Raw genomic sequence first — 72,089 nt, 5'->3', positions numbered from 1 at the left:
CAGTGCTTCACGCCGGGTAGAAGTGTAACGAACTCGATGCGAGTTGTCAACAAATCCTATAACTTGGTTCATGAAACGCGCTTACAAAATATTTTCACTGTGAATATTTATTGTGTAATGGTGCAAAGTGAGAGAGAGAGAGAGAGAGAGAGAGAGAGAGAAAGAGAGAGAGAGAGTGAGAGAATAGCCTTTAGGGCAGAGTCTTTAGTCCAAACACTGTGGAAGCAGTACCAAACCGCGCACCGCCCGTGCGCTTTCCAAAAACAAAAACAATCCCGCCAGCAAACATAGGAAAAAAAAAGGAGCGATCTCACCTCTTCAGATGTTGGTTTAAGTCCAACAATACATTCCTCAAAAAGGGCGTAGAAGAACAAAGTAATCCATCAACATGTAGCATTCAATTTATTCCGGACTATTAAAGAATTCTGGAGGATATCAGAATGTTGGCGTACCGGCTTCCATCTACCCCCAGTCATTCCTCTTTCCACGTCTTTCGTTTTATGCTACTGATTAATAATCAAAACTTTATGTGGCTAATGCTAAATGCTACAGAAGAAGGGGTTTATGTGCATGCGTCTACTTCTTCTATTGTTCTGGTGTCTCCGATGGGACCGTCTTACAGTGCACGTAGTGGTGTGGCATGTGTATTGCATCGTTTTCAGCAAGCGTTGTGTTGCCATATGAACCTGATATTTTACTGATCTGTTGCCCATGTAGACGTGATATTTAAAAAAAAAAAATCTCGTTGCCGTTGTTGTGTGGATGTAGCCTATGTGTCAGCCCTGTGATAACCTGGTGACTTGTCCAGGGTGTACCCTGCCTCTTGCTCATAGTCAGCTGGGATAGGCTCCAGCTTGCCTGTGACCCTGTAGAACAGGATAAGCGGCTACAGATAATGGATGGATGGATGTTCACTACTTGATGAGTTATGTTGGGAACTGGTAAGCAAGCAAACAAACAAACAAACAAATAAATAAATGAAACATTGTAAGACCTGCAGAAACAACTTCTGCTCAGAATCTAGCCCAGAACATTTCTACATGACCTATGCTATGAAGGGTTTAAATTTAAGTAAATCAATACTCACATGCTCCCTGGTGTGTGAGCGGCACTTCTGCTCATCTGCTCTACAACAAGAGGACTCAAGGACACAGACCTGGGTAATTAGCTTATCCTCTGACCCTTCTCTTGCAGCATAGCATATTTTTCACACCACAGGGCCTCCGTCTTTCGAAAGTTGACCTTTCATTTACAACCTGAGTTTCACCTCAACATCCCCATGAGTCCACCTCTGCCCTTTCATTTTTTTCATCCTATTTTTGTGACAGATGTGGTGGATGTAGTGAGTGATGTAGGCAGGATTTAATTTCAGGTGGAGGGTGAGTAATTATGTGAAATAAATGATCTGTACAATTAAACTAATAAGGAGAAGAGGTAGTGATATGATGTAGAATGTGTTATTTAGTTATTTAAGGTGTAATCTACCATCAATCAACCTTGCTATGACTTTCAAGAATCCTGTGTGTAAGAATTAACATTTTACCAAATGAATGAATGAATGAATGAATGAATAATAAAACATAAATAATGTGCACTGACTTTTTGGAGTGCAATCATATCAAATCAGTACAATAGGTGGATTGCATCCGATGTCACATCCGCCTCATTCGATATGCAAGACATTAAGTGGTGGTCAGCTAAGCTCACTGTTCACAAAGCATTACTATCACTAGGGTGCCTTGCTAGTCATTAAAATGCCCTATGCTTGCATTGTTTTGCGTTGTTCGACTCAAACAAACTGTGAAACTGATAAAAGTTTCTTCCAGGTTCCCCATGAAGTGATAAAAAAAGGGTGAATGAGCAAAGGATTTTACCAAAAGACGACGAGAAAGGTGGATCTTGAACTTTTGCTGCAATGGAAGGGAGCCAAGTCAAAGAATGTTCAAGTCTGCAGTGATCACTTTGTAACAGTTTTGTAAATTCCTCTGATTTATTTCATTTGGATTTGCAAATCACTTTTCTCACCATTTTCTGTTATTTCATGATGTTTTGAAGTTCAGGAGACGCTTAAGTCCTCAGATATGTTTTTATTTATTGTTTGATCATGGTCGCCATATTTCTGTGAAGGTTCTCAGTCATCCAGGTCATCATAAACCATAGGTGCTAAAAAAATTATTCAAGACCAGAAAAAGAAACATAATGGACAGAGAAGAAAACAGCAACAAGCGCAAGAACATTGTCATTCCCTAAATTTCTGGACTATCTGAGAAACTCAGGAGAATCTTCCACAAACACAACATCCCTGTACACTTCAGACCCAGTAACACTCTTAGGCAGAAATTGCTCCACCCTAAGGACAGAATACCCAGACACAAACAGAAAAACATAGTGTGTGAAATTCAATGTAGTGAGGAATGCACAGACCTCTACATTGGGGAATCAAAATGACCACTTCACAGATGCATGGCTCAACACAGGAGAGCCAATTCCTCAGGCCAGGACTCTGCAGTCTATCTTCATCTCAATAACAAAGGACACTTGTTTCAGGACTGCAGCATATGCATTCTAGCCAGAGAAGACCGGTGGTTTGAAAGAGGAATAAAAGAAGCCATCTTCGTCAACCTGGAATGATCATCACTAAACAGAGGAGGTGGTCTGAGACACCACTTATCAGCCACCTACAATGCAGTCCTTGGCACACTTCCCAGAAAACTGGATACCACATCCACATCAAGACTCAGCTGACTTCAATGACTCACATGATGGCAGAGAGAGCCAACAACCCACAGATAACCCTAACAATCCTCCAGGCTGCTAACACCGTTCACACCCAGCCTCCAGTGACCCTAACACCTACAGGATGACTAAGACCAATTTATGCTGACAATGCAGTCCTCGCAGATGGCGTCGCAGATGGCGTCTGCGTAGCCCCCCCTTCGCAGATGCTCTGCGCGCACCTCCCAAAAATTGTGACCACCGCAGAAGCCTCGCAGACAGCGTCGCAGACAAGAGGGCTCTGATTGGTCCGCTCTACATCCGCTGTACATGCACTTCCGCTTCCCTACTTTCCCGGTTTGTTTTGTTTTCACGACCGCCATTTTTAAAAACACGAGCGAAGATGGAGCAGCACAAAGAGCGGTTGATCGAGGAAGTGAGGAAGTAAGGACATCTATACGACTCCAGTTCTAGTCATTATAAGTAACCGGAGGATAAACACTCCACTAACCACACCCACCAACTATACCTAGCGATTTCGCGACTTCGCGACCCCTTGTGTTGTGGCGGTGAATAACATCGCGCACGCCTATTACTCCCCGCTCAACGATAAATTACAACTGTCTGCGAAAAGCTATCTGCGAAAGCCTTGTTGCAAAAGCATGCAGAGGCCCTGAGAGTGTCAACAACCCATGTGACCTCATCGACTCCCCTTAGGTTTGCTTTTGGTCCATTAGAGGATAAATACCTGGAACTCCCCACTAGTCAGACAGAACTGAAGAATCCTTTCGGATGAGAGGTGAAACATCTTCAAGAATTTCAAGCAAGTCCAGTTGCCTTCATTAGCACCTATGGTCACCATATTGTAAACTAGCATATATTTTCACCTTATTTATCAGCATATCTGAGCAATCTTTACAAGGACGATGATGTAGATTGGGCTCCTACACTAAACTAGCTAGATAAGATAATCAAGACAATCCATGTAAACACAAAGGCAGAGCTCAAGATTTAACAGTACGAAACTGCTTACCTGTAGCCTGGCAAGCCACACTAAATGTGAATATTTAGTCTGGCCTCGATCTGTAGACATTTCTGAAGGGTGGGGATGGAACAAACCGCTGTCTTTCAAACTGTCTCTGTGCATATAGGCCAACGCTCTGACCAATCAGCGCAACAGTGACTGTGACGTAGTCAGAGCGCGCAGTGGGGGAGACCTTGAAATAAATAATTTTTCAAAATGCGTATTAATTAATAAACAGGTTCTAGATATTAAGAAGTTTGGAGATAATGACCACAAGTTTGGAGTCTGTACGACATACTTAACATACACTCTTATTTTTTTCAAGTGTTTTTCAAGGGTTTGCTTAAACTGTTTTTGAGAGTTTTTATTTAGTGGTGTTTGGTGAAATAATTTCCCTTAAATTTAAAATAACGGGAAAATAAGAAACAATCAAAAAGTAATGTTTCAAAGCTGTTTATTAATTCTTCGTACTGCACAAACTAGCCCATCCTTTTGGCTATGAGCGGAGCCAGCTGGTAGATCAGACTTAGCCATAGCCGGTCGGCAAAACAGCGAAAACGTCCTTCTTGAAAAGGAATGAGCGGAGAGTCTCTTCCTGCTCATGTTTCAACGAAAACTCCAAGTTTAATTCTTCTAAAACTGATTCCAAAGCGGAGTCAAACGCGCGCTGTTCACTAGCCGTAGCCATCTTTCCTGCTGTGCTTTCTCCAGCGTCGCGCAGCTTTGTCGTCACTCCTGCAAAAGCCTGCCAAAAGAATCCAAACAAAAACCTTGCATTGTGATTGGCGGGCACGATTTGATGCCCGGGGTGTTTTTGTTTATATGGTGCGAGGCTAGACCCATTCGCTAGGCAAAAATATTTTTGGCCGCTAGGCAGGTGGGTCTAGTTTACTAGGCTAGCTTACCTGGCTGTGCAGTTACAGTGAGCTGTGATAACTTCTCCATCCTGTTTCACCAATGCCCAGGTCTTTAAAGGTGTTTCTGTGGATCTTTTGCCGCTTTTCCACTACCAACGCGGCTGAGTTGGGCTGAGCCGTGCTGTGCTGAGTCGAGCTGAGTGGGGCTGTTGGAGTTGCATTTTGACTACAACCGCGCTGAACCGTGCTGGCTGGAAGTGGGTGGACACATTGGGTGGAGTTAGCAAAAGTGGGTGGATGTCAGGTGATGTCGTTAGGCGGCGCAAACAGTGACATCAGTGACCTTTTAAGCGGTAGTCTCACGACCCGGAGAGTAAACAATAAACATGGAGGACATGGAGTCATTAGTGTTGCTGGTCTTGGTGCTGTGGCTTGTTGTCGCCGACAACGCCAACAGATACTGGCAAGAGCGTATAGATGAGGCGAGGCGCATAAGGCTTCATAATTCTCGTAATTCTCCTTCTTCCGGGTTTACGGTGTTTACAGATCCCAGCGTGCTCGCGGGGCATGTGAAAACACTCCTCCTCACCAATCAGTGCACAGGGGAGTGTCTCCTCACGCCCCTAGCCTCACTCAGCTCGGTTTGGCTCGCTTCAGCCCCACTCCAAAACCGTGCAAGTTTTGGGGGCTGAGCAGGGCTGAAGCGAGCTGAGTCGTGCTGTTCTTAGATAGTCGAAACACGAGCCGTGTCGGGCTGAAGTGAGCTGAAGCGAGCTGAAGTGAGCTGAAAAAGGGTAGTGGAAAAGGGCCATTTGTGAATGATTTACATGGAAGAGAAGAGCAGGGAGGATTGAGAATCGAGTGGCTGTGGTTTGTTTCCACACGATACTAAAACTTGTAACGTTCTAGCAAACATCGCAAAGACACATACAAAGCCCAGAAATTCCTCCTTACCCATGCATAAACAATACAGGATTTATCTCGTAGTGTTTTGATCCTCAGATCTTTAACCCAGCCACATATAAAAAGTTGTATGCCTCCATGCTCTTCCAGGTTTTCATCTGTTTGTCCATGTAGAGCAATGTCTGCAGCACCAGGTAGTTTGAAATGCTGGGGACCTCAACAGATGGATAATTTTCCAACTCATAGGAAAAATCCTTCTTTGTTAACATGTAAGGATCTATCCCATTGCAAAGAGCAACTTTCTGAAGGTATCTTGACTGTGAATTGGCCTTTAAACTGTGAAAATTGCCAGAGACAGGTTCACTAGCTCTTTACAAAATGGCAGCCAAATTGGTTTGCCTGACCACCACTTCATTCACCGGAAGTAAACTTGCAAGCAAAAGTCACATGATGGAATACAACCTATACAAAATCCATGTTGTGTTTTTCAAGTTTTCAAGTCAATGACAATAGTCTAATTGCAGTAAATAATTTTATTGCAGCACAAATAATTAAATGGTCATTTTCAGAGAATATCTGTGGAAATCCTCTTCAAGAATCCTGTGGAGTTTAAATTCTGAAATGCAATGTGAAAAGTAAATTAATTTACTAGCATATTGTGGATTTTTCTATATGACAAAAAAACTGCATTGTATCATTCTTTTTTTTTATTAAAAAATGATTAACAATATTGTGGTAGGTCAGACCTTTGCACAGTTTGTTTGTTCTGTGCATTGAGCAAAAATTTATATACCTTAACACTTTCTGAGGGTCAGACTGATTTCTATTTGTATTGTGTATTTGATGAAACTGAAAGAACAAGCATTATTTTTCTACACCAGCTGCAATTGGGCTACCACTGTTATCAACATGCGCACACCAATTATTTAGATTGACAAAGCATTTCTGAATCACAGATGGCATTACTGTAGTCATTAATAGGTGTAGAAAATAAAAATCCTTTATGACAGATCCCCTGAATCCACCAGGATTAAAATAACATGCTAGCTAGCTGCATAGTAGCTTTCAAACAGAAACAAAAATTACATAACATCTTGTTTCTCAGTACAAGAGCTTATAAATGTGATTGAACAAACTAAGGAATGAGTAAAGAATGAGTCCATCTGGATAGCTAACTTCTGGCTGGAGTTCTCATCACTTCACTCCTGTGAGGATGGCCCCATATGTGCAGACCCTGATCCATCCCAATGTCCTACTTCTGGCTGAGGTTCTCTTCACTTCACACCTGCAAGGATGGTCCCATATGTACAGCCCCTGATCCATCCTAATGCCCTACTTCTGGCTGGAGTTCTCATCACTTCAGTCCTGTTAGGATGGCCCCATATGTACAGCCCCAATCCATCCTGATGCCCTACTTCTGGCTGAGGTTCTCATCACTTCACACCTGTTAGGATGGCCCCATATGTACAGCCCTTGATCCATCCTGATGCCCTACTTCTGGCTGAGGCTTTCTTCACTTTACTCCTGTGTGGATGGCCCCATATGGACACCCACTGATTCATGCTGATGCCCTACTTCTGGCTTTGGTTCTCATCACTTCACACTTGCAAGGATGACCCCATATGTACAGCCCAGATCCATTCTAATGCCCTACTTTTAGCTGAGGTTCCCATCACTTCACATTTGTGAGGATGGCCTCATATACACAGTCCCTGATTCATCCTGATGCCCTAATTTTGACTGAGGTTCTCATCACTTCACTTCTGCAAGGATGGCCCCATATGTACAGCCCAGATCTGTCCTGATGCCATATTTATGGCTGAGGTTCTCATCGCTTTGGTCCTGTGGAAAATGGGCCCAGATAGACAGTCTAAAGATACACTTAGAAGATGGCTCTGGACACTTCCTCTGGACACATGACTCTGAGCACAATTGCACTTTTTGACCATATAGGACACAGTTATAGAACAAGGTATTTATAATCATGCTATCTGTTATCACCCAGATGAGGATGGGTTCCCTTTTGAGTCTGGTTCCTCTCAAGGTTTCTTCCTCATGTCTCAGGGAGTTTTTCCTTGCCACTGTTGCCTCAGGCTTGCTCATTAGAGACAAATTTATTAGGGATAAATGTATTAGTTCATATGTTTAAAATATATATTTTTCTATAAAGTTGCTTTGTGACAATGTCTGTTGTTAAAAATGCAAGACAGATAAATTGACTTGACTTGAGTTCAATTTGAGTTCATGGTGGTTAAGAAAGAGGAATCATAACAATGACTTCTTTAACTATCAAATGTGCAAAACATTATTTTTTACCCAAACCCAAATTCCATCCCATAATTATGCCTCTCACTGGAAGTTTTTTGTGATGTAAATGATGTCGTGATGAAGCAGGGTTTATCGCCTCAAATAGGACAAAGCTTGAAACTGCAATAATCCAAGCATTCATTTAAACTTTAATTTCTCGATTCATAAAATTGGCTGTTAAGTGATTAGTCACTTGTCTCTAGCTTTTCAAGCTTCTTATCTGTCAGAATTGTGACAATAGTCCAATATTTAACATGATGGGGTCAATGAAATGGCACTGTTTCAATCCAATGCACATCATTTGGCCAGTCTTCAAGGACAGACTGCTAAGGTCAATAGCATACTTTAAAATGTATGAATGGAGAATATAATGCTTATATGCATAAATGCTAACTCAGGTGTGAAGCTGGCAGGAGGCTGGAGTTCTAAAAGATGGACTGACTCAAACAGAAAAGCAGCTTGAATCCTGTGTGCTGTGTGATCATCTTCACAAAGGGATCATTTCTTAACAGAAATACTGACAGTTAAATATCAAGACATATGGCCAAAAACATCAAAACATGAGCGAAATGGGCTCTGTGTGGCTGTAATATTTACTTGCATGGCTGTGATCATCTGGACTGCAGGATCAGGACAACAACAAACAGATGGTGCAGGTGGTCAGTTTATATTGCAACAACATTAGCATTCACGTCTTACCTTGTATTGGCCTGAAACTGGAAATATATTGCAGCTGAAATAACCAGGCGATGACTCTTCTCCCAGAGCAGTGGGGAGGATATAAGCGGTAACACAATAGCAGGTTATGAGACAGGAGACACTTGTGACGATGCTAGGATCATTGAGGAATGTGAATGCTTGGGCCTGTCTGATTCACTCCTGCTGTTACACAAGCTATTTGTGAATATGTTTGGGACATAATATTGTTGATGCCAAAAGCTGAGAAGCTTAAGTCATATCTAGCTCATGTTGTTTTTTGTGCCAGGGTCTGTCAGCTTTATTTAAGTGAAACAGAGGGAAATAATGCTGCATGGGATCTATTCTGGAACCTGCCATGCGAGTGAGAAATTTCAGTACTTCCTGTATCAGTAATATATTTATAACATGTCACAATGTACAGCATACACAACACCTTATAACACCTAATGCCAGTAAGGAGGATGTAAAACACTCATAGGCATGCTGTCATGAGAAAATAATCAAAGATAGGATGGCCCATTGTGAAGCTGACCCAGAAGTTGATTATTTTCCAATAACACCACATCCTGAGATCTTTTACTATTCTTATACCCCAGCAATTTTTGACAATTATTAAAAAATTATTCAGGAGTAACATCATGTGGTATGTGGAATGCTACGGTTTCTCTGTTTCTTTCCTGAAGTTAATAAGACAAAGAAAATGCAGTCATGTCACTGAGAAATCAGAAACTGGAAAGATCTCCATCCTGAAGCCTTTCCCAGGGTGGAAAACATACCGTAAGAGCTTTACCTCTGATTGTTACAAACCACTAAACAAAAATGGCTAAATAAACATTTCCTCATAAAAAAATATAACCATGTCAACAATGACAAACATTTTTCTTTGCTAAATAATATCATGACTTTTTCATTTATTTATTAGTCTTGGGGAGGCACGGTGGTGTAGTGGTTAGCACTGTCACCTCACAGCAAGAAGGTTCTAGGTTCAAGCCCAGTGGCCGACAGGGGCCTTTCTGTGTGGAGTTTGCATGTTCTCCCCATGTCAACCTATATGGATTGTCCGGAAATTATATGGATTTTAGCTCATTTCAAGGGCGTACGGGCGTATAAACAAAGTCTTACGGATTTTCAGTATTTTCTGACCTAAATTTATTTTGTGTATCTTACTTGAACATTGTCAGCTGATCGTCGCAAAATCATACAAAAGCTCGATTTATAGACAAAGAACAGCGTGTATGCAGGGGCAGATAACCCAGACTATGTGAAACCGGATGTTTATTCCTCAAGCCTCGTGCAGTATCGCGACTGCGAGACTTCGCTCGTTCCGGTCATGCGCACGATCTGCATTTAAACGCGCCAAACGGTCATTGTTCGAATAATTTTCTCATTGTGCAGAGCGACATTGTTTACACCTGAGAGATTTTGAATAGCGTCTGCTGAGTGAAAGAATGGGAACACCGAGAAAGAAAATGAGATACGGCGGGCGGTATCTTCCTGATTGGAAGGAGACATTTAATGGTGTCATTGTTCAGGCGAAAAATGAGGAGTACGCGCACTGCACAGTTTGTGTGTGAGATATAAAAGTTGTGGCGTCTGGAGTTTACGACGTGAGGGAACACATGAGGTCCAAACTACATCAGCGAAATTTGCACCAGAAACAGAATCAGCCGCAAATGACGATGTTTGCAAAGCCTAAGACCGATGATCAACCAACAAATGTAATAAGAGTAGAAGTTACGATCTGTAATTTTATTGCTCAGCACAATTTGCCGCTAGCCGTTGCGGACCACCTGATAGAACTGTTGCCGCAAATTTGCACGGACAGTACGATTGCGAAATCTATCAGCTGTAGGCACACCAAAACAACGCAAATAATCAAAAAGAGCTTGGCCCCCGAAGCTACACAACCGATCATCCAGCACTGCCGGACGTCGCCATTTTCCTTGATGAGCGACGAATCCAATGACAAAAAGACGGACAAGCGACTGGCCGTTTTGGTGCGGATCTTCGACATAAACAGAGGGGCGAAGTCAAGGATCATAGACATGCCCGTGTGCAATATCGGCACGGGCGAGGCGATTTTCGACATGCTGGACGAAGTTCTCAGGCAAGTTATATTTACTTATTTATTTATTAAGTTTGGTGCGATTCGAAGGCTATAAGGATTTTATGTTGATTTTATGGATTTCTTCCTCTGATACTACAGGTGGACACCCAAAGGGGTTGACATGTATGCTGTGTGGATTTCCTCCAGGTGCTCCAGTTTCCCCCACAGTCCAAAGACATGCAGGTTAGGCTAATTAGTGGCTCTAAATTGACTGTAGGTGGGAATGGTTGTGTGTGTCAGCCCTGTGATGACTTGGTGACTTGTCCAGGGTGTACTCCACCTCTCGGCCATAGTCAGATGGGATAGGCTCCAGCTTGCCTGTGACCCTGTACAGGACAAGGTCCTGGGTTACAGATAATGGATGGATGAAACTGTGAGCAATCCTGTCTCATACCACATGTGCGAATGCTGGACTTTGATAAACATTGATTATACAACTTCCTGCTTCATTGACATGAGTGATAGGATTAGTGTCTGTCTTAATTGGTTCTAGTGTCAGGTTGCACAGCAAGCTTTGTGATAAGATTTCATAGACTGGATTCCTGTCTAAGGTTAAATTGTTATACTTGCCGCACAACCAAACATTGGCACTAGTTTATTGCTTTTATGGAAGTAGCGAATGTATAATGATGTGCGCATGTCTGGAAGTGTACATTTGAGAGCGAATCATTGTCAAATACAGTTTGATACTGCAGAGAAGCAAGGTACATTTCTTACTTAATTTTGAATCGAAGTGAGGTCAGATCTTCTTCTTCTTCTTCTTCTTTTGGCTGCTCCCAATTAGGGGTTGCCACAGCGGATCTTTCGTCTCCATTGCTCCCTGTCTTCCGCATCCTTCTCTACCACACCTGACATTTTCATGTCCTCTCTCACCACATCCATGTATCTCATCTTTGGCCTTCCTCGTTTTCGTTTGCCTGGCAGCTCCATCCTCAACATTCTCATACATGTCTTGCACCACTCTAATATACTTCTCATTCACTCCACTCTTTCTCATACAATACCATAACTCATCTCTCGGCACTCTATCGTATGCCTTCTCCAGGTCTACAAACACACAATGTAGCTTTCTCTGGCCTTCTCTGTACTTCTCCATTAACATTCTTAAAGCAAAAATTGCATCCGATGTGCTCTTCCTTGGCATAAACCCGTACTGCTGTTCACAGATTGCTACCTCTCTTCTCGATCTCACCTCCAATACCCTTTCCCATAGCTTCATGGTGTGGCTCATCAATTTTATTCCTCTGTAATCACTGCAGCTCTGTACATCTCCCTTATTCTTGTATATTGGGACTAGCATACTCTTTCTCCATTCATTCAGCATTTTCTCATTCTCGAGGATCTTATTAAACAATCTCGTTAGGAACTCCACAGCCATCTCACCCAAACATCTCCAAGCCTCAATCGGGATACCATCTGGTCCGACTGCTTTCCCAGTCTTCATTCTTTTCATGGCTGCCCTCACCTCATTCTTACTAACCAACTCTGCTTCCTGATTTGCTGTCTCCAATAAATCTGACCTTTACTTTCTTGGATTCTCCTCATTTAATAAATCCTCAAAGTACTCTTTCCACCTTCTTAATACACTCTCTTTGTTTGTCAGCACATTTCCATTTACATCTTTCATCACTCTTACCTGCTGTACATCCCTCGCTTCCCTGTTTCTCTGCCTAGCTAGTCTATACAGGTCCTTCTCTCCTTCTTTGGTCTCCAGTCTTTCGTACAACTCCTGGTATGCATCTGCTTATATGGAGTACAATGCATCTGCAGATAGCATTTTAATAATCATTGTTAGAGTTAAGTTCATCAGAGATTGAGGATACCACTGTCAAGAAAGATTTCAGACTGAATGACTTCGATCTAAATGGCAGACGGGGCTGTTAGTCAACCGAAGAAAAGACAGAAAACACAAGGTAGTGGGCATTTTAGTTCAAGTTAGGCAGTGCTCTGTTTACCCCACAGTAATGCTGACTGTGAGAGAGTTTTCTCTCAAGTCAGGAAGATACACACAGAGAGCAGAAAGAACCTGAATGCAGACACACTGACCTGGCCTACTGCAGTGTAAGATCAACACAGACACTTGCTGTGACATGCAACTTAGTGAGTATTGGTGCAGAGTGCTAAAAAAGCTGCCATGGAGTACAATTCAGAACATTAGGGTGACACTTTGTGTTTTTGTCAAACATTGGAGTTTTGTATTCATTCTGAAGGTTTATTGTTATTAATATTGAATAAAAAGTAACTGGGATATATCATTGTTAATTATCATTCAAATTTTAGATAAATATAGGGGCCTTTCTGTGTGGAGTTTGCATGTTCTCCCCGTGTCTGTGTGGGTTTCCTCCAGGTGCTCTGGTTTCCCCCACAGTCCAAAGACATGCAGGTTAGGCTAATTGGTGGCTCTAAATTGACCGCAGGTGTGAATGACACTCGCACATTAAAACAGACCACTCGAAAATTGGAACGTAAATGGCGTCAAACAAAATTGGTAGTGTTCAAATTGGCGTGGAAGGAGAGCTTCCTGAAGTATAGAAAAGCTCTTAGTGCTGCGAGATCAACATATCTCTCCTCCCTAATAGAAGATAACAAAAATAATCCTAGATTCCTATTTAATACTGTAGTAAAATTAACCAGGAATAAGTCCACTATCAACACATGCACACCTGCAGTATGTAGTAGCAACGACTTCATGAATTTTTTTAATGACAAAATTGAGAATATCCGACAAAAAATTCAAACTACTAATTTAAGGTTAGACAATGAAAGCGACCTTGTAGTTAACAATATAACTGTATCAGATCATCAGTTAGAATGTTTTACTCCCCTAAAAGAAACTGAATTACTCTCATTAATCTCTACATCAAAAGCCTCAACTTGCGTACTAGATCCCTTACCGACACATCTATTCAAACAGATAATGCCTGGAGTAATTGAACCGCTTCTAAAAATAATAAATTCTTCTCTTATGATTGGCTATGTACCCAAATCCTTTAAACTAGCAGTTATCAAACCCCTGATTAAAAAACCTGACCTTGATCCCTGTCAGCTGTCCAATTATCGGCCAATATCAAACCTCCCCTTTATCTCCAAGATCCTTGAAAAAGCTGTGGCACAGCAGTTATGCTCATATTTACATAGGAATAACATCCATGAAATGTATCAGCCAGGATTTAGACCTCATCATAGCACAGAGACAGCTCTGGTTAAAGTAGTAAACGACCTACTGTTGGCGTCTGATCAGGGCTGTGTCTCGCTACTTGTGTTGCTTGACCTTAGTGCAGCATTTGATACCATTGATCATTCCATTCTTCTGGATAGACTAGAAAATGTTGTGGGAGTTAAGGGAATGGCCCTCTCCTGGCTCAGGTCTTATCTAACTGATCGTTATCAGTATGTCGATATAAATGGTGATATTTCTAGACGTACCGAGGTAAAGTTTGGTGTTCCACAAGGTTCTGTCTTGGGTCCACTGCTTTTTTCTCTATATATGTTACCTTTGGGCGATATTATTCGTAAACATTGTATTAGTTTCCACTGTTATGCTGATGACACACAGTTGTATGTCTCTGCAAAACCTGATGAGAGACACCAGCTTAATAAAATTGAGGAATGTGTTAAGGACATTAGACACTGGATGCTTATAAATTTCCTTCTGCTTAACTCTGACAAGACTGAAGTACTTGTGCTAGGACCACATAAAGCTAGAAGTAAGTTTTCTGATTACACAGTAACTCTGGATGGCCTTTCTGTTTCTTCACGTGCAGCAGTAAAAGACCTCGGAGTGATTATTGACCCCAGTCTTTCATTCGAAACTCACATTGATAACATCACCCGGATAGCTTTCTTTCATCTCAGAAATATTGCAAAGATAAGAAATTTAATGTCATTGCATGATGCAGAAAAACTAGTCCATGCTTTCGTTACCTCCAGGTTGGATTATTGTAATGCCTTACTGTCTGGATGTTCCAATAAGTGCATAAACAAGCTCCAGTTAGTTCAAAATGCCGCAGCAAGAGTCCTTACTAGAACTAGAAAATATGACCACATCACGCCTGTCTTATCCACACTGCATTGGCTCCCAATCAAATTTCGTATTGATTATAAAATACTACTATTGACCTTTAAAGCACTAAATGGTCTCGCACCACAGTACCTGAGTGAACTTCTGCTCCTCTATGACCCGCCACGCCTACTTAGATCAAAAGGTGCAGGCTATCTGCTGGTACCTCGTATAGTGAAGGCTACATCAGGGGGCAGAGCCTTTTCTTACAAAGCCCCACTGTTATGGAACAGCCTTCCAAGTAATGTTCGGGAATCAGACACAGTCTCAGCATTTAAGTCTAGGCTGAAAACATATCTGTTTAGTCAAGCCTTTTGTTAATGGTGTTTGAGGTAAAGGAGTAGATCTGGAGGGTCCTCAGACATAGAGTGTTTTGGTAAACTGGGATGTATGGATGCTGTCAGTCCCCACTCGCTTGCTCACTCGAGTTTGTTGACGGTGCAGTGGCTGGCTGCTTTATGTCCCGGGGCTCCCTCATGCCTGTGTTACCTTCTGGCTCTCTCCTTTTAGTTATGCTGTCATAGTTAGTTGCCGGAGTCCCTGCTTGTACTCGGTGCAATATGTATACTGTTCCTACTTATTCAGGTGACATTGGGCATACCTAACCACCTGTGTTTTCTTTCTCTTCCCCCCCCCCCCCCCCACCCCAAATCTGTCCCTCTGAGTTACATGGAGTCAACAGGAAATCTTTTGGTGGAGACGGTGGGGACCTCGACTGGCTATCGTAGCCTGCAGGGAATCGGCCGTCAGACGTTCTGTCGCATGTCCCAGACCCGGTGAAATGTAACTGAATTGTCTTGGCCAGGCCTAAGGGTCCCATCTGCATCTCATCATTGCTGAGGAGTGTGCTCCCATCACCCAATCAAGCATCCAGCCAGAGCAGGTCATGATATATTTTTTACCATATTAACATGCCATTGTGCGTCATGCCTGATGTAAAGACTCTCGTCTCTGCGAGCCTACCACACAGATTTAATACTTGTCATTTTTAGGGCATACCTAACAACGTGTTTTCTTTCTCTCCCCCCCCATCTGTCCCTCTGAGTTACATGTTGATCCTGGGATTGAGATGCTGGCCTCTTCTGCCCCTCGGACCTGCTTGATCCATCCTGGTGCCCTGTGTCTGGTCGGAGTTTTATCGCCCCACTCCTGTGAAGGACGGCCCCATGAGGACAGTTGAGGGTTATACCTGTTAAAACTGTTAATATTATAGTCAGGCTGTCTGTTGTTGCCCAAATGAGGATGGGTTCCCTTTTGAGTCTGGTTCCTCTCGAGGTTTCTTCCTCATGTCGTCTGAGGGAGTTTTTCCTTGCCACCGTCGCCACAGGCTTGCTCATTGGGGATAGATTAGGGATGAAATTAGCTCATGTTTTAAGTCGTTCAAATTCTGTAAAGCTGCTTTGCGACAATGTTTATTGTTAAAAGCGCTGTACAAATAAACTTGATTTGATTTGATTTGAATGTGAGTGTGAATGGTTGTTTGTCTCTATGTGTCAGCCCTGTGATGATCTGGCGACTTGTCCAGGGTGTACCCCACCTCTCGCCCATAGTCAACTGGGATAGGCTCCAGCTTGCTTGCGACCCTGCACGGGATAAGCGGTTATGGATGATGGATTGATGTTGGTGGTTAGCCATGACCATGACTACGAACCAGCAGGCAAATGAAATAGCTGCATTTCCAGCTGTTTATTTGAACATGAAGAATATCCAGTGAAGTTTTGGTAGCCTTTCGGGTGTTCAGTGCATCTTTCTCTTTCAAAGTTCTCTTTCAAAATATATCTTCCACTTTTAATCTTCCGCTTTAAATATTCCGCTTTTCATGACACAAACCTCATGGCCATGTTTGTGTACAAACTGTCACATTCACTTGCTTGCATGGAAGTCTTACGTCACCGACATGTCTCTTTTCCATAAATTTAATGTAAAAGATTAAATGCGTGAAGAATATCCAGTGAAGTTTTGGTAGCCTTTTGGGTGTTCAGTGCATCTTTCTCTTTCAACATTCTCTCTAAATCTTCAGCTTTTAATGAAGAAAACCTTGTGGTCTTGTTTGTTTACAAACTGTCACAGTCACTCGCTAGTGTGGAAGTTTTACATCTCCAATGTGTCTCTTTTCCAGTTTTTTGACGTATGTTGGTACAGTATGTTTTTCTCTTGTAAATATGCCTGAAGAATATCCAGTGACGTTTTGGTAGCCTTCCAGGTGTTCAGTGCATCTTTAGTTTCAGTTTTCAGTTTATTTATTTACTTTTTTAAACTAGCACTGGATCGTCTCTCTTTCCCGGCCAACAAAGAAATGATTGTGCACATGTGCAGCAGAAAAGTTTTGTCATTGGATCTTCGCATCAGCTCCGATGTGTGATGTCATGTTTTCTTGACAATGTGCAATAACAATATTGCATGCTCATTCTCCATTGGGGAGAGTAGCGTAATACATGGAGGCTAAGCGATATGATAACAGTATTGCATGCCATCAATAAACCTGCTAGAAGGGAATAGAATACATTTTTATTTTTTATTTTATTTTACCAACTTTATTGGACTGTTACAAAATAAACATAAAAAAGTAAATAAACATAAAAATAAACATAATAAAGTAAGTCAGCCCAAAGGGGAGAATGCGAATGGGTGACCCATGCAGGGCATTTCCCCGAAGGTAAAAAAGAGAAAACTCATACAATTAAAATTAGACTAAATTGATCTGTGGCAACCACAGTCACGGTACACAGACCAAGTATATGAAAAGTCTGTATTATAGGTGGAGGTCAGTAATTCAAAGTACAGCTCTAACAGGGGGGCGGCACGGTGGTGTAGTGGTTAGCGCTGTCGCCTCACAGCAAGAAGGTCCTGGGTTCGAGCCCCGGGGCTGGTGAGGGCCTTTCTGTGTGGAGTTTGCATGTTCTCCCCATGTCTGCGTGGGTTTCCTCCGGGTGCTCCGGTTTCCCCCACAGTCCAAAGACATGCAGGTTAGGTTAACTGGTGACTCTAAATTGACCGTAGGTGTGAATGTGAATGGTTGTCTGTGTCTATGTGTCGGCCCTGTGATGACCTGGCGACTTGTCCAGGGTGTACCCCGCCTTTCGCCCGTAGTCAGCTGGGATAGGCTCCAGCTTGCCTGCGACCCTGTAGAAGGATAAAGCGGCTAGAGATAATGAGATGAGATGAGCTCTAACAGGGATGATTTGAAAACAGGGAGGCTATGGAATTTATCTGGGGAAAAATATTTACATGCATAGTTCCATGGTTTAACAATCCTATTGAAGAATGAGGCCTGATGAGTTGAAATTCTGCAGTGTGCAGGTTTTAAAATTAATTTTGGATTTTGGGCCCTAGACTGGTCATGAGTTACAAAAGACACATAGTGGTTTATGTTCAGATCTGTTTGGCCATTAATGCATTTATGTACAAAGACTAAGTCTCTAATCTCCCTATCATAAGTCAGAGGAAGCAAGTGCAGGCTTCTGAGTCTGTCTGTGTAAGTAGCATCCCCAATATGCTGTTGTAGTATCCAGTGCGTTGCACATCGTTGGACTCTCTCTAACAAGCTTCTAAGGTTGACACTAGCAGGGGACCATACTTCAGATGCGTAACAGAGCTGTGACTTGAAGAGCGACAAATATAAAGTCCTCCTCACTTGAATTTCCATCAGCAAGGGACAGGACATGTTTTATTCCATGGAAAAAGTGTCCCGTATATATAATAATTCACAATAATGACCAGCTCACTGAATATAATGCATTATGTTACCTGAGATTATAAAATCATCATGAAAACATCCATGCTTTATTAGGAGTTATACAGGTAATTATACTGTAACTGTTTATGAACATGTGCATGGTCTTATGTTAGTATATTATTATATTATAAGGTGTTAGCTATCATATTCTGCTGTATATAACACTATAAGTGTATTTAAAATGAATTGTGAATACAAGAATTATAGGAATTGTTAATGAAATGTCTTCACAAATCTACAGATTTACTCTTAAGGAAGTGAGAAGGAGAATATTTCAACCAAAACTGCCTTACTCAGCAAATTAGCAAACAACTGTGTTTTAGACACATGGTCTGATTTACATCTTCATTTATCATCAAGTGCGTCCCACTTTTTACTATAATTTGGAGGCAAATCTGCAGCATCTGTGATGAATATTTCACAGGGCTAGGGTGTTTGGTGATGAAAATCCCTCAAACATGGACATTTTTATGCAAATCATGTGGAAAAGGATACTAACAGTTGATAGGAATGTTGGTTCAGCTGCTCTCCACCAGAGTTTACCAGCCACTGAGAACAGATTTCAGAGCACAAAATAAAATAGCATGTAATCATCGTTCTTTTTTTTTTTTTTTTATTGATTGACTGATTGAAACCAGCCCATCGACCCAACCCAACATTCACATGCACATAAATATGTTGCTTATGCAGGATTTGTGCCTGCATTTTCTTCACAGTTTTCTGCCTGAGCTGGAGACCTGACAAAGGTAACCACATTATAAATCTGCCATCAATCAAAAGTGCAGTGCAGTCAGTAAAATGAGCCTGGCATCTCATGGCCAAGCTGCTGGTGGCTGGTGCATGGTGCCGGGGAATTTCCCTCGCTCTCCCTGATTTCCTGTGCAAATGTGCCCTCCTAGAGTGAAAGACATAGTTAGTTCCCCAGAGGCATATTGGATGATCTCTAATGAAGCATTTCAGCATCACCTGATGAAATAGAAAAATGTGAAGCCAAAAATCTGCCTATTTATGCCTCAGTTCAGGATAAGAGAGCAAAATGAGCCTATTAATGCCATTAAAAGATAAAGCTAAATGAGCAACACGGATCTGCAAATCGACTTCGATTCGCTAATGACTTTCACAAATAACATTTGTCTTCTAATATGATGATGCTATGAACATTACAAATAATGGACCCTGATATTTCATGATGATGTTTTTTGTCAGTGTTTTGATGGTTATTTAATGTCAGAATTATGCCTTTTTTCTGATTAGAGCATAGCTTAAATGTGTGGTTATGTAGTGCACAGTTATTTTGGATGATTAAAATGAAGTAGGATCATCATGAAAAGCGTAGTGATGAATTTGGTCTATAACTGCATCAGTACACATTAATTCATCTAATAATTCATTATGCCTTGTGTAAAAAAAGAGCAAGTGAATGCTTACTGAAGGCATATAATGAAGTCAGTACCACAGTATATCTGTCTACACTGTAAAACCCGATAAGGTCACTGAGCTCAAAAATTTTATTGAAACCGATTACGTAAAAAATTTTAAGGTAAGTAACTTAAATTTTTAAGGTAAGATTTCTTAAAAATTACAATTAAGTGTAACTATAGTGTAATTTTTAAGAAATCTTACCTTAAAAAAATTTAAGTTACTTACCTCAAAAATTTTTATGTAATCGGTTTCAATAAAATTTTTGAGCTTAGTGACCTTATCGGGTTTTACAGTGTATCCAGGTTAGAAGACACAGCTGTTTTACACACAATGTTTTACACACCCCTTGGTTTCTGGGTTTAAAAAAACGTGGACACATTTTCTTCATCATCATCATCATCATCATCATCATTATCGTCGTCATCATCAGACATCTGGCAGGCTGGTGACTTGCAGAGATATCTTTGCCCAGGCCTGACTGTCGGCCATAGCCGCATTAAGATGGTCACTCTTAAAGACCCACTGACAGTCATTTCGTATTAATTTGTAAACAAACAATATATGACTCCAAAGATAAATTCTTGGTTTTAATTCTTGGTTTAACTGTCCGTTTTAAACATCAGAAGTAATTTAAAATTCCGCGCAGGGAGATTGACCTGGATATGAACTGGGCTCATTCAGAGATGCCGGAAGTGACGTCACATCAGTGTGTCGTTTTTGTTTACAAGTCACTATGTTGGTTCAGTTCTCACAAGTCTTGTGATATTGAGCTGTGGTTTTGTTGTGATTTCCTTGCGTGAAAAAGTTAAATGGCGTCTAACCGAAAAGGGATTATATGTGTGGCTTACGGGTGTTCTAACACCACGTCGGAAGGAGTGAAACTCCATTCCTTTCCTTGGAAAAAACACCCTGAAATAGCAAAAGAGTGGGAAAGAAACGTTTCCAAAACACGTGCGAACTGGAAGTCAACAAAATGGTCACGTCTCTGTTCAGCACATTTCGAGGAGCACTGTTTCACTTTGTCGTCCAGAACTCGAAGACCGTTTGATCCAACTTATCCACTGGTGTTGGAGGAGTCAGCTGTGCCGACGTTGTTTGACAGGCCCGGGCCGAATCAATCTGTCAAAAGAGAAACAGATGACAGCAGACCCCCCGAAGGGGCAGTCAAAAAGCGAAAGTCTGGTGGTGCCTTTGCCAAAAGAGAACGAGCCAGGGTACGTGGCTATGTGTTGTTATTCAATACATGTATGTTGTTTAAAATTTGTTGTAACGTCACAAATGTGTCTTATACCATTGCATATTACTTATCAATAGGCCAAAGCAGCTAATACCAGTAATGTACAACAACTGAAAGGCCAATACCTTGTTTCATATATTTCAGGGATGCAAACAGTGCGCCTTTTGGCGGATGGCGCCTTTTTCACGGCTGAATCGCGCAGATCCGAATTTTTTTTTTTTTTTTTTGGGGGGGGGGGGGACGTTGGAGTGTCTGATTATAATTTCAAAGTAAATTCTGTATTAAAATTACTAAATAAGCAAATCCGTTACAGTCCATGAAACAGGAAGTATAAGGATGAGGAAAAAACAGTTTAAATCGGGAAGCTGCGCACATTTGCGCAGTCCTGCCGCTCAGGCTGCACAAATGTGCGCAGCTTCCCGGTTTAAACTGTTTTTTTCTCATCCTTATACTTCCTGTTTCATGGACTGTAACGGATTTGCTTATTTAGTAATTTTAATACAGAATTTACTTTGAAATTATAATCAGACACTCCAACGCCCCCCCCCCCCCCCCCCCCAAAAAAAAAAAAAAAAAAATTCGGATCTGCGCGATTCAGCCGTGAAAAAGGCGCCATCCGCCAAAAGGCGCGCTGTTTGCATCCCTGATATTTAGTTAGGATAATATACATGATATATGTGTGGAGTGATAGATATAAGATGTCATCCGGCATGTTTTGAAAGTTTGTGAACCCTTTAGAGTTTTTGATATTTCTGCATAAATATGACCTAAACTTCTGGTAGCTACTGTATCTAACATGATCTAACAGGAGCTTAGACATGATGTTTTTTGGAGTGGGACCAATAGTGTGACGTGACCAGGACCATATGTTTAAGACATTATGCTGTTTAAACAGAATCTTTAATAGACGTGAGGGCAGACAATCTCGATAGCTTCCCTGCTTCATGTTTTGTTTTCATGCAATCCAGAACGACATACACTGATGTGACGTCACTCGCCCTAGCGGCAAAAATGGGCAAATGGCTCATGGCGCTTGTAGAAGCCGGGGCAAAAAACACAAAATCGGCTCTGAAATTCTTGATTTTCTACAAAGACGACCCTTTATTCAAGTTGAGTTTTGGATATTTTATTTCACAATACAGCAATAAAACAATAAATACACATATTACGTGGTGTAAAAAGTTGTGTCAGTGGGTCTTTAATAGGTCACTCAGGTAGGCCTGTGTCCCTTTCAAGTACCATCTTCAGAGTGGTACATGGTCAGCAAACCTTGTGCTTTTCGTCAGGCTTCCAGAGCAACACTTGCATCGCAGGTTTGTCGTGCCAGATAATGTGACCACAAAGAACCAGGCATCATTGCCTGATGATACATGAGAGGTGGGGTAGGTCACCATAGAGCTTATCATTAGACCAGTGATCATGTCAGGATACATTTAGGACTCTTTGCAGGATATGAGTATAGGTACTATCCAAGGACTTTTCCTGAGCTTTGGTCAAGGACAAAGATTCTGAGCCATATAACAGTATGGACTCGATTGATGCTTTAAAAGCCCTGAGCTTAGTTTCCCTGGTCAGAGGTGCAACCCAAACCTTGTATAGCTTTGGCTTTTCAACCTTTGATAACATTGTACTTGTCCAACTGCCCAGGTACTTAAAGTCATTGACTATCTCTGTACTCAGGTTGTTGAGAGCATGGAGGGGGTTGTTAATCAAAGGGTTCAGTTGTATCACTTTGGTTTTCTTCACATTTAACTTGAGGCCAACAGCCTGAGAAACCAACTTGATGCAATGAAGAAAAGCTTTGGCAGAACTGATTGTGTCTTCAAGGAGTGCACTGTCATCAGTGAAGTCAAGGTCGGCAAGATGGACTACAGTGTGACAGAAGCTTAGGCTGTGCCATAGGGTTAGGCCGTGGTTAGGTCTGAGGACTACACATAGAGAATAATCCAAGACAATGATAAAGAGCAAAGAGGATCTCCTTGTAGCATGCTAGAGTTGATGGAAAACTCATCTGTTTCACCATCTGGAGTGACAACAACAGCTGAGTTGTTAATGTATTGATAATGTACAGTACATTGTCTTGACATCTTCTACAATAGTCAGGGGAATTCTGTATGCACAAAGGATGGAGAACATAGTATCACATCTGATGGAATCAAATGCCTTTTGGAAGTCTAAAAAGGCTGCCATGCCTTCCTTTTGGTAATTCAAAAGTTCTTTGATGATATGTCAGAGATCTAGGATTTATGAGGCAGTGGAGCTCAGTTGACCTAAGCCATTCTGGTTTGGGTGTAGAAAGCTATCCATGACAAGCTTGACTCTGTTAAGCAGAAGTCTGTTATAGAATTTAGAGGCCACTTGTGTTATGGAACTATGTCTGTAGTTATCAGTCAATGTCAGGTTACACTTTTTGAGGGTTGGTATACTGCCAGATAGACCCCACTCTTTCAGCCTGTTTTCTTGCAAGGTATCATTGCAGAATATGTACAGAAACTTTCTGACATGAGGAAGCCTCCAAAGTGCAATAGGGAGGCTGTCTAGTCCAGGTGCTTTACTCAGATGGGGTTTACATTAGACCGTATCAGCGGATCATCAGATTAACGTTTTTAAAATGATTAGCGTGCACACAGCAACACCAATACACGATTCGCGTGCACATAGCAACACCAATACACGGATACGCTCGGCTCCGCAGGCATCCTGCGCTCCAAATCACTCCGCCCTGAACAGCGAGTGCCCTCTGGAGGGTGCGCACTCCGGCCCTGCACAGCTCATAGAGCGCGCGAGTGGAGTGCACAAGCAGTGATTCGGGACTGAGCCGCTGTGTGTGTGATCCCAGCGCATATCACTTACCACTTGCAAGTGGAAGGATGGCAAGCCTAAAGACAATCATAACTACACAATGGGCAGTATTTGCATCAGTATTTGCAGTATTTTCATACTTTTATACTCTTTAATGAAAGGTGATATAAGGCGGAAGTCTGCGCCATTTTTCAGCAGTCGCGTCACATGACCAACGCCAGCGAATCAGGAAGGTGGATGTCACAGTGACGTTGTCCAATGACGATGCCAGCTAGAGCTCAGCACAGCGTATCCGCATATCCGCGTATTCTCAATGTTTATACAGCACCGGACCAGACACGATCTGGATTGAATACGTGGACGCTGGCGGATTCCCGTTTCCCGGCGTTTCCAGGCGTTTTAATGTAAACGGACAGTGCATCCACGAAGAAAACGAGACAGATACGGTCTAATGTAAACTTGGCCTCAGTCTCATTTGATGTACTAGTGCAGGGGTGGGCAAACTTTTTGGCTCAGGGGCCACATTGACTTTTGAAATTTGCCAGGCGGGCCGGGCCAACACCAAATTCATACATATCGAACATAAACCGGAAAAGCTTTAGTGTTATTGTAAGGCCTTCACTGACAGAGACCCAAATGCAGATCAGATTGACATTTATTTTAGTTCTCAGTCAACAAAGGCAGAGCAGAAAAATGCTTGCAGTTCAATAGATCAGCACTGGATCCATCCAGAAAAGTAATACACACACACACACACACACACACACACGTGACAGTAAGAAAAGTAGCACACTTAATTCTTAAATTACATCTTTGAGCTGCCAGGATGAGTAGGATGCCAGTGTATTTGTATATTTGTATCATTTTATACATGCAACTAAATTACACATCATTAAATTGAACTAAATTACATATCAGTACATATCATTTTTGTACATTTCACTGAACTCGTAGATTTACACCTGAGTGTTTTTTTTTTTAACCATCCACTTCCAGCCTGCCAGTACAACCAACCACCATTAGTAGGAGAGGTACCACACCATTCCAAAATGTTTGCAGTTCAACAGTTTGGGTACCACACCATGCCAACATGTTTGCAGTTCAATGGTTTGGGTACCACACCATGCCAACATGTTTGCAGTTCAGTGGTTTGGCACTGGATCCATCCAGCCCACAAAATCAAACAAAACGGCTCAAGAAAGCAAAAAACTCCAAACTGGTTTTCAGGTTCAAAGTCACTCACTGAAATATTTCCAGTCCTCAAAAAATCAAAACACAGGTTCCAAACAGGTTTTCATATTCCAAAAGGCCACTCATAAATCAGAATAACCTCCACAGGCAAAAGTCCAGGAACAGATATAAGCAGAAGCAAGGCCAGCTGCTCATAATAGACAGGGACATAAATGAGGGGCGGAGCAGCCACCCAAAAGCACACGGTACTTAAAAACAAACACCAGCACTACAGCAGCCACCCACGACAACCAAAATTACTAAGAGTTATACTTTTTATATTATGTCTGTAAACATGTGACTACCATCTTATTACAGCTCCAACATAGTTTTAAAAAGAGAAAGTGTTAATACTCACATTCACTCAGCAACTGCTGAGCTGTATTCGTCCGTGCTTGCGCTGACTGGTTGTTAGCATAATTAGCATGCTTGGAGGAAAAGTGCCATTTGATGTTATATTCCTTTAAAACTGCAGCGGTTTCTTTGCAAATAAGGCATACAGCCTTTGATCGGACTTCAGCAAAAAAATATTTAGTTGTCCATTCTTTATTGAACACCCTGCACTCACTGTCCACATTTCTTTTTTTAGGACCACTCATTGTAAAGTTTTATCCTGTGTTCTCGAGATCACCAGTGGCACGGGCGCCAGAATGACTTCCATGGCATGAGCTGCACCACTCTGCAAATGTAATCTCGCATGAATACGACTGACTGGAAAGACGGATCTCTAGAACACCTGTCTACGTGATAACACTGACGCTTATAGTTTATAGATCTGCTCAATCGTGTTTATATGATTGTCTTCCGCGGGCCGGATTAAAAACGCCAATGGGCCGGATGTGGCCTGCGGGCCGTAGTTTGCCCACCTCTGTACTAGTGTATCAATCTCACTCACTAAATGGACCAGTTTCAATTTCTTTATTAGTTTAGAAGATTTGGGTGATGTGGACTGGAGTGTCTGACAAGGGACTAGCAGGAGATAAAGCTTTTGGAAATGTTCTTTCCAAAGGGATAGCCAGACTTCACCTTGGATAAAGACTACTTGAGACTGTTTCTTAGAAAGTTTCTTCACTCAGTGCCAGGCACTTTTTGTGTCCGTTGGTTGGTTGCCAATATCGACTCTTGATAGAATTGTGTGTACATTCAATTCCTCCTGCATGTCATATGCTGCCCGCAAAGCATCTTGCACAGCCTGTGTAGATTGCATACTGGTGCTAATGGCTACTTGGTGTGCTTCCTCCACTTCAGGGCATTGTAATATTAGAGTGTCCCAAGAGCTTTTCTTGGGGAGGAGATTCTTTCCGACTTTGTTGCATGCTTCAGCAAAAGTTGAAAACAGCTGTGATGGTCATTCTTGGGAAGAGTTTGAAATTCATCAATAGACATGGCTAGCTTGGGATTGAAAGCTAAGGAGGACCAGTTCAGCTGTTTCCTACACTGGTTCCTACAGTGGGACTTGAAAGTTTGTGAACTCTTTAGAATTTTCTATATTTCTGCATAAATATGACCTAAAACATCATCAGATTTTCAGACAAGTCCTACAAGTAGATAAAAAGAACCCAGTTAAACAAATGAGACAAAAATATTATACTTGGTCTTTTATTTATTGAGGAAGGCTATTGGAAAAATGTTTTGTGGACAGATGAGACCAAAATAGAACTTTTTGTTTGAAATGAGAAGCGTTATGTTTGGAGAAAGGAAAACACTGCATTCCAGCATAAGAACCTTATCCCATCTGTGAAACATGGTGGTGGTAGTATCATGGTTTGGGCCTGTTTTGCTGCATCTGGGCCAGGATGGCTTGCCATCATTGATGGAACAATGAATTCTGAATTATACCAGCAAATTCTAAAGGAAAATGTCAGGACATCTGTCCATGAACTGAATCTCAAAAGAAGGTGTGTCATGCAGCAAGACAATGACCCTAAGCCCACAAGTAATTCTACCAAATAATGGTTAAAGAAGAATAAAGTTAATGTTTTGGAATGGCCAAGTCAAAGTTCTGACCTTAATCCAATCTAAATGTTGTGGAAGGACCTGAAGCGAGCAGTTCATGTGAGGAAACCCACCAACATCCCAGAGTTGAAGCTGTTCTGTATGGAGGAATGGGCTAAAATTCCTCCAAGCCGGTGTGCAGGACTGATCAGCAGTTACCGGAAACATTTAGTTGCAGTTATTGCTGCACAAGGGGGTCACACCAGATACTGAAAGCAAAGGTTCACATACTTTTGGCACTCACAGATATGTAATATTGGATCATTTTCCTCAATAAATAAATGACCAAGTATAATATTTTTGTCTCATTTGTTTAACTGGGTTCTCTTTATCTACTTTTAGGACTTGTGTGAAAATCTGATGATGTTTTAGGTAATATTTATGCAGAAATATAGAAAATTCTAAAGGATTCACAAACTTTCAAGCATACTGTAAACTAAAGGCTCAGTTTGGTTGTGATGGTAACTATTCTGTGGTCACGAGGGTTTGAGACTGAATGGGCCTTGGCAGTCTGTGATACTATTGCTTATGGCAGTGAATGAAATTGATTTGTGAGAGGAAGCCTACTGGGGACCTGTCAATCCAGAGTTACATCTGGCCTTCTGGAACCAAATGTTTGCAATAAGGAGGCTGTTTGTTGACAAAATCCTGAAGTAAGCCCCATTCCTACTGTTGTCATGGTGGTAAGAATGGGGAGCCGACACTTAGGTGTTAAAATCACCACCGATTACAAGGAAGGCATGGGGAGGAGGTACTGAGCTAGCCATATCACTCAAAAGGCTGTAAAATTTTGAGAACTTCCTCCTCTGGCCTGTTGTTATGGGGCAAGTAGCATGAGATAATGATAATGAGTTTATCAGACACTTTCCTAATTGCAGCAAGCAGATGAAGTAGCAATGATCTAACTGCCAGCCCAACTCTGTGTATCACTGCTCCTTGCGAGTTCTGAGTAGCTGTGATGGTAAACAACATTACTGCCCCTAAGCTCCTGGCAAAGAGATCAGGAGCATTGTCCTCGTGGATGAGTTGGTTTTCATGGATGCACATGATAGGTGTATTATAATAACACATTATGTTGAGTTCCTCCTGAGATGAAAAGTCGAGAAGGTTTGACAGTTTAGTTGCCCTAGTGAGATAGATTTGCCAGGACACATAAGACTTTTTCTGGGCTGATGATCAGACAGCCTCCTCCCATAAGGCTCTGAAGCGGGCTCTGGCACGGGCGCGGATGCTGGCTCTGGCACAGGAGTGGACACTGGCTCTGGCATGGGAGCAGGCACTGGTGCTGACTCTGGCTCTGGCTCAGGAGCAGGCGCTGACGCTGACTCTGGCTCTGCCTCTGGCTCAGGAGCAGGTGCTGGTGCCGACTCTGGCTCTGGCTCGGGAGCAGGCACTGGTGCTGGCACAGAAACAGGAACAGGTGCTGGCATGGAAACAGGAACAGGTGCTGGCACAGGAACAGGAACAGCTGCTGGCATGGGAACAGGAGCAGCTGTGGGAACAGGAACAGCTGCAAGCTCTGGCTGAGGAACCAGCTCAAATGAGACAGCTTCCTCTGCTGTCTTTATACCATCCACTGGGGGAAGCTCTGAGGCAATGGTGTCCTTAGCTGAGTTGGCCTCAGGAGTGGTTGTCTTTAGGAGGTGCTCTATAGCAAATGGCCTCCTCCTCTGTGTCAACCACTGGCCTGATTGCCCCTCCCCAAAGATTTTCAAGGCGTTCCTCCATAACTTGTGAATCATATATGAACTCGAGCATGGCAAAGAAAGTCTGAGAGTGACTAAGGCATGGGTGTTCCACCCGAATTAGATAGTCCACCCATCTGCGTGTTCGTCCAGCAGTGAACGTGATGATGAAGCTAACCCAGATGGGTTCGGTTGGCTTGGGCTCTAGGAAGTCTTCGTAAAGAACCTCACACTGGATGCGGAATCCAGCCAGGTGATAATCTCCTTTGTAGGGCGTAGGAGGGTGAGCATCTGTACGTCAGCGGAAATATACGGTTAGCGGCAGGGACAGGGAAACCCGGAAACGGTGTGGAATCGCATATTGAAAAGCATCTGCTACATCCATTGTATGGCGAAATATTCTGTCAGAGTGCACGAGAGAGGCGGATGTAAGTGCAGAAGCGTTCAATATCATACAGTGCGATTTAAACATAAAGTGCATGAAACACACAATGGCAAACAGTCTGAATCAGCAGGCAAGGTCATAAACAGGATAACAGGCAAGAGGTCGATCAAGGCATGAACAGGATATCGGAGGCAAAACGAGGACAAGAACTAGGAATGAGAACAGGAGTCGAGAAATCAGGAAATCAACAGGAACGGGAAACAAGGCTCGGTATGCACATGAGACGTGGCATAATACTTCGCATAGCATTACCCTCGGTGCAGTCCTTAAATAGTCCAACATAGTTCACTGATTGAAAACAGGTGTGCCTTGTTCATGGCACACGCGCTGTAGCCCACTTGGCACATGTGCAGCCCGAGGCGCGCCTTCAGGTGCACGCGCCAAGGTGCGCAAGACTGACATGTTGTAGGCCAACCAAAAAGGTACTACTCCTCCAGTGATCCTTGCGTCATTAAATATGAAAAACGCAAACCCTTGATGCATTTTAAATATGATCTGAATGAAACAATGTTTATTTATTTATGTTTTTCAATAAAATTACAGCAATTAAGTGAGCAATTATCTTTATCAGTTGCAAAAGTTTGCATCCCAAATGACATGGTCAAAATTATTTATTTGAATGTGCCTCATTAAGATGTATAATGACTTAAAGCAGTTAACACATTTTACTGAGTCAAAGCTTATTTAAAGCATTAAATGTTCAAGCAATGTTAGAACTCAAGTGAAGAGTCAAGAGGCTCAAGGGAAAAAAAAGTCATCAATACCTAAAACAGAAAATACTGAGCTTTCACAGAGCTGAAAATGATCAATTCATCAAAATGGAAGAAACATAGACATAAGCACAAAGACATGATCAAAGAAAAAAGAAAAATAAGAGCAGCATGTTGGAAAGGTATCTACATGTGGAATAAACATAAATATTCAGAAATGTAATTTTCATTATTTCACTGTGAATGTCATGGCATAAACTTTTTGATGTTTTTTTTCTTACTTGTAACAATAAAGCATAATTTAAACCATACAAATTAAACATCATCTTGATTTTATATGCAAATTCTTGCACTAAACTGTATAAAGGCTAATGCTTAGAAAGAATAACAAAAAAGCAAAGCAAATGCAGCAATAAAGCATGTTTAGTTTTGCATTTCACTTTGAATACCTTGCTTGATTTTGGACTTGTTTCATGTCAATACCAATCACTGCTAAAGCAACTGCACAGAAAACATCCCCTCAGCTTTCAGAGTCATTTACCCTCATTGCCACACATTCTGCCAGGAATCTGTGATATGAATGAATGCCTGCTCAGTGCTATTGACTGTAAACAGGTCTTTAGTAATAACATTAGTGAAACTACATTACTTCCAGCAATGTCCAATCATGCTATACAAAGTCCATATGGCCGACTGACATCTCATCTCATTATCTCTAGCCACTTTATCCTGTTCTACAGGGTCGCAGGCAAGCTGGAGCCTATCCCAGCTGACTACAGGCGAAAGGCAGGGTACACCCTGGACAAGTTGCCAGGTCATCACAGGACTGACACATAGACACAGACAACCATTCACACTCACATTCATGGTCAATTTAGAGTCACCAGTTAACCTAATCTGCATGTCTTTGGGGGAAACCGGAGCACCCAGAGGAAACCCACGCAGATACAGGGAGAACATGCAAACTCTGCACAGAAAGGCCCTCGCCGGCCACGGGGCTTGAACCCAGACCTTCTTGCTGTGAGGCGACAGCACTAACCACTACACCACCGTGCTGCCTGACTGACATACCGTAATACTTTAAATAAAAACAGAAAACTTTACGATTTAATTATTAGAAAATAACATTGATTCTCACAAGGACGTAGTGGGCTGGCTGACACAGGCTGGTTTAAAGTCACAAATGTTGTATGACAGTCAATAAACAACCTGAAATGTTAAAAAATGACTGATTATGTTGGAATTGAGGTATAACATTACTGAACTGAAGTCAATATCGTCTCACACTTGCAATTTCACATTTTCATAACAATTCACACTGCTCAAGTTGCATAAACTCAGTGGGGTTAATGGAATAAAATCCAAACACCAACAATGATGTCAGACCAAAGCACCTGGAAACAAACATTATTTATTTATTGCTTGTTTGTTTAGTGTTGACAACATCAAGGTGCATTTAACTGCAATAACATTATCTAATAGTAAAAGTTGAAAGTTTGGACACACCTTCTAATTCAGTGGTTTTTCTTTATTTTTATTAATCAAAAGTCATTTAATGTCCGAAAGCAATGATGGATGTCATTTCTCTTTATTTAGTTGAGTGGTTCTTGGCATAATATGGATTACTACAGTTGTGGAAGAGGGCTATTTACTGTATTTTTATTATCTGCCATTTACTTTTGGTCTCAAATGCATTAAGAAGGCAAGACATTGCACTAATTAACTTTTGATGAGGCACAGCTGTTAATTGAAAAGCATTCCAGGTGACGACCTCATGAAGCTGGTTAAGATAATGCCAATAGTGTGCAAAGCACCAACAAGGTAAATGGTGGCTACTTTGAAGAATTGAAAATATGAAATATTGTTTTGTTTTTTAAGACTTTTTTGTTTACCACATAATTCCATACATGTTCCATATGTTATTTCATAGTTTTGATGTCTTCAGTATTGTTCCACAATGTAGAGAATCGTCACAATACAGAAAAACCAGTGTGAGTATGTGTGGCCAAATTTTTGATGGATACGTACAGTGGCATGCAAAAGTTTGGGCACCCTTACTGAAAATGTCTGTTACTGTGAATAGTTAAGTGAGCAGAAGATTAACTGATCACCAAAAGGCATAAAGGTAAAGACGACACATTTCTTTTCAGCATTTTCTGCAAGATTTGTGTATTATTTTTGTTTTGTACAATTGGAGAGTGAAAAAAGAAAAGGAACACCACGCGAAAGTTTGGGCACCCCAATACATTTGAGTTCTCAGGTAACTTTTACCAAGGTTCCAGACCTTAATTAGCTTATTGAGCTGTGGCTTGGTCAAATTCTTCATTAGGAAAGGTCAGATGATGCAGATTTCAAAGCTGTATAAATTCTCTGACTCCTCAAACTTGTCCCTAAAATCAACAGCCCTGAGCTCCTCTAAGCAACTCCCTCGCATTCTGAATAATAAAATAATTGATGCTCTCAAAGCAGGAGAAGGCTACAAGAACATAGCAAAGTGTTTTCAGGTAGCTGTTTCCTCAAATTGTAATGTTATTAAGAAATGGCAGTTAACAGAAACAGTGGAGATCAAGGCGAGGTCTGGAAGATGAAGAAAACTTTCTGAAAGAACTGCTTGTTGGATTGCAAGAAAGGCAAATAAAAACCCCTGTTTGACTGCAAAAGACCTTCAGAAAGATTGAGCAGACCCTGGAGTGGTGGTGCACTGTTCTACTATGCAGCGACACCGGAACAAATATGACCTTCATGGAAGAGTCATCAGAAGAAAACCTTTCCTGCGTCCTAGCCACAAAATTCAGCGTCTGAAGTTTGCAAATGAACATCTAAATAAGCCTGATGCATTTTGGAAACAAGTCCTGTGGACTGATGAAATCAAAATAGAACTTTTTGGCCACAATGTGCAAAGGTATGTTTAGAGAAAAAAGGGTGCCAAATTCCAGGGAAAGAACACCTCTCCAACTCTGAAGCATGGGTGTGGATCGATCATGCTTTGGGGTTGTGTTGCAGCCAGTGGCACAGGGCACATTTCATTGGTCGAGGGAAGCATGGATTTGAATAAATACCAGCAAATTCTGGAAGCAAACATCACACCATATGTAAAAAAAGTTGAAGTTAAAAAGAGGATGGGTCCTACAATAAGACGATGATCCAAAATACACCTCAAAATCTACAATGGAATACCTCAAGAGGCACAAGCTGAAGGTTTCGCCCTGGCCCTCACAGTTCCCTGACCTAAACATCATTGAAAAACTGTGAATAGATCTCAAAAGAGCAGTGCATGCAAGACAGCCCAAAAAACTTGTAGAACTGGAAGGCTTTTGCAAGGACAAATGTGTGAAAATCCCCCAAGAAAGAACTGAAAGATTATTAGCTGGCTACAAAAAGTGTTTACAAGCTGTGGCACTTGCCAAAGGGGGTGTTACTAGGTACTAACCATGCAGGGTGCCCAAACTTTTGCTTCAGGCCCTTTTCCTTTTTTGTCATTTTGAAAATGTAAAAGATGAAAATAAAAAATTGTTTTTGCTTAAAATATAAAGGAATGAGTCATCTTTAACTTTATGCCTGTTGGAGATCATTTCATCTTCAACTTGCTGAACTGTTCACAGTAACAGCAATTTTGACCAGGGGTGCCCAAACTTTTGCATGCCACTGTACTACCTGAACACTTTCCAGAGACACCAATATCGGAGCGACTCTTGATTAGTCTGTGTATGTATACCCTCTTCTATCTTTGTTTCATCACCAACTCTCATCAATTGTATTGTGCATTTCTGAGCCTTGGCTTTATTTTGTTCTTTGTTTCTTTTTAGGATTTTTATTACAAGTTTTGACCCTCACCTGTTTTACATGTTGTGCATTATGGATTATTCTTGTGATGTGTTAGTGCCTGCATATGCACAGGATTTGACCCATCCTGTGCATACTTTGATAAAGATTTACAGAAAGCCCCAAATAAACAACTCACTTTGCAGTTTACTCACTTGCATCTTACCCCTCAACGCACATTACAAAAACAATTATAATGAATAATAATAATGGCCAGGTCTCCCATTAAGCGTGGATTCACTCAGCTCTTAATGAATAACAAATGGTTCAGGTTACTTACTAATATACAAACAAGTTTAAGTACTTTTAATTATGCAGGGTTTTGGAAAAGACTTGTTAATTAATGTACATCATGTACTTAGCATTGCCCAACTTTTGAGAAACACAATTAAGATTTATAGATTAAATATTTGAAACCTGTTCTTGGTCAAATGTGGCCATTTTCTGTTTGAAGTGCAATGTTGCAATAAAAGTGTAAAAATAAGAATAAAAAAGAGACTATGAAAGAGAAAGAGAATATTTCTGTTTATAAAGCAATGCCAGTTCTGTGTCTATAATGTGAGAAGCTCTCCTTGCTGTAGCTGCATTTTATATCTCATCTCATTATCTCTAGCCGCTTTATCCTTTTACAGGGTCGCAGGCAAGCTGGAGCCTATCCCAGCTGACTACGGGCGAAAGGCGGGGTACACCCTGGACAAGTCGCCAGGTCATCACAGGGCTGACACATAGACACAGACAACCATTCACACTCACATTCACATCTACGGTCAATTTAGAGTCACCAGTTAACCTAACCTGCATGTCTTTGGACTGTGGGGGAAACCGGAGCACCCGGAGGAAACCCACGCGGACACGGGGAGAACATGCAAACTCCACACAGAAAGGCCCTCGCCGGCCATGGGGCTCGAACCCAGGACCTTCTTGCTGTGAGGCGACAGCGCTAACCACTACACCACCGTGCCGCCCACTTTATATTAGATTCAAAACCAATTTAGGTGTGACGTACTGTACATACGAATGCAGTTAACGTTTAAGGCTCCATTAAAGTATTTTTCCCCCTTGTACCTTCAACTCAAGCTCTTCCTCGGGCACGCTTTTGTCAGTGGAACTGGATTTTATTTAATTACTGAAGCTTTGAAAAACACACACACACACACACACACACACACACACACACACACACACACACACACACAAATTACTGAACACATGACTGTAAAAAATACTTATAACAGAATTCTAGAGGCATGTAGAAGACTAAAAATCCAATAAACATAGCAAAGACAATCGATGGCTCCAAAGAAAATCATGTGGTCGAATGAAACTCATTAATCTTAAGCCTTTAACTTTGCATAAAAAAGACATAAAGATAGCACTGAAATTGTGTTTATTGTGGAGGCTGCTGTGTTATCTGTGTAATGAATCTGTGTCGCAAGCGCAACAGAAATAGCAACAAAACTACGCAGAAGACTACAGATATATCAAGTAGAGCTAAGGAACCATTTGAATAATTATATTAACTGAATTAACTAGAGTTGGTATCAATTTGTTGTGCAAGAGCAATGTGTCCAATTTTGTATAAACGTTAATGTTAACTTTGCTGATAAACCTCTAACTTTTAGGGATCATGGTTTGCAATTGTTATGATTCTACAACCAAATTTAATTTAACAAATAGGATCATGTGCTGCCATCACAATAAAGGTTAAAGAAAAAAAAATCTCTCAAATAAACAAATTGAGCTAAAAGTTGGTCTTTATGTCTGTCCTTTATAAAAAGCTGCATGTTGAATTTGTTCTTAATGATATAACCACTAAAGTGATGAAAATACATGGGACTATATTTTATCAGGGAGGCCGCCATAACTCCATCGTGTGTGATGTCATTTTCCATGAGCACAGCGGAGGTGTACAAGTGCATGCTTACTAGACTATAGCACAGTGGTGCTTGAAAGTTTGTGATCCCTTGAGAATTTTCTATATTTCTGTATAAATATAACCAAAAACATCATCAGATTTTCATACAAGCAGATAAAGACAACCAAGTTAAACAAATGAGACAAAATATTATATTTGGTCATTTATTTATTGAGGAAAATGATCCAATATTACATAACTGTGAGTGGCAAAAGTATGTGAACCTCTAGGATTAGCAGTTAATTTGAAGGTGAAATTAAGAACATTGCTCTCCAAAAAGAACATTGCTGCTCATCTGCAGTTTGCTAAAGATCATGTGTACAAGCCAGAAGGCTATTGGAAAAATGTTTTGTGGATGGATGAGACCAAAATAGAACTTTTTGGTTTAAATGAGAAGTGTTATGTTTGGAGAAAGGAAAACACTGCATTCCAGCATAAGAACCTTATCCCATCTGTGAAACATGGTGGTGGTAGTATCATGGTTTGGGCCTGTTTTGCTGCATCTGGGCCAGGACGGCTTGCCATCATTGATGGAACAATGAAGTCTGAATTATACCAGCGAATCCTAAAGGAAAATGTCAGGACATCTGTCCATGAACTGAGGCCAAGTTTACATTAGACCGTATCTGTCTCGTTTTCTTCGCGGATGCACTGTCCATTTACATTAAACCGCCTGGAAACGGGAATCCGCCAGGGTCCACGTATTCAATCCAGATCGTGTGTGGTCCGGTGCTGTGTAAACATTGAGAATACGCGGATACGCTGTGCTGAGCTCTAGCTGGCGTCGTCATTGGACAACGTCACTGTGACATCCACCTTCCTGATTCGCTGGCGTTGGTCATGTGACGCGACTGCTGAAAAACGTCACGGACTTCCGCCTTGTATCACCTTTCATTAAAGAGTATAAAAGCATGAAAATACTGCAAATACTGATGCAAATACTGCCCATTGTGTAGTTATGATTGTCTTTAGGCTTGCCATCCTTCCACTTGCAAGTGGTAAGTGATATGCGCTGGGATCACACACACAGCGGCTCAGTCCCGAATCACTGCTCGTGCGCTATACTCGCGTGCTCTGTGAGCTGCGCAGGGCCGGAGTGCGCACCCTCCAGAGGGCACTCGCTGTTCAGGGCGGAGTGATTTGGAGCGCAGGATGCCTGCGGAGCCGAGCATATCCGTGTATTGGTGTTGCTGTGTGCACGCGAATCGTGTATTGGTGTTGCTGTGTGCACACTAATCGTTTTAAAAATGTTAATCTGATGATCTGCTGATACGGTCTAATGTAAACCCCACCTGAATCTCAAGAGAAGGTGGGTCATGCAGCAAGACAACGACCCTAAGCACACAAGTCGTTCTACCAAAGAATGGTTAAAGAAGAATAAAGTGAATGTTTTGGAATGGCCAAGTCAAAGTCCTGACCTTAATCCAATGGAAATGTTGTGGAAGGACCTGAAGCAAGCAGTTCATGTGAGGAAACCCACCAACATCCCAGAGTTGAAGCTGTTCTGTACAGAGGAACGGGCTAAAATTTCTCCAAGCCGGTGTGCAGGACTGATCAACAGTTACTGGAAACATTTAGTTGCAGTTATTGCTGCACAAGGGGGTCACACCAGATACTGAAAGCAAAGGTTCACATACTTTTGGCACTCACAGATATGTAATATTGGATCATTTTCCTCAATAAATAAATGACCAAGTATGATATTTTCGTCTCATTTGTTTAACTGGGTTCTCTTTATCTACTTTTAGGACTTGTGTGAAAATCTGATGATGTTTTATGTCATATTTATGCAGAAATATCGAAAATTGTAATGGGTTCACAAACTTTCAAGCACCACTGTATAATATTATGGTCTAGCGTGACTTCTCAGTCAATTTGTTTGCATTTCTCCACAAAAATTATGGCAATGCAGTACAAAATAAAGTAGTGGGTAGTTTATTGCCTGTTTATTATATATATATATATATATATACACAGGCTGCGATTTGTCAAAAAACCAGAAGGGGGGATTTTTTTTTTTTTAATCATGAAACGTCACAAAATTAAGGTAAAAATAGGCTAACAGCTCAATAACATCCGATGATATCAAATGAATAACACTAAATGAAAATGAACACTAAACCAGAGATAGTAAATTCATCTTCCTATCTCTCTGACTAAATACACGAACACTAACACAACAAAGTTCGCATTGCTTGTCGCGTTGCTGTGATGTTTCTCTCCCTCCGGATTAAATGGACAGTGACTCAAAAATCACTAAAATACATGAATACTAAATGAACAGTTTGCTCTGATGGCGCAGTTCACATTGTGCACAGCTTTCCAATTTAAACTGTTTTTTCTCATCCTTATACTTCCTGTTTCATGGACTGTAACGGATTTGCTTATTTAGTAATTTTAATACAGAATTTACTTTAAAATTATAATCAGACACTCCACCGTCCCCCCTAAAAAAAAAATCGGCCGTGAAAAAGGCGGCATCCGCCAAAAGGCGCGCTGTTTGCATCCCTGCATAGAACGCAAATATATTGCTATTATCTACAATGTATCTATTTGCTGGGGACGTTCGTGAACATCAAAGCTGCCACTTCGGGTCATTTTGAAAGTGAGTGCAATGTAGACCATAGAAAACTGTGTCACAACATGCCTGTCATGTCAACTTTTTTTTGGTTTGTTTGTTTTATTGACAGGGTTGTCCCCGAGGATTTTTTTTCAGCAGAGATAAAAACCAGAGGGGGGGATGATCCCCCCCATCCCCCCCAGCAAATCGCACCCAGTATATATATATAGTGACATGGTATGCTGTCATGCTGCTGGTGTCGGTGTTTTGTGGTGAAACAAAGTCAGGATCACGTTTGGCTTCAGTTGTTGTTTCTGCCTCGTGTCTCGCTTCTTCCCAGTGATTTTTTTTTTCATACAAGGCCTCCACAATGCAATCTTCTATAAAATGCTCACTGCACAATTTGCTGCTTTTTCCAGGAGTAAAGTTTTCTTGCTTTACGTGATGAAGCCACTTGGACAAATGTCTTGGATCCAGGATGGAACGAGCAAGACACACAGAATCCTATGTCACACAGCACTACCCTCATTTTCGTCCCCTAATGCATCCATGTATCTGGCTAAACCCGTACGGCCACGCCTAATGGACTGACGTTACAACTTTAACATGTTTTTTAAGCTAAAGTCTGTTTAATTTTTTTGTCTAGAACATCTTGTATTAATGTATAATAATGACATTTCATAACCCCGTAATTTTACAATTTCCTGTTTAATTGCTTTAAACTTCTCAAACCCTGACCTCAAACTGCTTCTTCTTTTGGTAAATTCAGCTATCAAGTTGATGATAATAAGCCTGCAAATAAAACCACACTGCATGTCATCACTACTTTGTGAAGCAAATATTAAGCCTTAAACTGAAAAACAGATTGAGGACATGTTAAAAAAAAAAGTACAAAGAAAATGTACAGTAGGGAGCAAGCAAGTTGGTGAGTGAATAAAAGAAGAACAATGGCACGTCAGACAGTAAGACATGGGTCTGTGGAGGTAACTCTACAAATGTACAGTACTGTCACCAGATTGTGTTGCATCTCATTTATGTTGCAGTGCTTTATTATTATTATTATTATTATTATTATTATTATTATTATGTCGCACAGTACATAATTTTTTGGATTAGTCAGTTTGTCCTGGTATTTTCTGCCATCTGTCAAGTTGCAACAAGGACCTCAGACAGATAGCACTTTACGCAATATGTGTGCTGCTCCAAGCAGTGCTGACTTTTGCAAGATTTTAATATCATATTTAACATCAAGCATGTCAAGATAGCTCTTCAGTTTCTTTGGGACTGATCCCAAAGGCCCAATGATTACAGGGATGACCTTCACCTTTGACTCTGGTAATCCCCAAAGCCATAAGATCTCCACCTTAAGTTCTGCATACTTCATTATTTTCTCAATCTCCTTGGCTGCGATATTATGATCACTCAGGATAGCTACAGCTATAATCAGACATTCTTGCTGCTTGTTCTTTTAAAGCACCAGGTCAGGCCTACAGAGTTCAAGTACTCGGTTTGTCTGAAAATTGAAATCCCACAGAATCTTCGCTTTACCCTCATTATCCATCAACAACTTTTGTTGTTGTTCTTCTGCTTCTTGTTCTTCTTCTTATTATTATTATTATTACTGAGTAACAAGAAAAGGGAAGAAAACCTCACTTTAGGTGATGCACTCACTCCCTGTCCATAACAGGATCCAGTTTACTGTTTGTCTTTAGCTCCTAACAATCGAGCCTTCCCCGACATCTCTGCATTACTGTGTGATTAGCTCTGCTCACAGGTCCCTCAGGGAATTGGAGAAGTTGTTATTTGCTACTGGACATCAGGTATGCTCCATTCATCGTTTTAAATTGAGATTTTAAATGAGAAATTCAACCAGTGTGTCTGTGTATTAGTGTTTTCTGTTATTATAGCCCACTTGTGCAGGCTGCAACAAAGAAAGGAGGATTCTAAAGAATAAACAATCAAGCACACAGAGAGACAGACAGAAAAAAAGGTTGAAAGCTTACAAAGGGGGAAAAAACAAGCAATCATGAAGATATCACACCAAAAGCACATCAATACCAACTTCTCAGGAAAAAAAAATAAAAGAGAGAGAGACCAAACCAGGGACAGGCCAAGCCTTTATGACTGTCCCTATAATGCCAAACAACCAGTCTTCAGGGGCGAGACATAACATAAGTTGGTATGTCAGCAGGCTGCAATTCTAGGGTGGGACAGACCTACCTGTACCTGTAGGTTCCTCCACAAAATGGACGTTGCTGTTACAGAGGTGACTTCAAACGTTTCCTTATCAAGTCGGTGAACCCATTTCGTGACTGGGTCATGCTTTTCATCTGATCACTGGAAACTCCAAGGACTTCAGAGATCTTCACCTAGGGGTTACAGTAGTGCTTTCTTTCTGGTTTTGCAAACCGTAATATTTTAGTCAGTGCTGTGTTTTCTGCATGACAAATGTAGCCAATGTACTTAAGGTATTGCTGGGTTTTAGTCATGTAACTTTTCTTAGCGGTTTTACCAGAAGTGAAATAGCTGGTGGACTAAACGGCTGCCGTAGTGCAAACAACTAGTAATAACTTATCAGTTCATGCTCATAATCTAGAACCCACTGCTCACTTTAGATATATTCAGAAGATTGCTATGTGCAATGGAATAGACCCCTACAGTCTTGGAAAGAAGGATTTGTCATTCGATCTCAAAAACTACCCTTCAGTGGAGTTCCTTGACATCTCAAACTATCTGGTGTTGCAGGCATCCTTCTACACCACAAAACAGATGAAAGTGTGGAAGAGTATGGAGGCTCACAACTTTTTTGTATGTGGCTGGGTAAAGGACCTCAGTATCAAGTCGCCACCAAATGAATCCTGTATTATTTTTGCTCATGTAAGTATGTTTTTTTAAAGCTTTCCATTCGCATCTTTACAACAAAGCGCTGCAAGTTGAAGTGTAAACAAACAACAGTTCGCTTGATTCTCACTTGTGTTGGCTCTTATCTTTCAGATAAACCATTCACAAAGATCATCAGAAACCCCTATAAAGACCTGGATCTTAGTTAAACAAGATGAAGAAGTGATCACGGTGCATTTTAACTGTATGGCTGGGTAAGAATTTTGTTGCGACCTTCATACATACACAGCAAAATCCCCAGTGTTGAATTAACACCCAGAGTGTTTATATAGGTCCAAATGGACCCAAATTAACTCTGAAAGTGTTAATTCAACACTGAGGAATTTGCTGTGTATGGACTTTGTGAGGAGTAAACTAAGAAACAACTGGGGACTTTAGCGCTTCATGATTTAAAAAAACTACCATAAAATAATGACACATAGCAAGAAAAGTACTTGGAAAACACTAAGGACATAGCTGAGAGGGATATACGGTACAAACCTTTCACCAAGTGATCACTGCAAACTCGAGTATGCTTCGACTCGGCTCTGTTCGATTTCAGTGAGAGGTTCAAAAGCCACCTTTCTCAATGCCTTTTTGTGAAATCCTGTGTTTATTCACCCTTTTTTTATTAGTTCATGGGGAACCCTGAAGAAACTTTTATCGGTTTCACGGTTTGATCGATTCGAACAACCTAAAACAACACAAGCATAAGGCATTTTTCATGCGAGCAATGCACTTTCTCCGTACAAATGCTTTGTCAACTGAGCTTTGGTAGCCCACCAGCTAATGTTTTGAATAACCAATGAGACAAATGTGACGTCACGTGAAACCCAGCAATTGGCTATAAATAATGTCACGCAGGGTTGTTGTTTTGAGAATTTCCTCAATCTGCTCATTCATGTAAATGAAGGCATAATCTGTATCTTCATCTTCATCGTCACTTCCTGTAATGTGCCTTCACTTCCGCCTATCTTTTACCATACTTCATAGACACTGACTCCAACATGCCTCCAGTTTCTTAAACTCTTGTTCATTTGGAAGTGAAGCAGCTGTTCCATACATTAACCAGGATCTTATGCAAGCCTCTAAGATCTTGCACCTTGTATGTAGATTGACGTTTGTGTCACATACTACAGCTTTAAACTCATGAAACTTTGCTACAGCTCTCTCAGTTATTTGTTCTTCAAAGCATTCATTAACGTCATTAGTTATGACTTGTTCAGGATACGTGAAGAAGCATACATTCTCTATTTCATGTGATTCACTGCGAAACATAGTCTCCTGCTTCGCCAGTTCTTTGTTATTGAACACTTGTGTCTTGGTCTTCTCAAAGGAGATAGTTAGTCCGAATCTTTTACATGTATCATTTAGGATGTTAAGTATATCTTCTGCATCCTGGACTGCTTTACAAAATAGAACAACATCTTCAGCATACAATATCCATCTCATAATTTCAGTTCCAGACATTTTTCCATTCCTTCATTGGTTTCTATTTGTACAGTAGTGTGGAATATTGTACTGAAATGGGATTCCCCAATCCTCAGGAAATGCTTTATCAATCTCGTGTGGAGCAACTTTGAGAACATAATCAAAGTAGTAATTGAAAATGCCTCCCTGATGACAACCAATTAGGACATTGAAGGTGGTATTCATCCCTCTTATTGAGGCTGTTGTTCCTTCATATATTTTCTTCAGTATGCTAATGAGATGGCTTGCTCCTGTATGGATGGTTAGGCTCTTGAACAGGAAATCACGCGGAACATGATCATATGCCGCAGTTAGATCTATGTATACAGCTATTAACGTTCCCTCGCATTTCTCGATTATCATCTTTGTTATGAAAATTGCATCTGATGTTGATCTATTCTCTCTGAAACCGAATTGTTCCATCCCAATATGCAATTCATATGCATGCTTCAATCAGTCCATAATAAGCTTTGCCAGGATTCGACTCATGTTGGCACCAATGGAAATACCTTGGTAGTTTGCAGCAACACTCATAAGACCTTTCTTAAAAAGGCATGTAACACTACAGTGCAACCAACTGCTAGGAACTTTGACAAGTGTCCATATCAGCATCATAAGGGTCAGAATTGCAGTTATCAAATTGTTACTATCGTTATACTTTAGTCCTTCGGTTTTTAACTTATCCATTCCTGCACTTTTGTTGTTCTTGAAGTTGTTGATAACCTTTTTCACCTCCTCAGTAGTGGGAACACTTTCATCTACTGGAATGATCTTATCTATCAGATATGCAAATTGATGAGAATTCTCAATTTCTGGAGGAGTTGGTAATTCACATGGGGCAAAATGTTCTTCGAAGTGTCTTTGAAGTTTCTCATTTGGAATGGAACATTTAGAGCCAGTTTTGTGTGCAGTGTATTTCTTTGCCAGGGCAAATTCTTTCTCTGTATCTCTCGCCTCTGCAACTGTGTTAAGGTTGTCAGCTAGGTGTTTGAAATATTCATTCTTCAATTTGCACTTTCTTTTTTGATACTCTTCTGTAGTTTTCTCATCTATATCTGATCAGAACAGTTGTGCAGGTCTTTTATTTGTTCTTTTAGTCTATCATCTTCCCAAGGTTCTTTTTTCCTCACTGGATCAAGTGTTAGACATATAGATTCAATGCTTCCTCTCACAGCTTCTACAATTTGTTCATTCAGTTGGTCAATATTGTCCTCAATTATGGTGGAGAGCTCATTTTTGACCTTCTCAGTCAACTGCTGTCTGATAGTTGGGACATCTCTAATTACTTGGTAATTGATGATTGGTTTTGTTCTACTCAGTTGGTGTTTCAGACTTTGTTTTGTTGAAGGGAAAGATATGTTCATAACTAGTAAGTGATGATCTGTGTCATAAGGGAGAGATGTGTTTGTATACACTCGGCAGGATCGAACAAACTTCTCCAACCGTGATGTGGTGCAAATGTAGTCAGTCCTCTTCCAATCACCTGTGCCAAATGCCTCCATGTTTTTCTGTGAATTCGTTTAGTTCTAAATATGGAATTCAATGTCTTCATATTGTTTTGTAGACACCATTTCAGCATGTGTTCCCTGTTGTCATTTGTTTGTATCCTATCTGGGTTTTTGCTTCCTAGGATTGCATCCCATGCTCCTGAATTTTTGCTGTGAGACGAAATTGTTGCATTAAAGTTACCAAGGGTGATAACTTTGTACTTAGGATGCAAGTTGAGTTGTTTTTTTGCTGTGTTCAATTCTGTGTAGAATGAAGATTTAGCTGCTTCTGATTGCATCTGTAGGTGAGTAGATGTTCAATATAGCTAGTTTCAAACCTTTCATGGTTATCATTGCTGAGTTGATTCTGGCATCTAGGTGTACTTCAGAGGTGGACAAAGTACCCATCTTCATTACTTAAGTCAAAGTACAGACCCCACTGGTCAAATGTTACTCCGATACAAGTGAAAGTTGTACAGTCATTTTTTTTACATAAGTTAAAGTACTGGAGTACTTGCTTTTAAAAATACTTAAGTACTAAAAGTGCATTTTCTGTCAATGCATTGCTGTATTATTGCCACAATGCTTACAATACCTAATGCCATTACCAAAAACAGAAATGTGAATTCAATGGTCTAAACGAACATGCTGGGGCCTGTTGGCTAGAAAATCCAACAACCAGTTGCAGATGGGAGCACTGATCTGAGAGTTTGGTGATGAGCTTAGAGGGGATGACAGTGTTAAATGCTGAACTGAAGCATTTAACACTGTCATATTTATTGTTGCAATACGGATGTTATTCATGCTTCTACCGTTCCTCTTTTGACTGATGTGATCATCACTACTTGGGTTAGTCACTAATGGGTTCATGTAACCAGATGTCATGGTGGATGATGACAAGCCGTCACAGCCAGTAGCATATTTTTCGACCCCAGCCTGGCAGACCACAGAGAACATAGAAAAACAAAAATTAACCTACAGAGGATAGATAGGCTGGCCATCACAGTTTCTTCCTCGTATATGTTTAAATTTGTTTTCCTTTTCATATTTATGTTTTATATGCAGGTCAGCTGTCATTAAAATTCATTCATCATTTAATAATATTATCTTGGTGACTCTATCCTGAGAAACTGGGTGTGTTACCCCAAATAGGACACCAGTCCCTTGGAGGACATCTTGCACACACACACATTCATACATTCATTCACACTTTGGGCAGTTTAAGGTTCTTTTGGACTGGAGGAACTTTTTCATAGTTCTTGGAACTGTTGCAGGAAGTCTCCCCCCCAGTGTGTCTGCACTATTGGAACCGAGAATGACTGCAGTTCTGAGAATGCCATTTTTGAGGGACTTTTTTAGCTCCTACTTCAGGGTAGGTACTCTCCCAGCACAAGAGAAACCATGAGTGATGTAAGTGCATGGTGATTGGTCCAGATGTACAGTAAATGTAGGTTGATTGATCAAACATGAGCCAATGCGGCACTGGCATTTTTAAAAATCTATGTAAAACATTAACCATGTAAATGGCAGTTCATAATGTTAGGTTTAAAAATGAAAAAAAAAAAAAAAAAGGAGAACTAGACTGACAGTGATGTCCAGGCTTTATTGAGTCAATATGTGATAGAAGAAATACAGCATGATTTTGACGTGTCTAAGTGAAATATAAAAATCTTTGGTAGCATTTCCTGCTAACATCACACTAGCAAGCCGGGTTACGTCATTTCAGCATTCCTACTGGTGGTGTGAATGCAAACAGAATAAAAGCCCTTGAAGGCATGTAGTTCTTGGGGGAACTTCCCAGTGGGTCGTCCCTCTCAATAAGTCTCTTGAACTGTTTGGTATGAAAGGGCCTTTAGTGTAGCCAATCATTATACTTTGCATCTTGTGGAGAACCCAGAGGAAACCCATGCAGATGCAGGGAGAACGTGTGAAACTCGACACAGACAGTAACCTAAACCAGGAACCCTGGAGCTGTGAGGCAGCAACATAATGCTTTATACTGTAAATAAAATGTACTTACTTATATCATGTACTTAACTAGAAAGCCAAAAGCTATCAGGATAAACTTCTTGTAAATGAATTTGGCTCATAAACTTGTCTTGCCTTGAATGAGGCTCATAAATCTGAGTTAAAGAACTGATATTGCTAACAGACCCTGGATCTAATCATGAATAATTACTTACTGTTTTAACACTGCAATTTAAGTACTGTACCTTTTCAGCACTTCCCTTGTGTTCTTACTTCCACTTTAGCATCTGGGAAATCTGGGTGTAATAAGAAAGTAAGGACTTGCATAACAGTTGAGTAATCTGTCTGAGAATAATGGTCATAATGAGCTTCTTGTGCACAATCTACAGTATCTAAATAGGCCTGTGATGCGCTAAGAAGCATTGAAACTCTCAAGAGTTTAGCGTTTAAGGAACTCAACCAAGTTTATACATCTATCTCTTGAGCTGTCCAATCAAATTGTGATTATTCTTGTGCCTCAATCCTGTGATCTCATTGAGTCTCAATGTTTGTGCCAATGCATGGTAACAGTTTTGCCAAGAAACGTTTCTGAAGATTGTAAACACAGAACAGATCACAAGAACATTTCAGGTGTAAGCAATTATATGTTCAGATGATCACACAACTACAGAATGACATGTAAAGCTCTCCAGAATGCAAAACAGATGAAAGTTTAAACAATGTAATTCTGGGCATACATCTAAGAAACAAAGGAAACAGATGAGGAGATTATTGGGATCGTATGGCTCAAGATGGTGCACTTTTCATGAAGTAATAAAAAATTCCATCATTTATAGATTAATCAAAATAATCATATGTAAGTGAGAATGTATCAAAACAGTGAGTAGTCTACTGGTGAGTGTGTAGTCAGTTTTCCTAATACTACCTTGAATAAGGAAACTTAATTATTAGGATAGTCACAAGAAAAAAAAATGCTCAGTTCTCACACCCAACAAATACATGAATAGACATGGCAGAATCAGACAATACTTTCATTGGAAAATATGCCAACATTATAGCCTTCCATCAGCTGACAAGTGGTATGAGCACAAATACCCACCAGTCATACAAAAATGAACAAGCTACTATTTTATGGGATTTTAGCATAAACACTGATAGAACCATACAAGCAAATAGACCAGACATAGTAGTTAAGGATCATAAAGGGAAAAAAATGCCTGTTGATTGGTATGACAGTACCTGCAGATGGAAATCTTTCTGCCAAAGAATTTTTAAAAAATCAAAATATAAAGGCCTACAGATTGAAATAGAAAGAATGTGGCACCTTAAGACCACAATTGTACCAGTCTTTGTTGGAGTTTTAGGTCTGGTAAAGAAAGATACTGAGAAGCATCTTGAAAAAAATTCCAGGGAAGCCAAAGATACAAGAAATCCAAAAAACAGTGTGTGGCAGCGGGGGCATGGTCAAGCACCGGTCTGTGACAGGAGGGCGGAGTCAGGGAAGGTAAGTGGCAGAATCACTACACCTGAGGGCAATTAACCTGTTTGTGTGTCTTCCCAGTGACCGCGCCCTACTTAAGGAGGGAGAGCGAGAGCAAAGAGAGCTCAGTCCCGAACCAGATGCCGGTCGTGTGTGTGTCTGTGTTGTTTAAAGTTGTTCACTGAAAAGTGTGGCAATAAAAGCCCTATTTTCGAACCTGATCTCTGTCCTGCCGTCCTCTGTGCTCCACCCACCCTTACGAACCATTACACAGTGTTATATAATACAGCTCATATCTTCAGAAAAGCCTTTTCACTTTGACATACTTTTCTATGGCTAAAGGTATGAGCAACAACTTTCCCACTGCCTCAGACCTCTGGTTGCAGCCCGGCAGTGGGATTGTAACAAAAGCTGACAAAAGGATTTGAAAAGTATAATAATAATAATAATAATAATAATAATACAGTATGCATTGTGCATTTCATGAGCACTACATAGGAACTTCTTAGTAAAGGTGTCCAGCTCAAACAGCTGGATGACCAATTAAAGCAATCCATCCATCCATTATCCATAACTGCTTATCCTGTACAGGGTCATGGGCAAGCTGGAGCCTATCCCAGCTGACTATGGGTAAGAGGCAGGGTACACCCTGAACAAGTGGCCAAATCATCACAGGGCTGACACACAGAGACAAGCAACCATTCATACCTACAGTATGGTCAATTTAGAGCCACCAGTTAACCTAACCTGCATGTCTTTGGACTGTGGGGGAAACCAGTGCACCCGGAGGAAACCCACACAGACATGGGGAGAACATGCAAACTCCATACAGAAAGGCCCCTGTTGGCCGATGGGCTTCAACCCAGAACCTTCTTGCTGTGGGGTGACAGGTTTAACCACTACACCATCGTGCCACCACCAAGGAAAGAACAGTGACTGTTATTTTGTTTCCCTTGTTTGAATAAAATTTTTCTTTTGGAGAGAAGCATCATTACAAATCAATACATAATCTGATTCTAATAATAATTCTGATTATTTTGACTGATCACCTTTATTCTCTGATGAAATATTTCTATCGTGATGATACTGGTCTCTTCCAGGATGACCCTGCCCCTATGCTCAGGTGAACGAGGGACTGAATAGTTTGATGAGGACAGAATCGCTCTAAATCTTCGACTCTGATCATCAGAGTCTCCTGCTCTCAACCCATAGGGTCGTCTATGGGATTTTGGAGCGATGTGCTCGATAGCACTCTCCACTACCACCATCTAAAAAAACATCAACTAAAAGAAGGCATTTTGGAAGAATAGTGTTTATGTCTTCCACAGAGTTCCAGAGACTTGTAGAATCTCTGCCAAAATGTAATGAAGGTGTTCTCGTGGTTTATGGTGGCTCAAAACTTTATTATAGCACTTTATGCTCGTTTTCCCTTGAATCTGTCTTTTGGCTATATATCATGAAGCAAAAATATCAATCATTGAATACATCTGTTAAAATTTCTCTAGCAAGGAGAGCTTTGAATAGTAGTATGAATCCATTCACTTGGGTCTTTTCCATAGGCATAGTAAAGTACATGACTAGCATTGAGGAAGAGAAAGACAGAGTTAATCTGGGCAAATCCATAGTAGAAAATCCAGACACAGATGGGCATCATTACCATAAACCAACAGAGTAGGACTAAGGAAACAGAGACCTTAAGAACTGGAAGCACAAAATAGAAATGCAGTAGGTAACTTACAAGACTTCCTAAATACCAAACACAAGCAAAGAATTCAAATCACAAAGCTGAAAACAAGCTAATTAAAATAGGTGTGGTAGGTGAGAACAGGAACACACTACTACCACTTGGTAGTACCTGTATAGGAACATTTGTCCACAGTGTACCCTACCACAGAGACAAATATATTGACAGGGAAGGGACAAAGTCGTGGGACTTAACCAGAGATAAAGAAGACACAGAAATTAGGAATTGGTCATGGCTTGAGAATGGCACATGGGAAGTGACAGAGTCTGTGGCTGACAGCAGGGATAGATCTGTGACTGCCAGAGAAGAAACAGACATTGTGGTTGTTGGACTAATCAGGAAATAAGGCCAGGTGTTAACAAATTAGAATAATTTGGGTTTATGGACAGAATGTAACCAACATGTTACACTGATAACAAAGGAAGGAAAAAATGGTGTCCAAGAAGGAGGGCTTGGATCCTAATACTGGGTAAGGCTCAGTGCAAGATATTGAATCTTGGAAAGGCTTAGTGGCAGGGACCATGTCAGATTTAAGGTTTGAAGCAGTGTAAGATTTATCCTTGTGTCTTTGTTTGGGTGCCTGTCCCTGACAACAAGTTGTGATTGGGTTGGATATAGAGAGGACCAGAAATAGGGGTTGAAACAGAAACATAGGCTGACACAATAACAATGTCCAGGGTGGAATAGGGCTCAAGACAGAAGTGATGCCTGGCACAAACTTTCAAGAAGATGGATCAGGTTCAGAGATGAGTAGCTTGACAGGAAATAAAGATTAATTTGGGGACTTGATTAAAGAAATAGACAGAGCTAATTGTAGATATAGAAGCAAAGGCTGATCTAAGAACAGAAAGAAGTCAACAGAAAGTGTGAAAAATCAAATCACAGACAGAGACCAAAACAGAGTCTCAAGGAGAGATGCCTTGTTGTTTAAAGAGGTCAGAGGAGAATAGCTAGATTGGTTTGAGGTGACTGGAAGGGTACAATAACTCAAATAGCCACTCTTTACAATCACAGTGAGTAGAAAAGCATCTCAGAACACACAACACATTGAACCTTGAGGCAAAAGGGCTACAGTAGCAGAAGACCACATCAGGCTCTACTCCTGTCCAGCCAAAAACAGGAATCTGAGGCTATAGTGGGCACAGACTCACCAAAACTGGACAGTTGAAGACTGGAAATGTGTCTCGTGGACTTTTTCCAATCTGCTGTAAATAACTGCAGTAAATGGAAGGCTAAGGGGGGGGGGGGGGGGCATAACTGTGTAGTTTGCTTAACAAAATTGTAGCTTCAGTCATCAATGTGAATAAAGTAATGTTTAGCTCACTTAAGTAGCCAATGATCCTGTCAAACAGCACTATAGTGTCCTGTTTTTCTTCGTATATGTCAGACATAAGCAGTTGAATGTGATCCTAGCTGTAATTACAACTTCTAAAGTGACTCTGAGAGGTAGTCTTTGTTCTTCAGAAGGCTGTGATTGCCAGTTATTGATGCTACTCTTTTCCCCCCTGCACTATGCTTAGAAGTGTCCAAGTGTTTATTTTCAGATAATTATGCTTTGATTGTCTGTATTTGAATGAGACTAAAACTGGAAAAACAGACAGATGTGAGAAAAGATGCAACATAGTGACAAGACACAGGTGGAGAATCTTTGTTTGTTCCTTTCCAAACAGAAGTAGAGTAATGAGTGGCTGGGGTAAAAACATAAAACGTCAGGATAACAGTGGGCAAATCCACAGCGTAAAGTAGAAACAAGGTCATAATAGGTAATAGACTAGGTCGGCTAGAAAAGTAAGACATTAGGATGAAATATAATAATAATAATAATAATAATAATAATAATTTATATAGCGCCTTTCTCAAATTCAATGTCGCTTTACATAGGTCAAAGAAAACAACACACACACACACACACACACACACACACACATATATATATATATATATATATATATATATATATATATATATATATATATATATATATATACAAAAAGTTGCTAAAGAGTGGTGAGTTTATGCAGTGGTGGAGGAGAAGTGTTCATGAAACAGAAAGGTTTTGAGATGAGATTTGAAGAGAAGAGCAGTCACGGAAGGCTTGAGGGAGGTAATTCCAGAGCTTGGGGGCCATGGCATTGAAGGACCTGCCACCCAAGGTAGAAAGTCTAGTGTAAGGAACAGCAAGGAGATTATGGCTAGAGGATCTGAGAGAGCGGGATGGAGTGTAAAGGATCAGAAGATCACAGATGTAAGAAGAAGCAAGATTATGAAGAGCTCTGAAAGTGAGTAGTAAGATTTTACACTTAATACAGGACAGAACAGGTAGCCAGTGAAGCTGAGAAAGAATGGGGGTGATATGAGCAGATTGTTTGGTATGGGTAAGGAGTCTCACTGCAGAGTTCTGAATATATTGTAGTCTTTGAAGGGATAAGAAGAGATACACCAAAAGAAATGCCATGTATGGTATGTATAAAAGAACAAATAGTAGTTAACATATGAAGTGTTTTCAACAGAATATATGTCTTCCAGATATACAGTGTGTGTTATCCTGTTACTGCTGTAGACTCACTATGTACAGGTTATTCTTCAGTAACTAGCATCCCGTTATCTCACCCACATCACTGCAGTGTTGCACTCCCTCCTCTGATCTTCTGTAGCTGCCCACTGATGCTTGCCTACAAAGCCAAATATGGACCAGCTACCACCTAATCCACTCTGTATGACACATCCCTTCAAGTTTCTAGCATGGCTTGACTTGACCCCACATTCCTCAAAATACAAGGACAAAATCCTTCAAAGGCTTCTCTGTCCTAGCATCAAGGTGATGGAATGAACTTCCCCATCTGTCTGATCAGCAGAGTCACTGTTTGTCTTCAAATAAAGACTAAAGATCCAGCTCTTCACTCAGCACTTAATTGAGCACTAAAACATTGACTTTATTACTGGTCCAACTCATACTAACTCTGTAACAGCTGGTTGTGATTTTAGATGGGAAGCTAAAATCTAATATCTATCAGTACTCTATCCACATTGATTGGATATGAGCACTAGCGTGCTCTGATTGGCTACTCTACAACTAGGCTATCAGCTCATATACTGTGAGTAGAGAAAAACAAAATGGTGGAGCATGTTGCTGAACCAACCGAGGATGAAATAAAAACTCTACTTGAAAACAAGGCACCAAAAATTGTTACCAAGTATTTCAAAGAAACAGAAATAGCTAAAAGAATATAGTCCCCCCCCCCCCCCCCCCCCCCCCCAGTATCTCCTGTTCCACACTCCAGCCCAGTTGGTGGTGGTAATGCACCTTTAAGTTGGTTTGCCAACCACCAAAAAAGACGAAGAAGAAGAAGAAGAAGAAAATCCCCCAAAATATAAAAAAGAGCAACAAAATATGAAATAAAAGTATTTGATGGTAAGCATGTATTTGTTTTATTTTTCAAAAATTAGTATGACAGCATTTTTCCACAAATTTCTGCTGTCATTTCGCTGGTTTGTTTACATTCTAAGCGGAAATGATTTTGTCAGACATTTTGTTTAAAAGTTTTTATTTATTGAATTTGCAAAAAAAATAAAAATGCTCTGTTTCTCAAAATCCAGTGAATGTGAATAGAATAAAACAGTTATTCTACTCAATCTTGTCGTACATGGCTTATAGCCAACTCGGCACTTTGTTGGCTATCAGCTCATGTACGACTCGATTTCGTGGAATAACTGTTAAATATCTTGACAATGAAACTATAAAGGCTGAGCAAATGCATTATATCACAAGGTCTTATCTATGCCTTTAAAAACTATTATACACACTGAAAGGCAAAAAAGTAGCCACGTTCATGATTTCTATTTTTTCGAAGGGTTTCAAGTCTTTAATGCACAAATAGGTGTTTAGAGCCTTCCTTGTTTCATCCAAATACCAAATGTCCGAACCATTCAAAAGCCGTATTGGTTTTGTTGTCTGTCTTTTTGTGTATTTTTGTTCTTTTTAGTTTCTCTTCAAAAGACATTTCATCATTCATTCATTATCTCTAGCCGCTTTATCCTTCTACAGGGTCGCAGGCAAGCTGGAGCCTATCCCAGCTGACTACGGGCGAAAGGCGGGGTACACCCTGGACAAGTCACCAGGTCATCACAGGGCTGACACATAGACACAGACAACCATTCACACTCACATTCACACCTACGGTCAATTTAGAGTCACCAGTTAACCTAACCTGCATGTCTTTGGACTGTGGGGAAAACCGGAGCACCCGGAGGAAACCCACGCGGACACGGGGAGAACATGCAAACTCCACACAGAAAGGCCCTCGCCGGCCCTGGGGCTCGAACCCAGGACCTTCTTGCTGTGAGGCGACAGCGCTAACCACTACACCACTGTGCCGCCCAAAAGACATTTTATGGAAAAAAAAATGATGATTGAGTAAATAATCCACTTTCATTACATTATACTTCACTTGTGCCATCACCCTTAGTGATGTGTTATGGATGTGTGAGCAAAGCAGGCTGAAAAATATCAGTTGAAATGTCAATTAAATTTACAGTGATTTCATTCTGTATCATCACCTGACACAGCTGTCACTGACAGGCTGCATAGATGTACAGTCTGGGCTAGAAAGAAGTCAGTACAGAACAGAACCAGTATGAGGTTCTGTTGCACTTGGTTCCACAAAGTCCAAAACAATCCAAAACAATCCATCAGTATGTAATCTGAGCTGGATGCCACGAATTACATTTTATATTGCTGTCTTTTATATTTGAAAGAGAGCCATTTTATTTCGGTATGAGGATATGCTTTTAATGGAGACTCGACAGCAATTTTGTAAGTCACTTTGGATGAGGACAGGTGTTAACTGCTGTAAGCACAGGAGGATTTAAACAAGGGAAAAATTAAGATGTGAGTATATATAAAAATGGGGATAAAGTCGGAGTGCTAACCTCCTAGTGGTTTTCCCCGGGCAACGGCTACAGCAATGACCCTGAGTTGCGATACCACCGGGAGCAGGGTGGTAAGCGAGCAGGCTTGTTCTGCAGAGCTTCCCCCTGCTCCTGGCAGATTCAACCATGGTGGGATGGTTCTCAGGGGAGCTGCTGCTGGCTAATAGCACCCGCACCCCTCCAACTACATCGGAGGCAGTAACTGGTACCCTGAATCCTATCCGAACTGTCACCTACCAGGAAAGTGAGGAAGGTTAGGCGTGGGGGCAGCTTCCCCACCCTGTCAAACCAGGCATAGCTACAGAAATGATAGGAAGGAAAATTAACTCATCTGGCAATAGGAGAGAAGCTGTCCATGCAAATGGACATATGACGGTGGGGGGTCAAAGCCGAGAGGAAACCCTCAACTCGAGAGTGGACATCCCGTTGCCGAAACACTGTACGGTATAAAAGTAGGCTGCTGGAATGTAAGGACTCTGTTCCAGACTGGAAAACTTGCACAAACTGTCAAAGAAATTAATGAATACAACTTATATTTGTTAGGAATTACAGAAGCGAGATGGACTAAAGCAGGAAAACAAGCACTCAGTACTGGTGAAACAATAATATGGTCAGGAAGGGATGATGATAAACATCAACAAGGGGTAGCCCTGATTATCAGTAAGACATATGCTAACACTCTGATTGAATGGAAACCAATTAATGAACGCTTATTGTATGTAAGATTGAACTCTAAGTACACGAAACTGTCTGTTATTGTGGCCTATGCACCTCCTGACGTTGCTGAAGAAGAAGACAAAGAACAGTTCTACAGTGCCTTGCAGGGAGTGTTAGAGGAAAGACCCAAGCATGATGTTCTCTTGGTAATTGGGGATTTCAACGCCAAGGTGGGAAGTGACAACACAGACAGGGAAAAGACCATGGGAAAACATGGTCTAGGAGACATCACTGACAATGGAGAGCGTCTGATAGACACCTGCGAGGAGTATGACCTGGCCATTGGAGGTACACTCTTCACACATAAAGACATCCACAAACTAACATGGACATCGCCAGATGGTAAAACCAAGAGCCAAATAGACCACATCATTATCAATAATAAATGGAAGCAATCTTTACAAGATGTCCGAGTTATTAGAAATGCAGATGTTGGCAGTGATCACTACATGGTCATAGCAAAACTCACCCTAAAATTGAGAAAAGCAAAAATTGGGAAAAGTAGAAATAAGCGCTTTGATGTTGCTAAACTAGAAAACCCAGTAGAAAGGAAAGAGTTCGGTATAGCACTCACAAACCGCTTCAGTATATTACAAGATGAGGCAGCTATGACCATAGATACCTTCAATGAGGCTATGGCTCATGCAGCCAAGGAAACTATTGGTTACAGAAAGAACAACAAGGTAGAATGGATGACTGTAGACACTTGGAAAATAGTAGAGGAAAGAAAGGCGATAAAGAAGAAAATCCTAGGCTCGAGATCACAGAGACAGACACAACGGTTGAACGCCCAAGTATAGAGCAATAGACAAAGAGGTTAAGAATTCTGTGAGGAGAGACAAAAGACGCTTCACAGAACAACTGGCAGAACAAGCTGAATCAGCGGCTCAGACAAGAGACATGAAGACTGTTTACAAGATCACAAAGAAACTATGTGGAAACCAGAGCACCAACCAAGATCAGCCGGTCAAAGCAGCAGACGGCACTACCATCACAGAAGAGAAGGGAAAGATGGAAAGATGGAGAGAACACTTCAGGGGTATACTAAACAGACCAGAACCACAAGTACTCTCAAGTATAACAGAGGCGGACAACGACCTTGACATCAACATGAATGATATTACTGTTGAGGAAGTTAAAGAAGCAATTAAAAAAAATTGCAGAATGGTAAAGCCCCTGGGGAGGATGGGGTGTGCCTGGAAATGCTCAAGGCAGAAAAACAACTTACACCTCAAATACTAAGAAACATTTTGCAGAATATATGGGACCATGAAGCAATACCAGCTGTCTGGAAAACTGGAGTGATTGTGAAACTACCCAAAAGGGGGAAATTGACAGACTGTAATAACTGGAGGAGTATCACCTTATTATCAGTTACAAGTAAAGTCTTCAGTCGCATAATTTTTCAAAGGATTAAAACAGCAGTAGATAACATATTAAGGCTGGAACAGGCAGGTTTCCGGAAGGGACGCTCATGTATTGATCACATTTTTGTACTGAGACAGATTTTAGAGCAGTCACAAGAATGGAACAGCCCTCTGTCTGTCATGTTTGTGGATTTTGAGAAGGAGTTTGATAGCCTACATCGGGATTCTCTGTATAAGATACTCTGGCATTATGGAATACCTCAGAAGCTGGTAAACATCATCAGATCAATGTATGAGAACTTTGAATGTAGAGTTATCCACAACAACATGTTGACTGATCCATTTAATGTAAATACTGGGGTTAAACAGGGTTGTATCCTCTCTCCTCTGCTCTTCTCATTGGCCATTGCCTGGATAATGAAAAATGTCACCCAGGAAAATCAACAAGGCATTAAATGGACCTTAAACAAAGTTTTGGAAGACTTAGATTATGCTGATGACTTAGGACTACTAGCACATTTATACTGTCATGTACAAGAGAAGACAGGAAGACTCCACATAACTGCTGGTACCATAGGGCTACGGGTAAATGAAAAGAAAACACAAGTACTTAGAAACAGAACTGCTACAAAAGACCCGGTTAGTTTGAATGGCAAGCAGTTTGTAGATGTGAGAGAGTTCACATACCTAGGCAGCATGGTAACGTCTGATGGGGATGGATTAGCAAAGCAAATCGAACCTTTGCAATGCTCGGCCCACTCTGGAGAGACACCTCAATCCATACTAACACAAAAAAATAAGATATACAAGAGCAATGTGCAAAGTGTTTTACTGTACAGAGCAGAGTGCTGGAAAACCACAGCTACTATCAGACACAAACTTGAAGTCTTCCAAAATAAATGCCTAAGACCCATATTGGGGATCTTTTGGCCAAACACCATTTCAAATAAGGACCTTCACAGCAGAACAGGAGTGACGCCCCTGGAGAAAACTATTGCAGCCCGCAGATGGACCTGGCTTGGCCACGTATGTCGAATGACTCCCAACTCAATAACAAGGAGTGCATTAAAGTGGACGCCAGTTGGAAAAAGAAACAGAGGCCGCCCCAAAGAGACCTGGTGAAGAACAATAGAACGAGACTTAAAAGAGAGAGGACTGACTCTGGATACAGCCCCAAGTATTGCCTCAGACAGGGCCAGATGGAGAGCACTCTTCCTAACGCCTCAAGGACCACTAGGCCCAGAAGAGGATTGAGTGAGTGAGTGAGTGAGTGAGTGATATATAAAATACATATAAATATGTACAGGATTCTGTCTTGGATTTCTCATTGCTAGAGGTGAATAACAAGATGTGAAAAATGGAAAGATAAATCCTCCACTGCAGCAGCACAGAAGTCATTAGTTAGCCATCATTTCGGCCCATGATGAATAGACATGTGTTCAAAACATTGATGTTCACAATCAATCAAGATTGTTGCCCAAATATTCAGTTCAAGAAGACATTAATGTGCATGCAAAAGGAAGCAAAGTATTAAAATTGAGTACAAAGGCATGGAGGGCGGCACGGTGGCGTAGTGGTTAGCGCTGTCGCCTCACAGCAAGAAGGTCCGGGTTCGAGCCCCATGGCCGGCGAGGGCCTTTCTGTGCGGAGTTTGCATGTTCTCCCCGTGTCTGCGTGGGTTTCCTCTGGGTGCTCCGGTTTCCCCCACAGTCCAAAGACATGCAGGTTAGGTTAACTGGTGACTCTAAATTGACCGTAGGTGTGAATGTGAGTGTGAATGGTTGTCTGTGTCTATGTGTCAGCCCTGTGATGACCTGGTGACTTGTCCAGGGTGTACCCCGCCTTTCGCCCGTAGTCAGCTGGGATAGGCTCCAGCTTGCCTGCGACCCTGTAGAACAGGATAAAGCGGCTAGAGATAATGAGATGAGATGAGACAAAGGCATGGAAGAAGCTGTGAAGGTTGGTCTCCACTGCAACTCAAAGAAAATGGAAATACAACCATTTAACCAGTATTAGCCAGTATAGGTTACAGAGAAATATGGGAGGAAGCTAAAAGTGGTAAACAATTTTAAATACTTGGGAGATTGGATGAAAAACACAGAGAAAGATCTCTCTGTGAGGAAGGGATTGGCCTGGAGTGCATGTCACAAGCTACGCAAAATATGGTCCTCCCAACTTTCCAGAAAACTGAAAATTCGCCTATTTACTGCCACAGTTGAATCTGTTTTTCTTTATGATGCCAAGACATGGACTCTCATGAAGACTCTTGAGAAGCTGCTTGATGGATGCTACACCCAGATCCTCGGGATGGTCCACAGTGTCACTTGGAGACATCACCTCACAAATAAAGAGTTGTATGGAGAACTCCCCAAAATATCAACAAAGGTTTGTCAGCATTGAATGAGATTGGCGGGACATTGTGTAAGACATGAAGAAGAAATGGCCAACAAACTTCTACTCTGGCAACCAATCGAAGGTAAAGTCAACAGAAGACAAAGATGAGTCATGTATATAGACAACCTACTGAATGACTCTGGAATAACGAACACTCAGGAACTGCGAACTGCAATGATGGACAGAGATCAATGGAAAAGTTGTGTCTTGCCAGCGGGTGTCCTGGCGGACAACATAGATAGATAGATAGATAGATAGATAGATAGATAGATAGATAGATAGATAGATAGATAGATAGATAGATAGGCATGGCATGCATAGTATTTCAGCCAACATGCAGGGGTCTTAGATAAACAGTGGCAGCATGCCAATATTGAAACTTTCATATGAATTAGAAATCCAGTGAAATTCTGTGCTAGAATTGCAGTATAGTGTGCAAACATTTGTGTTTGAACCATCACAAACATCAATTCCAATGTGACTGATATGAGGTTAATTACCATTTGTCCTGTGACTGACCCCCTTTGTATTGAACAATCTGTATGTTTTACAGCCTCCTGAGAGGCAACATCATCATCATCATCCCATTTATTTATTATTCCATTCCAATGGTGAAAGTTCACAATGGATGTTATTCAAAAACAGACAGAGTGAGTCAGGGTCACTGATGTATATGATTCTGTGGAATAAAGTGAAACCACTTTGTTTCCTTGTTAGTAAAAACCAAACAAATAAAGTGTGATTTTGTACCAGACTGTTATGGCCTTTGTATATGAAATTCAATCTCATTTCACCACAGTGTCAATCATTGTCTTTGACTTTCACTGATATGTTTGAAATTGCCAGAGAGACAAACATAAAGCATAAAGATTTACTTCTGACTGTTGTGAAGCATTGAGGAGGCAGTGAAGAAATAAAGAAATGCATTATTGGCACTGCTAAGCTGTTGAACTCATAAATGCCTTCTCTCTGTGCATAAATAGAAGGATGTATGGGTTTATATAAAGAAAATAAAAGTGTAATTATATGGATAGTTCTCAACATGACCTCATGTTTGCAAATTCACAACAATTTGCACAAGTCAATGTGCAAAAGATAAAACAAAAAAAGATATAGTGTTTAAAGGGAGGGTTAAGTAGCAAGGTTAGTGTTTATATACAGTACGATTTGACAGTTTAACTCTAAGAGGGGTTCAGACTCCAGTGAGAATGTAGGAGGAAATAAAATACTTCTCTGGCTGAATGCACTCACCCTTCTGTGTACAAATAGTGTGTATTATAATTACTATTACTGCTCGTAATTAGGACTAATTACTATGCACCCATTCTGGATTAGAGCGTAATCACAGTGTATGCTTATAAGGACTCCCTAAACACAGACTTGGGGAAGTATACGTGCTGTACCTAGTGTCTCACATTACCAAGCCTTATATCTGTGTATTGTCTTTCTGGTTTTGACTTTGTGTTTTTACCTTGCCCGTGATGGAGTAAGCGAGGCGAGGTATTGTAATCAGCATTTGATACCATTGATCATTCCATTCTTCTGGATAGACTAGAAAATGTTGTGGGAGTTAAGGGAATGGCCCTCTCCTGGCTCAGCTCTTATTTAACTGATCGCTATCAGTATGTTGATATAAATGGTGATATTTCTAGATGTACTGAGGTAAAGTTTGGTGTTCCACAAGGTTCTGTCTTGGGTCCACTGCTTTTTTCTTTATATATGATGGGTGATATTATTTGTAAACATTGTATTAGTTTCCACTGTTATGCTGATGACACACAGTTGTATGTTTCTGCAAAACCTGATGAGAGACACCAGCTTAATAGAATTGAGGAATGTGTAAAGGACATTAGACACTGGATGCTTATTAACTTCCTTCTGCTTAACTTTGACAAGACTGAAGTACTTGTACTAGGACCACATGCAGCTAGAAGTAAGTTTTCTGATTACACAGTAACTCTGGATGGCCTTTCTGTTTCTTCACGTGCAGCAGTAAAAGACTTCGGAGTGATTATTGACCCCAGTCTTTCATTCGAAACTCACATTGATAACATTACCCGGATAGCTTTCTTTCATCTCAGAAATAGTGCTAAGATAAGAAATGTCACTTTGTGATGCGGAAAAACTAGTTCATGCTTTCGTTACCTCCAGGTTGGATTATTGTAATGCCTTACTGTCTGGATGTTCCAATAAGTGCATAAACAAGCTCCAGTTAGTTCAAAATGCAGCAGCAAGAGTCCTTACTAGAACTAGAAAATATGACCACATCACCCCGTCTTATCCACACTGCACTGGCTCCCAATCAAATTTCGTATTGATTATAAAGCACTACTATTGACCTTTAAAGCACTGAATGGTCTCGCACCACAGTACCTGAGTGAACTTCTGCTCCTCTATGACCCGCCACGCCTACTTAGATCAAAAGGTGCAGGCTATCTGCTGGTACCTCGTATAGTGAAGGCTACATCAGGGGGCAGAGCCTTTTCTTACAAAGCCCCACAGTTATGGAACAGCCTTCCAAGTAGTGTTCGGGAATCAGACACAGTCTCAGTGTTTAAGTCTAGGCTGAAAATATATCTGTTTAGTCAAGCCTTTTGTTAATGGTGTTTATGAGGTAAAGGAGTAGATCCCGAGGATCCTCAGACAGAGTGTTTTGGTAAACTGGGATGTATGGATGCTGTCAGTCCCCACTCACTTGCTCACTCGAGTTTGTTGACAGTGTAGTGGCTGGCTGCTTTATGTCCCGGGGCTCCCTCATGCCTGTGTTACCTTCTGGCTCTCCCCTTTTAGTTATGCTGTCATAGTTAGCTGCCGGAGTCCCTGCTTGTACTCGGTGCAATATGTATACTGTTCCTACTTATTCAGGTGACATTGGGCATACCTAACAACCTGTGTTTTCTCTCTCTCTCTCTCTCTCTCTCTCTCTCTCTCTCTCTCCCACTACCCCCAGATCTGTCCCTCTGAGTTATATGTTGGTCCTGGGATCGAGATGCTGACCTCTTCTGCTCCTCGGACCTGCTTGATCCATCCTGGTGCCCTGTGTCTGATTGGAGTCTCATCGCATCGCTCCTGTGGAGGATGGCCCCATGAGGACAGTTGAAAGTCACACCTGGAGGATGCTCTGGACACTTACAGTAATGCTTTTATGGCTAAGGACTACAGTTGACTTGCTAACTTTAGGACTGCAGTTGTCATGAACAGTTTTGCACTCAAGTTTCCATCAATGAAGAGTTTATAACATTAACGAAACTGACTTCATGTTAAAACTGTTAATGTTATAGTCATGCTGTCTGTTGTTGCCCAAATGAGGATGGGTTCCCTTTTGAGTCTGGTTCCTCTCGAGGTTTCTTCCTCATGTTGTCTGAGGGAGTTTTTTCTTGCCACCGTCGCCGCAGGCTTGCTCATTGGGGATAGGTTAGGGATAAAATTAGCTCATGTTTTAAGTCATTCAAATTCTGTAAAGCTGCTTTGCGACAATGTTTATTGTTAAAAGCACTATACAAATAAACTTGACTTGACTTAATCAGTATGGTTTGTTTGTTTGTCTGTCTGTCTGTCTGTCTGTCTGTCATCAGTCTAGCGTCTAGATAGTTGTACCGATTGACTTCAAATTTTCAGGGTAGATGAGCAATGGTCTGTAGATTAGCCGATTACATTTTGGGGGTAATCAGGTCAAGGTGAAGGTAAAGGTCACCAGAAAGGTCAACCTTTCGGTCAAAATAGCATATTTTCCATTATAACTCAAAAACAGTTGCTGATAGACAGATGTTTACTATTATGAGCATATATGAACTCCCATATGGCCTTTCATTTGGCACCATGAGCTTTGACCTTGAGTGACCTTGAAAAGTCAAACTCAAGGTCACAGATTTTCCGAGGGCTTTAACTTGAAAACGGTTGATGGTAGACAGATATTTACCATTATCAACTTATAGTAAGTGTCATATGGGCTTTCATTTGGCACCATGATCTTTGACCTTGAGTGACCTTGAAAGGTCAAACTCAAGTTCATGGGTTTTCAAAGGGCTATAACTTTAAAATGGTTCATGACAGCCAGATGTTTACCATTATCAACATATAACAAGTCCCATATGGGCTTTCAGTTGTCACCATGACCTTTGACCTTGAATGACTTTGAAATGTCAAACTCAAGATCATGGATTTTCATAGGATGGTAACCTGACAGCTAATGATTGAGAAATATTACCATTATCAACATCTCATCTCATTATCTCTAGCTGCTTTATCCTGTTCTATAGGGTTGCAGGCAAGCTGGAGCCTATCCCAGCTGACTACGGGCGAAAGGTGGGGTACATCCTGGACAAGTCGCCAGGTCATCACAGGGCTGTCACATAGACACAGACAACCATTCACACCTACGGTCAATTTAGAGTCACCAGTTAACCTAACCTGCATGTCTTTGGACTGTGGGAAACCAGAGCACCCGGAGGAAACCCACGTGGACACAGGGAGAACATGCAAACTCCACACAGAAAGGCCCTTGCCGGCCATGGGGCTCGAACCTTCTTGCTGTGAGGCAACAGCGCTAACCACTACACCACCGTGCCACCCATTATCAACATATAGGTATAAAATAAGTGCTGCCAGGTGAGGTTTGTTTTGCCTGGCAACACTTGTTAGACTTTGCCTTTCATCTTTGCCTCTACCATTCTGTTTGTGCCTCGCTTGACCATTGCCCATTTCACAGCCCTGCCTTTGTTTAATGTTTTTGAACTGTTTGCCTGCCTGTTTGTAAATAAACACTCTTCCTAAAATTATATCCATCATTCGCCTGCTCACATGACACACTGAGCCATGCGCTCCTCTTCCCACCAGAGACAAACAATAAGTAATCAAGTCCGCAGCCAAGTTAACAATAATGTTAACGCCATAAAACAAAGGCTTAACAGACCTTGCTTAGGTGTTGACCACTAACAATTGTTGAGAATTGAGATCAAAAGATTGATAAAAGGATGAAATGACTGCTGATACCACTAAACTTAACACCTAGTTAAAGCGTACTGGCAGCATTTTTATAACCCCTACCCAGCCCTGCAGCATGACATAAATGGCATCATCAGTGATTTGCAACACATGAATGAAGTGAATAGTGAAGATTTAGAAAACATGGCGAGTCAGTGGGTGGACATTAACAATGATACCCCGGTAACCTCTGTCATTTCCATAACAGATGAAGAACTCATCGCCTCCATTAGTGATCTTTTAACTTAATCAAACTGTGATAGTGACTCAGAAAGAGAAATTTGTGATGAGGAGAATGTGCCTAAAATTTTGCATATAACGTGAGTGTTTGGTGTGACAATTGCTGGGTTTCACGTGACGTCACATCCGCCTCATTAGTTATTCAAACCTTTAGTTGGTGGTCTACCAACGCTCAGTTGACAAAGCACTTGTACGGAGAAGGTGGACTGCTAGCATGAAAAATGCCTTACGCTTGTGTTGTTTTAGGTTGTTTGAATCGATCAAATTGTGAAACTGATAAAAGTTTCTTCAGGGTTCCCTGTGAACTAATAAAAAGGGTGAACGAACACAGGATTTCACAAAAAGACATCAAGAAAGGTGGCTTTTGAACCTGAAATTGAAGGGATTCAAGTCGAAGCATGCTTGAGTTTGCAGTGATCACCTGGTGAAAGGTTTGCATATCCCTCTCAGCTATGTCCTTAGTGTTTTCCAAGTACTTTTCTTGGTATGTATCATTATTTTATGGTACTTTTTTTAGTCACAAAGCGCTAAAGTCCCCAGTTGTTTCTTTGTTTCCTCCTCACTCCTCACAAAGTCCATATGCATGAAGGTCGTTACAAAATTCTTACCCAGCCATACAGTTACAATGCACCATGATCACTTCTTCTTCTTGTTGAACTAAGATCCAGGTCTTTAAAGGGGTTTCTGATGATCTTTGTGAATGATTTACCTGAGAGATAAGAGCGAACATAAGTGAGAATCAAGCCAACTGTTGTTTGTTTACACTTCAACTTGCAGCGCTTTGTTGTAAAGACGCAAATGAAAAGTAAAAAAAAAACATACTTACACGGGCAAAAACAATACAGGATTCATTGGGCAGCGACTTGATACCGAGGTCCTTTACCCAGCCACATAGAAAAAAAGTTGTAAGCCTCCATACTCTTCCATGCTTTCATCTGTTTTGCAGTGTAGAAGGATGTCTGCAACGCCAGATAGTTCGAGAAGTTGGGGAACTTGACTGAAGGGTAGTTTTCAAGATCGTATGACAAATCCTTCTTTCCCAGACTGTAGCTTCTAGATTATGACCGTACTCTGATAAGTTATTGCTAGTTGTTTGCACTACGGCAGCCATTTAGACCATCCGCTATTTTCACTTCTGGTAAAACCGCTAAGAAAAGTCATGTGACTGAAACCCAGCAATCGAGACCATTTCAGTATTCTGAACTTTTCAGTATAGCAAACTATTTGGACGTCCCCCAAGGAATTCATTATAGCGATGTTGCAGACATGCTGTTATTTTGGCCTGTTGACTCTGTTATTTTAGTGATACCACCTCTTTACATATGTATGCACATTCAGAATGCAACTGAATATGAAGACATTATCCACTGTAATAGATTACATTACAGATTACATTATAACAGACAATTTGTTCAAAACAGATACAAATCCCCATACTAATAGGAGGTGTATTATTCATATTAAAAAATCACTGAGCAGAAGGTATTAATTTTAACATGGGTGAGAGCAAGCATCTCTAGTTGGACTTTAGACCACACCCACAGAATACAGATACAGCCGGTGTTATTTCATTACTCCTGGTGCACAGCAATTAACCCTTTGCATTGATTATTGTTCTCTAAAACAAAAACAAGAGCTTCTCTCAATTTGACAAACACTTTCCAGGTGCTTTAAAAAGGCGTCAGAAGGGTTTTAAAATCTGTTCATGGAAGTTGTTTCACTAAAGGTCACAAGCTTTTTTTGCTTACTCTCTTTGCATCTGTCCATCCTGTTCCTCTCTCCTGCACTCTATCACATTTTGACATTTCTGTTTTTGCTGTTATAAATGTAAAGGAGATTTTTAAGGTCAAATACAAAAAGAGATTGTCTTTTTCATTATCCATAGAAATAGTCTTTTTTGCCTCACTCCCTTCATGCTTGTGAAGTCTCTCTTCTCCCCTCTCTCTGTCCTCAAGCAACGCCATATGGAATACATGTCTTCTTCCTCCTCAACATCCACATATAGCCCAATTTCACACTGACCTTTGTATTCTGAAATGTTAAGCTTATGACTAATTACCGAAGGCCAGTGACAGGATGGTAATTAAAGAGTATAAGTATTGTAGGTGGAAAGCACAGGTGCTGTATGTGACTCATTCCATGGAAGTAGTTCACAATTATGATGAGTTATGAACGGCTCAGTGTTGACATTTCTTTCTAAATCTTACAATATTTTCTTACTTTAATTAACACGCACACACATATTATATACAGTATATATATATATATATATATCAGCCGACGGGGCCCTTTCTGTATGGAGTTTTCATGTTCTCCCAGTGTCTGTGTGGGTTTCTTCTGGGTGCTCCGATTTCCCCCACAGTCCAAAGACATTCAGGTTAGGCTAATTGGTGGTTCTAAATTGACCATAGGTGTGAATGGTTGTTTGTCTCTATGTGTTAGCCCTGTGATGATCTGGCGACTTGTCCAGGGTGTACCCCGCCTCTCGCCTGTAGTCAGCTGGGAGAGGCTCCAGCTTGCCTGTGACCCTGCACAGGATAAGTGGCTACAGATAATGGATGAATGGATGGATAATGCCACCCATGATAGCACTTTAATGGGACTTAGATACTACCTTTTAACACATTCATAAACTTGGCATCAATATTTTCTTAAAATTATGGTGAATTTATTAAAGGCCTCTGTCAAGATGAGTAAAATGATATTGAAGGTTTTTTTTTTCCAATAACATCTTGAAAGCTATTAGCTTCTTTTGAATAACAGACCATTCTTGACACTTTGAAAAAGTTGGATAGGATATACATGTAATAATTAGCTTCCTACTTTTTAACAGGTACCGTAGTAGTAAGCCTGAGATCTGTGATAATCCAACCCATGTGCTGAGCACCCCACTGTTCCATTGGCAGAAGGGATCACTCTTCGACATCTCAACTGTCTGGATGCCTGGGCCAGATTACATCAAAGGTCAGCCCCTGGCTCAACCCAAGATCATGACTGGCTGGAGCAGGACTTTACTGAGGTGATTTGCGATGCTCTTTGTATCCACCCTCATCTTTCCAGCTCTGGAACGCAAGCACGGAATTGGGCAGCCTGCTTGCCCACTGGTTCCAGGCTAGCAGCCTGAACCAAGTGGTCTTATAACCCGCTAAAGACCTTGAACACCATGCTTTACCTACAGATCCTCCTCCAGTGACAATGGATAACACCCCCCTTACAGTGTCATCCAAATTCTGCTATCTTGGAGGAACTGTCTCAGATGACTGCTAGCTGGAAAGAGAAATCAACAACAGACTTTCCAAAGCCAGCATGATCTTCAAATCAATGAAATCAAAGGTATGGGACAGAAATGGGCTCACAATCAAGACAAAACTGTTAGTGTACCATGCCATCATAACACCCACACTTTTATATGGCAGTGAGACATGGGCTACACACACGCACCACTTGCGGAAGATTGAGCATTTCCAGCAGCGATGTCTCTGTCAGCTCCTCGGCATCAGATGGCAAGATCATGTGACAAACATTGAAATACAGAACCGAGCAGGCACAGCACCAACAGAAATAACCATCAGGAAAAGTAGACTACATTGGCTTGGGCATGTTTGCCGCATGCCAGACAACCATTTGCCCAAAATTGTCCTGTTTGGTGAATTAGTCAACGGTAACAGAAAAAGAGGCAGACCACACAAACGCTGGGAAGATTGTGTCAAGGAAGATCTCAAGTTGTTCCAGATGGAGCCAGATTAGTACAATACAACCCAGGACAGAGTCAGATGGCGGCACTTCCTCCATCGAGGCAGTTTGTTGGCCACATCAACACTTGCGGAGCGCGCACAAGAGAGATACGAATGTCGCCACCAGAGGGAGAGATGAAATGTTCAAGGTCCCCTTCATCTATCTTGATGGGGATACATACATACTTTTTAATAGAGGTCCAATGCGTGAACTGTTTGGTGTATAATTTTGGTGTATTCATTTTTTTTTTGGTAGGGGTCATGTTTTCTTTAACCAGCTAACTGAGATCTAGCAAAGAAGCAAAACTTAGGCGTGTAAAACATGCCAAAGGTCACCACATCTCTGACACAGATTCATAAAACATGTATGCAGATTGATCAAATCTAAAAATGTTTAGCAGTAAATGTATAGATTTTGATTTGATATATTAGCCATTTAATAATGAACAACTAGGAAGATTTTGGTAAAAGTAGTAATTTTTTATCCACAAAGAAGCATCTTGTCTTGTCTCTGGATGGTGCTCTATACACCCAAGTATCAACAGACATGTTGAAAATCCACTTTCCAGCTTTGTCGACTCCTGAGAGCTGGGTACAAATAATTCCATAATCTTAGCAATTAATTCATGAATAATCATGTTAATGTGACTCAATAATTGACATATTAATATCATATATATATATATATATATATATATATATATATATATATATATATATATATATATATATATGTGTGTGTGTGTGTGTTACGTCCCAGTATGTGTATGCTTGCTCATGGCTTGTCTGCTCTTTGTTCTCTGTTCTCAATTGTTACTTTAGGTTGTCCCAAAGGTGAATGACTGGGGTAATTGGTTACTCCTCCTACGAAATATGATTGGCGTGTCACCCTATAAAAGGGTTCTGTTCTCCGTTGTGTCGGGGGCAGCACTTCTGGATCCCAGCACTCTGGGCTGCGCACTGTGCTGCACTTTGTTTTCCCTGCCATGTCAGCCAAGAACATGCTGAGAACACCGGCATCATTGTTTTTATCATTATCATTGTTATTATCATTATTTTTGGATGTTTTTTTTCTGTTAATGAGTCATTGGTTTAGTTCTGTCTCTTAGTTTATTTTTCTTATCGTTATTATCTTCTGTAAATAAACTTACGTTATCATAATCGTGTTTTGCCATATTTGTTTTTCTGCCAGGCCATTGCTACCAACTCCCTTTGTGTTTACGTTTCCTGACCCTAGACAGGAACGTAACTCATATGTGTATGAGTTACTCTCTCTCTCTCTCTCATATGTGTATATATACACATGAGAGAGAGAGTGTGAGAGAATATTTAATAGGCCACAGAATACTTACGTAATATTAAGAATATTGAGTCGTATATGAGCTGATAGCTGATGAGGTGCTTAGCACTGAGTTGGCTATAAGCCATGTATGACGAGATTGAGGGGAATAACCGTTTTATTCTCTCGACATTCACTGGATTTTGAGAAACAGAGCATTATCATTTTTTGCAAATTTGATAAATAAAAACTTTATACAAAACGTCTGACAAAATCGTTTCCACTTAGAATGTAAACAAACCTGTGAAATGAGAGTTACAGTGTGTGAAAAATGCTATAATAATAATTCTTGAAAAAAAAAAAAAAAAGATACGCTCTTATCAGGGGCAGCACGGTGGTGTAGTGGTTAGCGCTGTCGCCTCACAGCAAGAAGGTCCGGGTTCGAGCCCCGTGGCCGGCGAGGGCCTTTCTGTGCGGAGTTTGCATGTTCTCCCCGTGTCCACGTGGGTTTCCTCCGGGTGCTCTAAACTGGTGGTTAGTGGTTAGTACTGTCGCCTCATAGCAAGAAGGTCCTGGGTTCGAGCCCAGTGGCCGGTGAGGGCCTTTCTGTGTGGAGTTTGTATGCTGTCTGTGTGGGTTTCCTCTGGGTGCTCCGGTTTCCCCCACAGTCCAAAGACATGCAGGTTAGGTTAACTGGTGACTCTAAATTGACCGTAGGTGTGAATGTGAGTGTGAATGGTTGTCTGTGTCTATGTGTCAGCCCTGTGATGACCTGGCGACTTGTCCAGGGTGAACCCCGCCTTTCGCCCGTAGTCAGCTGGGATAGGCTCCAGCTTGCCTGCGACCCTGTAGAACAGGATAAAGTGGCTACAGATAATGAGATGAGATGAGACGCTCTTATCATGGCGGCACGGTGGTGTAGTGGTTAGTACTGTTGCCTCATAGCAAGAAGGTCCTGGGTTCAAGCCCAGCGGCCGGTGAGGGCCTTTCTGTGTAGAGTTTGTATGCTGTCTGTGTGGGTTTCCTCTGGGTGCTCCGTTTTTCCCCCACAGTCCAAAGACATGCAGGTTAGGTTAATTGGTGGCTCTAAATTGACCGTAGGTGTGAATGGTTGTTTGTCTCTGTGTCAGCCCTGTGATGACCTGGCAACTTGTCCAGGATGTACCCTGCCTCTCGCCCATAGTCAGCTGGGATAGGCTCCAGCTTGCCTGCGACCCTGTAGAAAAGGATAAGTAGCAATAGATAATGGATGAATGGACGCTCTTATCAACAAATACTTTCGTTTCATATTTTGTTGCTTTTCTTTGTATTCTTTCGGGTTTTATTTTTCGATGAGTTTTTATTTCATCCTCGGTTGGTTCAGCATTATGCTCTGCCATTTTATTTTTCTCTCCACAACATGTATGAGCTGATAGACTCATAGTAGAGTAGCCAATCAGAATGCGTGATTAATCATATCCAGTGAATGTGGATAGAATAAAATGTATTATTATGAAGGAAATTTTCAAATGTTGTTTATTCTAAATTTGATTTTTTTAAAAAAATAAACAATTTATTAGCACCTTCATATTATGTGTCACTGAAACAAAACACACAGTGAAGTATTAAATCAGTTACAGTATTTGGGAGAAAACCAGTGGTCACTCATGATCATATATTTTGGTGGTACAGGACGACATTAATAATGATTCAACCTCAAATGAAATTATGTCTAGAGGTTATCATGCATGACTTATGCTATAGGTTACTATCTTGTGAATGTTTTGTACAGGACGACATTAATAATGATTCAACCTCAAATGAAATTATGTCTAGAGGTTATCATGCTTGACTTACTGAATGCTATAGGTTACTATCTTGTGAATGTTTTGTATAACCCCCTCATAGGCAGTTGAGAGTCATCCAGTGTACAACCTAGCTGCGCATTTTAAACAGTTTCAGATGTACCTTTGTTGGAGGTAATATCATTAACCAGGGTTTGACGAGTTTCAGCAAAATTTCCAGCCCAAATGCATTTCAAAAACCACACACAATCTGGGACACTTACCTTCGACAGAACATGACAGAAATAAGGGGATTATATTACTCACATTTCTGATGAGACGCCTAAAAATCTGCAAAATTGGACATTCAACCTCGGGTCAGTGATTGATGTGATTACATTATTCCATGTAATAAAATAATAGCCTTCAGCTGCAGACTTTATTAATGCATAAAATTCCAAGACAAAGCATGATGGAATGTGCATGGCTGGCGGACAACACAACAAGGTCATGGAGACTGTTCTTTCCCCATGATGTGCTATGGAATCCAAGTTAGGATATATGTCAGCTGAGGTGTGCTGGGATCCTGTGTCAGCATATAAACGCTCTGTAGGGAAGAAAATGTGTCCCAGAGTGGATTATTCATTACACTTTCATGAGAATGAAGCACCCCTGCCTGCACATCAGAACATATCTCCACTGAAAACCCCTACTTCAGAGGAAATGACTTTAATGTTTCATCAACTAACAAGCTTCAGTCTATCTTTTAATTTCCTCATTAGTGTATTACAAAATATCAAGCCACTTTAGCCTCTCGGTATGTTTAATTTGTCAATTTCATTTTACACGCAAGGGTAAAATCTCATTAGGAGTTTATTTAAATGAGCAGAGAGCTTTAAATATTAATAACTCATCTTTCATGTGTAATTTTGAAAGATCTAAGTAACATTTTAAGCAATCTAGCAATGTCCTTTAATGTAGCAATTCTCTGATTACAAAAACTCTTGAATCATTTGTCTTGAGACTTTGAATGCATTTTACTCCAGAAACAAAACACACTACTATACTATATTAAGTAAATCTAGCTGAACAATATTTAATATGGAAATACCAAATGATGTGTGATTATGATCGGTCCATGTTAGTGCTGTTAATGGTTTAATATGAAAAGGACTTGACAGATGAAGATTTTTTTTTTTGTGGGGCTATAACAATATTCAAGTCAAAAACACATCACTGAAAAAGGGCTGTGTTCAAAATCTCATCTCATCTCATCTCATTATCTCTAGCCGCTTTATCCTGTTCTACAGGGTTGCAGGCAAGCTGGAGCCTATCCCAGCTGACTATGGGCGAAAGGCGGGGTACACCCTGGACAAGTCGCCAGGTCATCACAGGGCTGACACATAGACACAGACAACCATTC

Source organism: Neoarius graeffei, chromosome 2 (assembly GCF_027579695.1).
Source record: "Neoarius graeffei isolate fNeoGra1 chromosome 2, fNeoGra1.pri, whole genome shotgun sequence".
Taxonomy (NCBI): Eukaryota; Metazoa; Chordata; class Actinopteri; order Siluriformes; family Ariidae; genus Neoarius; species Neoarius graeffei.
This window is presented reverse-complemented; position numbering follows the sequence as displayed.